Source organism: Gossypium arboreum, chromosome 3, assembly GCF_025698485.1.
Source record: "Gossypium arboreum isolate Shixiya-1 chromosome 3, ASM2569848v2, whole genome shotgun sequence".
NCBI classification, from domain to species: Eukaryota; Viridiplantae; Streptophyta; class Magnoliopsida; order Malvales; family Malvaceae; genus Gossypium; species Gossypium arboreum.
Genome location: NC_069072.1, coordinates 83,597,543 through 83,669,631, shown reverse-complemented (window position 1 = coordinate 83,669,631; position 72,089 = coordinate 83,597,543).

Genomic DNA, 72,089 nt, shown 5'->3' with positions numbered 1-72,089 from the left:
AAATAGGACCAGATCTGAGATGATGAACACTTACCCCTTACTCCTTTTTGATCTCCACGCAATCTGGTGCAGATTTATCTTTTAAACGACGTTAGAACTCGACTCCCAAAGTTTTGAAGTTTCGGCTATAAGCCCCCAAATCTATGGTTTTTCGGCTTTTGGGTGATGAAGGAGATGACAATGTGGGGCTATAACCTTGATGTAGAATTGCCGACAGGTATCTAGGGTTTAGAAAAGATGATTGTCGTTTATTAGGCGCTAAAATATCGAAGGATTTGGCTTGGAAGAAATCGGCACAACTAATGTATTTTTTGAGGTTTCGGCTTTTGTGGTTTTTGTACAAGTGTTGATGAACAGCAGGTTTGATGAACGGTTTTGAAGAAGAAAAATGAAGAAAGAAGAATAGAGGGAATGGTGGTTTCGGCTAGAGAGGAAAAAGAGAGAAAAGAAAAACTTGTGATGTCGGCGAGAAAGGAACGACACCACTCCATACCCTAGGTGCCAAATACTAACCTCATAACCTCTGCCGATTTTTCCCCTTCAATTCCCAAAATTCGACCAACTCCTAACCTCTCTCCTAATCCCTTAAATCTCTCCCTTATCACTCCTTAATCCAAGCGTTTAGACCGATTCAAACTCTCCTCTAGCGTAATCCACCGACTCCAACACTTACCCCTCCAAAGACTTAAAAATAAATGCATCTATTTGTCAACACCGAATCGATCCCATGCCTTCCCCAATGCTCCACACGCCACCTTTTTAGGAGCCTAGTGGTGTCACCCTTGCCACTCTACTAAGGCTCTTTTTGTGATGCCATTTACCCATAATCTATACAAGGGCCATCTAGCCAGAACCCCTAACTCCTAAGTCCAAAAATTCAAAAATTCAACCGGGTTTTGGTCAACACATAGGCCTTCTATAAGCCCATTTACCTACTCAAAATATTAATTTCACATCCAAATACAAAATTTTTAAAATCTTTACAAAATATTGAAAACCGTGAATAAATCCGAAAATCAGGATGTTACAACTCTACCCTCCTTAAAGAGATTTCGACCTCAAAATTTTACCTTATTAGAACAGTTGAGGGTATTGTTGACGCATAGCCTCCTCAGTCTCCCAAGTAGCTTCTTCTTTGCCATGGTTTCTCCAAAGTACTTTCACTAGTGGAACTGATTTCCTTCTTAACACCTTGACGTCATGATCAAGTAGTTGCACAGGTTCCTCTTCGAAGGTTAAATCTGACTTTACCTCGATTTCTGCAATTGGTATGATATGAATTGGGTCAGATCGATACCGCCTCAGCATGGATACATGAAAAACATCGTGGATACGGTGCAGTTCTGGTGGTTACTCTAGCTGATAAGCCACTGGTCCAACCCGCTTAACAATTCGGTAAGGCCCAATAAACCGTGGGCTCAACTTACCCTTCTTACCAAATCTCAAAATTTTCTTCCAAGGGGAAACCTTCAAGAAAACCATATCCCCAACAGCGAACTCAATCTCTTTGCGCTTCAGATCCGCATACAACTTCTGTCTATCGGATGCCTCCTTTAACCGATCCCTTATTAACCTAACCTTGCTTTCACTGTCTGCCACTAATTCCGGTCCAAGCACTCGTCGTTCACCCAACTCTGTCCAACATTTTGGCATACGACATCTTCGCCCATAGAGCGCTTCATATGGTGCCATCTAAATACTTGCTTGATAGCTGTTATTGTAAGCAAACTCCGCCAATGGCAAATAGTCCTCCCAAATTCCACGAAAATCAATGATACAACCTCTCAACATATCTTTTAGAACCTGAATAACCCTTTCTAACTGTCTATCTGTCTGTGGGTGAAAAGCGGTGCTAAAATCCAATCGTGTACCCAATGCTTCCTGCAACTTCCGCCAAAACTGAGATGTAAACCTAGGGTCTCAATCAGAAATTATCGACACTGGCACCCCATGCAGTCGCACTACCTCCGCCACATATAGCTTGGCCAACTTTTGCAATGAGTAGTCGGTACGAATAGGTATGAAATGAGCAGATTTTGTTAACCTATCCACAACTACCCACACCGAATCTTTCTTGGTGGGTGTCAAAGGTAACCCACTCACAAAGTCCATTGTTACTCTTTCCCACTTCCATAGCGGAATTTTCACAGGTTGCAGTAATCCCGAAGGCAATTGGTGCTCAGCCTTAACCTGCTGGCACGTTTGACATTTCCCAACAAATTCAGTCACCTCTCGTTTTAATCCGGGCCACCAGTACACCTCTCTCAAGTCTGGATATAACTTATTCCCTCCAGGATGCATGGCACAGAGTCCACCATGAGCCTATTTCAGAATTAACTGCCTCAATTCAGGGTCCTTTGGAATACAAACCCTTCCATGAAAGCAAAGAACTCCTTCAGTGTTCAACCCAAAATCCTCGTTCTCACCATTTTTAACTTGCTGGAATCGAAGAGCTAATGAATCGTCCTTCAACTGTTTTTCCTTAATCTGCTCAGTCCAAGTAGGCCTTACCTGCAGTTCAGCCAACAAGCTTCCATCGTCATACAGACTTAATCGTGCGAACAAGGCTCTCAAATCAGTAACAACCCTTCGAATCAACGCATCCGCCACCACATTAGCCTTTCCTGGGTGGTACTCTATCAAACAGTTGTAGTCTTTAAGTAACTCCACCCATCTTCGTTGCCTAAGGTTCAACTCCTTTTGAGTCAACAAATACTTTAGGCTCTTATGATCTGTGTATATGATGCACTTTTCCCCATATAAGTAGTGTCTCCAAATTTTTAACGCAAAAATCACGGCTTCTAGCTCCAAATCATGCATAGGGTAATTCACCTCATGAGCCTTAAGCTGTCGCGATGCATAAGCGACCACCTTGCCCTCTTACATCAAGACGTTAACCTAACCCCACATGCGATTCATTGTCAGATACAAGAAAGTCCTTCCTGCACACCGGTTGAATCAACACTGGCGCTTTGGTCAATACCTTTTTCAACCGATCAAAAGCTTTTTGCTGTTTCTCGGTCCAGACAAATGGTACTCCTTTCCTTATGAGTTTTGTCAAGGGTGCCGCCATTACCGAGAAACCCTCCACAAACCTTCTGTAGTAACCTGCCAACCCTAGGAAACTCCGAATTTCCAATACTGACCTAGGTGGCTTCCATTCCAGAATCGCTTCAATTTTACGAGTATCCACCTTAATCCCCTCGGCAGAGACCACATGCCCTAGGAAGGTTACCTCCCTCAACCAGAATTCACACTTCCTGAATTTCGCTTAGAGCTCCTTTTCCGTTAACACTTGCAGCACAATACGGAGATGCTCATCATGCTTCGCCTCTGTTTCAGAGTATACCAAGATATCGTCGATAAAGATGACTACGAACCGATCCAAGTAAGGTGGGAATACTCGATTCATCAGATCCATAAAAGCTGCAGGTGCGTTCGTCAGCCCAAACGGCATGACCACAAACTCATAATGTCCATATCGAGTTCGGAATGCTGTTTTATGAATATCCCCTACTTTTACCCTTAGCTGATAGTATCCAAAACGAAGATCGATTTTGGAGAATACCGAAGCTCCCCTCAGCTGATCAAACAGATCGTTAATTCTTGGTAGTGGATACTTATTCTTAATCGTCAGTTTGTTCAACTGGCGATAATCGATGCACATGCGCATCATTCCGTCCTTTTTCTTCACAAACAGGACTGGTGCTCCCCAAGGAGACACACTAGGCCTAATAAAGCCTCTATCTAACAACTCTTGAATTTGAGCCTTCAGTTCCACTAACTCCTTCGATGCCATCCTATAGGGTGCAATAGATACTGGAGTTGTTCCAGGCAACAAATCGATTCCAAACTCAACTTCCCGATTCGGAGGTAATCCAGGAAGCTCTTCCGGAAAGACATCCCGGAATTCCCTAACAGTTCTGATGGTCTCCACAGTCAGATCCTCAGTTTCAACTTGGCTTACCAAAGCCAGATATGCCTCGCGCCCCTTGCGCATCAGTTTCTCAGCCCTCAACGCCGATACTACATTGGATAAGTAATCCCTCCGTTCTCCAATAATCATTACCCCTTCATCATTGACAGTCCTTAACACCATCCTCTTAGCTGGACAATCCAAAGTTGCCTTATGCTTAGTCAACCAATCCATCCCTAGTATCAAATCGAATTCTTCAAGCGGTAACTCCATCAAATCCCCACTGAACACCCCGCCTTGAATCTCCAAAGGCACCTCCTTGAAGAGTTTCTCTACCTTAACCGAATGACCTAACGGACTTATCACAGACACCCCACACACAGTCTCCTCGAAGTGCACACCCAGTGCCCCAGAAATGTTATATGCCATATATGAATAGGTTGATGCCACATCAATCAGAGCAGTATAAGGTACACCATATATAAAAAACATACCAGTTATGACATCAGGTGTGTCACCCTCCTCGCGGCGATGAGCAGCATACACCCTCTCAACTTCCACGAAAATCAATGATACAACCTCTCAACATATCCTCCAGAACCTGAATAACCCTTTCTGACTGTCCATCTGTCTGTGGGTGAAAAGCGGTGCTAAAATGCAATCGTGTACCCAACGCTTCCTGCAACTTCTGCCAAAACCGAGAAGTAAACCTAGGGTCTCGATCAAAAATTATCGACACTGGCACCCCATGCAGTCGCACTACCTCCGCCACATATAACTTGGCCAACTTTTACAGTGAGTAGTCGGTACGAACAAGTATGAAATGAGCAGATTTTGTTAACCTATCCACAACTACCCACACCAAATCTTTCTTGGTGGGTGTCAAAGGTAACCCACTCACAAAGTCCATTGTTACTCTTTCCCACTTCCATAGCGGAATTTTCACAAGTTGCAGTAATCCCGAAGGCAATTGGTGCTCAGCCTTAACCTGCTGGCACGTTTGACATTTCCCAACAAATTCAGTCACCTCTTGTTTTAATCCGGGCCACCAGTACACTTCTCGCAAGTCTCGATATAACTTATTCCCTCCAGGATGCATGGCACAGAGTCCACCATGAACCTCTTTCAGAATTAACTGCCTCAATTCAGGGTCCTTTGGAATACAAAGCCTTCCACGAAAGCAAAGAACTCCTTTAGTGTTCAACCCAAAATCCTCGTTCTCACCATTTTTAACTTGCTGGAACCGAAGAGCTAATGAATCGTCCTTCAACTGTTTTTCTTTAATCTACTCAGTCCAAGAAGGCCTTACCTACAATTCAGCCAACAAGCTTTCATCGTCGTACAGACTTAATCGTGCGAACAAGGCTCTCAAATCAATAACAACCCTTCGACTCAACGCATCCGCCACCACATTAGCCGTTCCTGGGTCGTACTCTATCGAACAGTCGTAGTCTTTAAGCAACTCCACCCATCTTCGTTGCCTAATGTTCAACTCATTCTGAGTCAACAAATACTTTAGGCTCTTATGATCTGTGTATATGATGCACTTTTCCCCATATAAGTAGTGTCTCCAAATTTTTAACGCAAAAATCACCGTTGCTAGCTCCAAATCATGCATAAGGTAATTCACCTCATGAGCCTTAAGCTGTCGCGATGCATAAGCGACCACCTTGCCCTCTTGCATCAGTACGCAACCTAACCCCACATGCGACGATCGTCAGATCTGAGAAAGTCCTTCCGGACACCGGTTGAATCAACACCGGCGCTTTGGTCAATACCTTTTTCAACCGATCAAAAGCTTTTTCTTTGTTTCTCGGTCCGCATAAATGGTACTCCTTTCCTTATGAGTTTTGTCAAGGGTGCCGCCATTACCGAGAAACCCTCCACAAACCTTCTCAGTAGTAACTCGCCAACCTTAGGAAACTTCAATTTCCGATCTCGACCTAGGTGGCTTCCATTCCAGAATCGCTTCAATTTTACGAGGATCCACCTTAATCCCCTCGGCAGAGACCACATGCCCTAGGAAGGTTACCTCCCTCAACCAGAATTCACACTTGTTGAATTTCGCATAGAGCTCCTTTTCCCTTAACACTTGCAGCACAATACGGAGATGCTCATCATGCTTCGCCTTCGTTTCAGAGTATACCAGGATATCGTCGATAAAGACGACCCGAGACCGTTGGCAGAGTCGGACACGAGGGGTTTGCAGACTTAAATCACTTATTTGCACAGTCCATTTTAAATTTCCAGACGAGCTGGCTAACTGCGTCATTGTCACCTTAAAAATCATATCTCGAGTTCCAAAACTCGAAAACCAGTTCCGTAAATTTTTCATGAAACAAGACTCATATTTCCATCAACAAATTTTTTTCTAGTATTTTTGGTCGAACCAATTAGTACAGTTTATTAGTTAAAATCTCCCCTGTTTCAGGGTTTGACTACACTGACCTTTGTGCATTACGACTTGGATATCTCCCTGTACAGGGCTTAAATACTGATGGCGTTTGTTTCTATAGAAACTAGTCTCGAAAAGGAATCTATACATATATGGCATGGCTTCTAATTATCTCTGGTTAATTTATAATTAATTTCCAAAGTCGGAACAGGGAATCCAGAAACCGTTCTGGCCCTGTTTCGCGAAAACTTAAATATCTCATAATATACTGTTCATATGATGGTTTCGTTACTTTCCTATAAAATAGATTCATCAAGGTTCGATTACATAATTTATTCACTATTTAATTCCATTCCTGCTATTTTTAGTGATTTTTCACATTCACGTCACTGCTACTATCAGCATCTATTTTTAAGGTAGATTTTACCTATTACATAGTTTCCATGATTCAACTAGCCCTTTAGCATATATAGCACAAAATATGATCATGATTAACCATTCCAATGGCTAATCGTTCCCAAACATTTCCATACCTCTTAACGAACATCATACAAGACGATTATAATACTAAGCTCAAAGTGTATATAAGCCATTTTCGCATGGCTATCCAAATTTATACAAAACCAAAGGGTCCATGACCAACAACAAAACGGGTAGTCCTATACATGCCATTTCAGAGTTCAACCAAAAGTGTACCAAAAGAGCTTTGATAGTGTGGACGACTTCGACTTCGACAATCCCGAGTCCGATAGCTGACAAACCAAAATCTAGAAAACAAAGATTCAAAGAACGGAGTAAGCATTTAATGCTTAGTAAGTTTTGAGCAATAAAATTAGGCACAACTGAAGTATAGCATTCATGTAACTAAACGGATAACTTCATATACACATATTCTCAAAAATCAGTCCTACTTCACATTTCCAACCTTTATATTCGTACATAAGGGATCAACTTACCCTAAGGCCACAAAGGGGACTAATCGACTGAGCGGATAATATTTAAACGAAATCACTACTCCAATGCATATACGAAATGTACCTTATCGTTGGGATTTTACGAGCGTATTAATTGAAATTATTACAGCAAGATCGCTCATTCCCAAACCAAGTACCATCGGGGTATAGCCGGATATAGCTTCTCGCTCAAATGCCTTCGGGACTTAGCCCGGTTATAGTAACTAGCACAATTGCCTTCGGGACTTAGCCCGGTTATAGTAACTTGCACAATTGCCTTCGGGACTTGGCCCGGTTATAGTAACTCACACAAATGCCTTCGGGACTTAGCCTGGATATAGTAACTCGCACAAATGCCTTCGGGCTTAGCCCGGTTATCAATCCGAATATCCATGCACATATCAATAAATCATGACACATCAATATTTCACTTTCGTAACTAGAATTCAAACACAAGTCACTTATCAAGCATTATCATTTTCAGCTCAAAAGCTACGTACAAAGGGCATGATTTTGATTTGCTTATAACATAATCTAATCGAATCATAATCTAAGTTTCATTACTCGAAAACTTACCTCGGATGTTGTCGAACGATTTCGATGGCTATTCGACCACTTTTTCCTTCCCTTTATCGGATTTAGTTCCCCTTTGCTCTTGAGCTTAATTTAACAAATAAATTGATTTAATCATTTGAGCATCAAAAGAGGAACTCAAGGTACTTAGCCCATATATATATACATTAGACATTAAAGTCACATACATATGAAATCATGAATCAACTCAACATATTAGCCCACACTCTCTTTTAGCCAATTGTCTAAGCCAAGATAAAAGCATCAATATGCTTGCCTCTAACCGAATACAAGCAACACCAATCTTCTTCATGTGGCCGAATATGCATGTCTATGTTGAGGCCGATTATATGCTTAATACTTCCTACAAGTATGGTTACTTGTATAGACTACATATCATTTTGTTTCAAGTTCAAAACTCGGCTAATACGCATATATACACTAGTAATCAACTACTAACATTTTGCACTTCACCTTACTGCCATTTCACATCTACTTTCTACCATGGCTGAATGCATCAAGACACCATACCATTTAATTTTGGTCATGGGTTACACAAAGAACTTAATGTCTAACTCAAAAATGCCAAAAAGAAAATCTAAGAGTCATCAATCACCATCACATGTATCATTACAAAGCTTCACACTTAGCATGCAAATGACATCAACACAAATCCACCTTAGCCGAAACTTGACTCATCTTCATGCCTTATCACCACAACATCAAACATCAACCAAGAAGACAACACCCATGGCCGAATATCATCTCCATCTCATAGCAAAGATTTAAACCATGGGCTAGGTAGAACTCAAACTAACAACTAAAACATGCATGAATCTCATGGACAACATCAAACATACCTTAGTCTAGCAACCCACCATAGCCGATTTTCTCAAAGCTCTTCCCCTTCTTCTCTTTCTCCCATTCTACCAAGAACAACATGAGAACTTTTTTTTTTTTCAATTCACGGCAATGGGGGCAACCACACACATTTTTTTGTCATCATTTACCTTCCCATTATTATTTTATTGCCCATACTCCTTATTTTATTTTTCCTAACATAAATCACTAACATAACATGTTTATGACATGTTTTGCCCATAACATTTTTTCTATCCTTAATGTCGTGGCCGGCCACTACTTCTTAGGGGGGAAATTGACATGCAAGTCTACCCTTTTGATTTCATGCACTAATAGATCCTTATAGATCGACCTATCACATTTCAAAAGTGTCACACATAAGTCCTATTAGCTAAATTCACATGTAATTGACTAAATCGAAGCTTAAAACTTTCACACATTCATATTCACATATTTTAGACAATAATCATTATATTCAAATAATTTGGTGACTCGGTTTAGCGGTCCCGAAACTGCTTTCCGACTAGGGTCACTTTAGGGCTGTCACACGACTACGAATCGATCCAAGTAAGGTTGGAATACTCGATTCATCGATCCATAAAAGTGCAGTGCGTTCACACCCAAACGGCATGACCACAAACTCATAATGTCCATATCTAGTTCGAATGTTGTTTTATGAATATCCCTTCTTTACCCTTAGGCGATGGTATCCGAATCGAAGATCGATTTTGGAGAATACCAAAGCTCCCTCGCTTGATCGAACAGATCGTCAATCCTTGGTAGTGGATGCTTATTCTTAATCGTCAGTTTGTTCAACTGGCGATAATCGATGCACATGCGCATCGTTCTGTCGTTTTTCTTCACAAACAGGACTGGTGCTCCCCAAGGAGACACACTAGGCCTAATGAAGCCTCTACTTAAAAACTCTTGAATTTGAGCCTTCAGTTCCACTAACTCCTTCGGTGCCATCATATAGGGTGCAATAGATACTGGAGCTGTTCCAGGAAACAAATCGATTCCAAACTCAACTTCCCGATTCGGAGGTAATCCAGGAAGCTCTTCCGGAAAAACATCCCAGAATTCCCTAACAGTTCTGATGGTCTCCACAGTCAGATCCTCTGTTTCAGCTTGGCTTACCAAAGCCAGATATGCCTCGCACCCCTTGTGCATCAGTTTCTCAGCCCTCAACGCCGATACTACATTGGATAAGTAATCCCTCTGTTCTCCAATAATCATTACCTCTTCATCATTGACAGTCCTTAACACCATCCTCTTAGCTGCACAATCCAAAGTTGCTTTATGCTTGGTCAACCAATCCATCCCTAGTATCAAATCGAATTCTTCAAGCGGTAACTCCATCAAATCCCCACAGAAAACCCCGCCTTGAATCTCCAAAGGCACCTCCTTGAAGAGTTTCTCTACCTTAACCGAATGACCTAAAGGACTTATCACAGACACCCCACACACAGTCTCCTCGAAGTGCACACCCAGTGCCCCAGAAATGTTATATGCCACATATGAATGGGTTGATCCCACATCAACCAGAGCAGTATAAGGTACACCATAGATAAAAAACGTACCAATTATGACATTAGGTACGTCACCCTTCTCGTGGCGACGAGCAGCATACACCAAAGCTGGCTAACGAGCATCTGCATTACCAATACCTCTGCCGGGTGCCCTACGTCCACGGCCCTTTCCACCGCGACCTTGTCCACGACCTCTTGGCAGCGGCGGTCCATCCCTCACAGGTTGAGCCGGTCGCACAGCCCTTTGTTCGGCCACCTGAGCCTGAGTGGCCCTCCTAGGACAATCCTTAATCCTATGCTCCTTAGACCCACAATGAAGACAAGCCCTAGAACACTTCCAGCACTCTCCTTGATGCATTCTGCCGTAATCCCCACAAGCTTGCGGTCTACCTGTGTTCACCGGAACTGCTTGAACCGGTTCCTCCATCCTAGCTCTCTTAACATTTCGATTTGCAGCACCCGTTGGTCCAGCATCCCTCCTGAACCGATTTTGATCCCTATCACGATTCTTCCGTTCAATTTGGTTCACCTCCTCGGCTATCTTAGCCTTCTCTACCAGTGCAGCGAAATCTCGCTCTCTCTGTGGAGCTATGAGCACCCTTAACTCATCTCTGAGACCATCCTCAAAACGAACGCTGCGCTTGTATTCGATGGAAACGATGCCATTAGCATACCGACTCAATCGTAGAAACTCCGCCTCATATTCAGCAATGGTCTTATTTCCCTGAGTCAGATTCAAGAACTCCTTTCTACTTGCGTCTACATAGCTAGCTCCAACATATTTTTCCTTAAAGGTCTGTTTAAACAGCTCCCATGTTACCCTCTCAGCTGGGGTACCCTCTCTCACAGTAATCCACCACTGATACGCTTCATCCTGCAGCAACGACACCGCCCCTTTCAACTTCTATTCTACTGAGTAGTCCAGGTCATCCATGATCCACCTCTGTGGCTTCCAACCAGTACTCAGCCACATTTGGGGCCACTCCAGATACGCCCCTAAATATCTCAGCTCCGTTGGCCCGAAGGCGTTTAGAAATGGACCCCCTATTCATGGGCCCGATGTTAGCTCCAACCACCCTTTCCAAAACCCTCAACATGGCCTGAGACAGAGCGTCATCCCCTGCAGCCCGGTCATACGGCCCATTTTCATTAACCGGTGGTGGACGTACCTCGCCAGCTGGCATGTGTTCAGATGACGCAGATCCAGCTTGAGTGCTACCTCGGCCTCGACCACGGCCTCTTCCTCCAGTAGCCCTTGTACTCATAACGATTTATCTGATTACGAATTTTATGACATTAGTTTACTGGTTCCACTGTTTATTACAGAATGTCTTATGAACAGATAGAGTTTCAGAGTTATTTTCGCGCCATCACAATTTAGCTACGGTCCCAGTCTTGTAGCCCTAATACTACCTTATCAATAGCACTATCTCTAAGGCTCAAGATTATCTACATGATTATTTCGGTCCGGGCCCATATAAATATTTAAAGCGAAAAAGAACACTTACAGACTTGGTGCCGGGATTCATGTGCCACTTCTTTATCATCCATAAAAACCCATGTTTTTGTTTCATCAAAATAAAAAGATTTCATTTGAAAACACTTTTACTTTAAAACTATTGATTTAACCTCGTTCAATAGCAAAACTTTGAACATCTTTGAAAAACTTATAGAAAAAACTTTTTTTTTACAAGATTTTCGGACTCGATCCACAGCCGAGTTGTTGCAACCAGGCTCTGATACCACTAAATGTAACACCCCAAACCCGGCCTAGACGTTATGACCGGATCTGATGCGCCACATCGAAGCATTCAAAACATTCCGTATTACTTAGTTGGAAAACTTAGTTGGTGTTGTAAAAGACACTTTTAAAAGTAGGTTAAAGTGAATGGAAGCTGTGCACCAGGTAGGAAACCAGGAAGAAGAGGAGGTGAGTCCGTTGGACTGCTTAAGTACCAAGCTCCCTTCGAATCCAATCCTAGACATGCACACCGCCATTGCCACACTCTAACATCTCGTATAATTTTGAGAAAAACCGTTTGGTTATGTCCATCTTAAGAAAATGATTAAGGTTGAAAACATTTGCTTAGCGGAAGTCTTACTTGTATTCGTGTTATTTTAAAATCACTTAACGTTTTTGAAAACGCGTCCTAGAGCTAATCCATTCCGTTAATTATCATAGTTCAGTTTTATCATAATAGAATGAAATAATAAAGAAACAAACCAAACCATAAAAAGAAATTAAGCGGCCTTATTACAAAAAAACCCAAAACCATAAGCGAAAATATGGAAAATCTAGTTCACCAGAAGAAAACGAATTTGCAGAAAACGTGTGGCCACTCCGAATCCCGCCCAGCTCCAAGTCCACCAACTAGGGCTCACCTGCAAGGATGGAAGAAAATGGGGTGAGTTTGGGAAAACTCAGTGTATACAGAAACCCATCCAAAGCCCAAATCAGCTCGAGCCCATTGGGCCTAAGCCCCATTCAGATAACAGTACACAGTGGACCAAAGCCCTTTTCAGAACACAGTAGCAAGGCCTTAGCCCTTTTTACATAACAGTGTGGCCCATAGGCCCAGTTCAGTAACATAGGTAACAATAGTAGTAATGCATGCAAGCCCAACTGGGGAGACTACTCAACCCACCAACCGCTACACTGCCCCGTACCAGCCCTACACTCCATGTGGGGAATATCTCAACCCACCCAGCCCTACACTCCACAGTTGCAGCAACGCTGCTCAAATATCAGTAAGTTGAGGCAAAGCCTCCAGTACGTGGATGAACCACTTTCAATACTTCCTCCATCAATACCCCAATCCCATGCAACAGATATTAATAAAGCATATCATGTACAATACAGTATTAATCAATCATGAAGTTTAGCCAATTTAAACCCTAGGGGTATTTCGGTAATTATGCTCTTTAGGGGTAATTTTCGTAACTTAGCAACTACACAAGCTACTTCAGTAATTTTCAACAGTTTTATGCAATTTGGTTCCACCATCTAACTAATAGGCTAATTTGCCCATCTCTTACCCATATTGGTCCGTAAGCCCATTGGGCCTAATTTTGGCCCATCGAGGCCCTTTTTTTCCAAAGTACGTTAAGACGTCACACGAACTTACTTACCACCTTGCGGTGCTAGATCTAACAATTACTCTATGTCTTGAGAGCATTCGCATACTCACAAGCCCATGAAATGCCGGTATTTCGGCATTTCGGCTTTTGCCGAATTGAACTAAGAAAGGGTGTTCGGTACACACCTGATTCACGATGACCGCTACTGAGATCTCTTTTGATGTCCTACAATTGATTAGCATAGTTCTTATTTACAAACCGTAATCACTAAACCCAAAACTTGCTCAACCAAAGTCGAACCATGTTCCTAAAAAGCCTTTGAACCCTTACCTTTTTGCCAAAATCGATAGCTAGTTCCGAATCCGATTGCTCCAATGATTCACGCTTTTGATCCAATGCTTAAGAAGACTCTAATCACCGAAAGAAAACATCAGTTACAAACCCTTAAAGCCTTATGCTCAAATCGACAGCCTCTCTAATTTTTTAGGGATTTCGGCTTTTCCTAACTTTGTAAAATAGGACCAGATCTGAGATGATGAACACTTACCCCTTACTCCTTTTTGATCTCCACGCAATCTGGTGCAGATTTATCTTTCAAACGCCGGTAAAACTCGACTCCTAAAGTTTTGAAGTTTCGGCTATAAGCCCCCAAATCTATGGTTTTTCGGCTTTTGGGTGATGAAAGAGATGACAATGTGGGGCTATAACCTTGATGTAGAATTGCCGACAGGTATCTAGGGTTTAGAAAAGATGATTGTCGTTTATTAGGCACTAAAATATCGAAGTATTTGGCTTGGAAGAAATCGGCACAACTAATGTATTTTTTGAGGTTTCGGCTTTTGTGGTTTCTGTACAAGTGTTGATGAACAGCAGGTTTGATGAACGGTTTTGAAGAAGAAAAATGAAGAAAGAAGAATAGAGGGAATGGTGGTTTTGGCTAGAGAGGAAAAAGAGAGAAAAGAAAAAACTTGTGATGTCTGAGCAGAAAGGAACGGCACCACTCCATACCCTAGGTGCCGAAATACTAACCTCATAACCCTCTGCGATTTTTCCCCTTTCAATTCCCAAAATTCGGCCAACTCCTAACCTCTCTCCTAATCCCTTAAATCTCTCCCCTTATCACTCCTTAATCCAAGCGTTTAGACTGATTCAAACTCTCCTCTAGCAGAATCCACCTGGACTCCAACACTTACCCCTCCAGCACTTAAAAATAAATGCATCTATTTGTCAACACTGGGAATCGATCCCATGCCTTCCCCAATGCTCCACATGCCACCTTTTTAGGAGCCTAGTGGCGTCACCCTTGCCACTCTACTAAGGCTCTTTTTGTGATGCCATTTACCCATAACTCTATACAAGGGCCATCTAGCCAGAACCCCTAACTCCTAAGTCCAAAAATTCAAAAATTCAACCGTGTTTTGGTCAACACATGGGCCTTCTATAAGCCCATTTACCTACTCAAAATATTAATTTCACATCCAAATACAAAATTTTTAAAATCTTTACAAAATATTGAAAACCGCGAATAAATCCGAAAATCAGGATGTTACATTACATGTCATTATTGTGGGCAGAATGGACATATTAGACCCCATTGTTATAGAGTGGTGCAAGATTGAAAGAAGTTCAACTCAACTACAAAACCTAGAAAAGCAATGAATGAAACAAGAAGACCACAATATAGGCGGATTTTTGTAAGGAAGGATCAAGCACATTTGAGTAATTAAGATCAACATTTGATTGATGCTCTCGTGTGAAACATGATAATGCAACTCACAATGACAATGTTAAATATTTATCTAACATTGAAGAAATTCCATTTAGGTTTCACGGAAAAGACTATTATTGTTTCACGAACTACAACTTCTCCTGTTAATAAGGTAACATTTGATCTCACCCCCTCTACAACATGATGGAAGTTGATAGGGAATGAATAGAGTAATGGGGAGTAATGCTGTTGATTTGGTGATTCTGTCTACTTTGGTTTTCCTTATGGTTGCATTTTTTTTGCATCCTTTCCAAAAATGGGGAGAATATGGTAATGATAACTTTAACATATATAGTTATTCTAGAAACTTTTTTGTACTTAATTTATGCAAATTTTGAGTTTAACTTATAATTTTTGATAGAATAGTTTCTATTATGAAAATGTGTCAATTTAATTAAATTCAAGCTAAATACAATACTTTTTATATTTTTTGAAGACTAAAATCTGAAGTTTACAAATTCATGATTATTTCAGTCCAACACTTGAGGCCCTAAAAAATATAGTCAACCTAGTAGAAGGAAATCCAACAGATACAAAGGCCCACCAAGTTACAACAAAGAAGCCCAAATTGACCTTCCCATGTGTACAATCGACGAAGATTTAGTCTTCACCTAATCCTCCCTGAATCTAGCAACTCTCTCCCTAGATCAAGGAGTCGTCCACAACTCCTCCACAATTCAAAGGAGGCGCTGCCTAAAAAGGAGAAAAAGAAGGTTAGTTGCTGCTAAAAATAGTAAAGAAGGATGGAGCCTTACAAGTATAAATAAGGGATAAAACATCACTTGAGATATTCATTCATCACTCGATCATCCTTCATCCAAGCATTTCACTTCTCTCATTCTTTCATTTTTGCATTCTCTCTTCATTTAAAAAAAATTGAATGAGCAATTCTAAAGTGTAAAGCTCTCAAGTCAGGAGTAATTTGCATTGGGGAAAAAGGAGAAGAAAGGAAGAAATAACCACAAGCAGTATCACGAAAAACCACCGGATTCTAATTGGAGTTTTTCTTTTCCTTTACTCTTTATTTTTGTTCTAAGTTGAAAAACATGATTGTAATTTATTCTGTTACTTTTGATTTAATAATGATTACTTAGTTTTGTTTATGTTAAAATGATTTCAAAATCTTGATTTAAACTATCCATGATGAGTTTTTAATGTTCTGTGCCGTTGTTGCTTATTCATTCAAATAGAATCATGACATGTTATTCATGCATTATAAATGTTGGGGTGCAATTAAATTAATTATTAAATCATAATCGAATTGTAATTAATTAACACGATATATAAATGATGCATGTTTGATCTATATTTGAGAAAATGAGGTTGAAATTTGTAATAATTCGGAAGAACCTCATTACCTTGCATAACCCTACAATTTATGTGATTAAATTGTTTCGGTATAGAAATATTATTGTTACCTCACATAATATATTTTTCTGATTATTAAAAATACTACGTTGTTGACATAGACATATGCTAGGCTTAATAATTTAATAAGTATGAATTATTAGACAATGCTTGGAAAGGTAAACTTGAAGTTGAAATAGACATAGAAATATGCAGAAAGGTTAAACTTAGGACTTCGAGAGAAGTGAAAGTACTCATAATTAATATAGGATTAATAAATAGATAAGTTTCTATGGATTTTTTTTAGAACATTTATTAAACATTGTTGTTAATTAATAAGTTGAGGAGTAATTATTCTAGTTCATTCATGTTATTGTTATTAAACCTCCTGAATTGTTGCTCCATTTTACATTTGCATTTGCATATTTAGTTATTTAATTTAGTTAACTTGTAATTCCCACTTCACATTTTATTTATTTTTTTACTAAGCAATTTTCCAATCAAATTTTCACAATATTTGCCTATATAGTCCATATGGAGACGATACTCTTGCACACTACTTTATTACTTATCAAAGACTGTGTATACTTCCACATCAATCGTGTAACACCCCTAACTCGTATCCGTCGCCGGAATAGGGTTACGAGGCATTACTGAACAATACGCATTATTCATATACATAATACATACATTTATGCATTCATAATCAAAATTCATTCAACACATTTGCATTTTCCCTTATAAGGCCCTACAAGACCTTAAAATATGCTTAAAAGAGTTTCAGGACTAAACCGATAACACTTAAAAACTTTGGGAAACTTATAAAATTTTCATGCATAAAAGGATCACACGCCCATGTGAACAGGCCGTGTGCCTCACACAGCGATTAGACACACCCATGTCACAGGTCGTGTGAAAACAGGGCATACATACTGACTTGGGACACACAGTCGACCACACGCCCATGTGCCAGCCCGTGTGCCACACACTGTGATAACTCGAATTAGGGCCTAATCAGAATAGTGGTTTTGGGATCACAAAATCCGAGATAGAAATAATTATTTTATGATTATTTTGAGGTCTATGATATGGCTGCATGATTGTGTGAAAATTTCATGAAGAAATTTTATGCATAAAGTGCTTAATTTGAAGTTAGGGACTAAATTGAATAGGTTTCAAAACTTGCATTCTAGAAGTTTTTAGTATGAAATTGTTTTGAAATATTAATTAGGAGGTCTTAAATAGCAATTTGACCAATTTCTAAGTTTATGGACAAAAATTGGACATGGATGGAATTTTTGAAAGTTTAGTAAGGAAGGGCATTTTGGTCATTTGGATATTAAATGAAATAAAATGGGAAAAATAACACAAAAATGATCATCTTCTCCATAAGTTGCTGCTGAATTTTGCTCTCCACCATAGCTAGGGTTTCAACACTTTTAAGCCTTGATTATCAAGAGAAAAGAGATTCGAGTCGAGATCGGGGGAAAAATAAAGTTTACGAGGAATAGGCTCGACTATTCTCATTTTGTATCGAGGTAAGTTCATATGTAAATATTGTAATATAACCATTATTTTAAATCATTTAATGCTATTTATACGATATTATGATTGTTATCATGCAATTCTATGCTTTGTGGTCATTGTTGGACAACATGCAAAAATTTTATGAATTATGTGAAAAATGTGAAAGACTACCGAAGTATCGTCATTAGTATTCCAAGGAGAATGGTAAAGGAGTACGAACGAGGAAAGTCCCGTTGAACCTTAGGAATAGATTAGGATATTTGGGCATCCAAGCTCGTTGAGTCTAGTCTGAGTTCACTTATGGATGCGAATGTCCAAGCTCGATGAGTTGAGTTTGAGTTCGTAAGATGTAACTAGGCATCCGAGCTCGTTGAGTTGAGTCCAAGTTCGCTTATGGGTGGGTTACATGGTAGCTTGGCTACATATGTGGCACTTATGTGCAAACTTTCCATGTATCCAAGTTATATTTTGATGTGTTCAACGGGTAAAATTCTAGTGAAATTGAATAATACTCAAGATGCAAGTGACGTATTGGTAAGTGTTGTGGAATGGGCACTTTGGATAGGTATGTACTTAACCCTCAGGTTGAGACTTGATACGACAACAATAATATGGTAAGATGATGAATGATGAATAGAAATGTGATATATGTTTTGGTGATATTATGCTAATGTTGGCTGGTATAATTGCTTTGTTAAGTTATTTATTATTTGCATGCGGACTTACTAAGCATCTATGCTTACTCCCTCCTTTTCATTCTTTGTAGTTTTGACAAGTCAGTTTGGAGATCAGGACGGTCAGAGACACGCTCACACTATCACTGGACAATCGCGGTATAATGACTTGTAATTTTTGGAAATATGACGTGTATAGCATTCCAATCATTTTGTGTGTATAATCTTACGATATGGCCCATTGATGGAATGGAAATGTTTTAGAATGATTAGCTATTGGAATGACTAATCAAGTTTATATATGATAACATGTATGCTTTATGTCTTAACTAAACCATTAGAATCCTTGGAAAGGTAAAATTTGCCACAAAATAGAATCAGACAGCAGCAGTGACATGAATTTGAAAAATCACTAAAAATAGTATAAATGGAATTAAATTATGAATAAGTTATAAAATTGAAGCTTTATGAGTATAATTTTATATGGAAGAAACGAAACAGGTAAATGAGTTATATTTTATGAGATATTTAAGTTTTGGTAGAACAGGGTCAGAGCAATCTCTGAATCCCCTATTCTGGTTTTAAAAATTCACCATAAATTGTAAAAAATTAATTAGGAGTTTTACCTTGCATGTATGAAATCCCTATTTAGTCTAGTTTTATGAGAAACAAATGGAATAGTCATTGAAACTCTGTACAGGGATATATCTGATTCGTAATACACAGGGGTAAGAGAAGCTGAACCCTGAAATAGGGGAGATTTTAACTAATAAACTGTACTAATTGGCCCAACCAAAAATTCTAGAAAACAATTAGTAAGTATATATATGAGTATAGTTTCAGGGAAAATTTACGGAATTTGATTTTGAGTTTTGTAACTTGAGATATGGATTTTTTAGCGACTGTGATGCAGTTAGCCAGCTTGTCTGGAAATTCTAAAATAAATTGTTTGAGCTGTTTAATTAATGAATTAAGTCGTTAACACCTCGTGCTCGACTCCGGCAACAATCTTGGGTATGGGGGCATTACACACACGTCCAGTAGACACACCCGTGTGTCTACGTCGTTTAACTCACTGACTTATTTTAACAAGATTACAGCAGACACTCGGTCGAGTTACACGCCCGTGTGCTCAACCCTGTGGGGCTAAATTAGGCTTGGTTTAAGCAACATTTCTTAACTACTTCAAGCATACTTAAAACGCAACAATTTGCACCATTTTTATACATTCATAAGAAACCAAAACATGCTATTCCAAACACATATCACACCATTTATAAACCATTCTTTCTACTACTCAATTCCATAATCAATAACATTCCAAAATAATATACCAAAACTAAAAACTTCACCTGTAACAGTCTGGTTTAGACCCTAGTTGGAATAGTGGTTTCGGGATCACATATCCGAGTTAGAAAAATATTTAAATATTATTTTTCGTGTTTATGGTATGTAAATGAGCTTGTGTGAAAGTCTCGTATGGAAATTTGAATGCTTGTGTGCTTAATTTTGAAAAAGGACCTAATCGCGTAAAATATAAAAGTAGTCTTATGTTTGTTAAAGTACCTATTTGATTTGGCTTCCTGAAGCAAGGGTCCTCATATTTCAATTGGACCATTAACATGGTTAATGGACATTTAAGGACAACAATTATAAGTTTTTATTATTATTTCATTAAGGGCAAAATTGGAAATTAATTATTTAAGTTAATAATAAGTAAATAAAACATAAAACTTGGCCATTATATGTTCATCCACAATCGAAATACAAATTAAAAGAAAAGAAAAGAGTTATCTAGGGTTCGGCCATACTAAAGCTCAATTGAAGGTTTGTTTTTGTTTCGTTTTCGATAATTTCTACATTTTTGTGATCGTTGCTTTGTGTTTTACTAAGCCCATGCCTCAATTTCTGATTTTGATGATGAATTTGAAATGTTCCATGGATAAATTCATGAGCTTTATGTTGTTATATGATGATATATGAAAGTTTGATATTGGGTTTATATGTTTTGTCTTTGGATTTTTGATGATTTTGAGTAAAATGGGATAAATTGTGAAATTTGTAAATTTTGGGGCTAAAATGTGAAATAAATGAAATTTGTGGACTTGAATAAGAGCTATGAATATTCATCCAAGCATAAGTATAATGCAAATTATGTGTATTTTGTGATTTTGTGAATTAGGGACTAAAGTGTCAAAATGTAAAAATGTGAGGGTCAGTTTGCAAATTTCCCTAAATAGGTATCTATGGATTGTTTTGAATGAATTTTTGATTGAATAAGTTAAATTTGAATTTATATAGATCAAGAAATAAAGAATACAGAATTAGATTGGGGAAAGTCGAAAGTCGTCGAGTAACTAATTCCATCTATTTGAATCCCTACGAGGTAAGTCGATATAAAAATAAGCTTGTTTAAATTGAATTATTATTATTCATTGGATATTGAATTGTGATGAATGAATGTTCGAGCTGAATATATGCTATCCGAGAAAGTATCGACAAAGTTCCGACATCTGAAAAGCCCTGTACGAATCTTAGGAATAGTTAGGATGCATATGTCATGACATAGGATTTTCGATATCTGTTTTGCGTGTAAGATCATGTCTAGGACATTGGCATCGTATCTGATTTCGTGTAAGACCTTGTCTGGGATAGTGACATCAATTTTTGATTACATGTAAGACCACGTCTGGGACGTCAGCATTGTATATGCTTTCTGATCTATCTGCGTATCCTTACATTTTCGAATGGTTCAAACGGGCATTACGAGAAAATGAATAACTTTGTGAAATCTTATTAGATTCAGGTATGTTTACTTTGTATAGCCTATTTGAGAATGAAAGGTAAGCATTTGAATATGAGATTTGTGTTAGCATTGGTATACAAAGTATAAATGATTTGATTATACTTATTTGCTTTGAATGATATGTTTATTTGTATATGGCTTACTAAGTTTTTGAAAGCTTACTTTGTGTGTGTTTGCATTGTTTTACAGATGTCAAAGCTACTTTGAGCTCGAGGATCATCGAGGATTGTCACCACACTATCGAACATTATTTTGGTACTTTGAAAATGTATATATTAAAGTATGGCATGTATAGGCTAGAAGTTTTGGGATTATGTTTTGTGATGTATCTATTTAGCCATGTGATATGGCTAGTTTGTGTTTGAACTTATAGTTTGATAATGGTATATGATATGTAATGCTTATGTGAAATTGTGGTATGTTTTGGTTGGCCAAAAGAAATGGTCAATGTTGAGAAGTTTTGGTAAGTTTTGAGCATTTGATTGATGAATTGAGATTTGAAATGATTGGTTGGTAATGATAAGTCATGAATAATATATGTTTTGGTATTGAGACTGGGTGAAATTGGTGTGCAAATATTCTTGTTTTATTGCTTGTAGGTTTGACCCAATTAGGGTGGCAAATTGGCTATTCAAATGGCCTATTTTTGTCCACACGGGTACGGACACGGGCGTGTGTCTCCGCCGTGTGTGACACACAGTCACATTACACGGCCGTGTATCCCTTGGGGTACCCTATGAATTAAAGTCAATATACCCTCCAGTTTTGACACAGCTTAGACACACGAGCGTGTCTACTGGTCGTGTGTGACACACGGGCGTGTCGTCAGCCGTGTGGCCAAGTCAGTAGCCTCCTTAATTTTCACATGGCCTGGAACGTGGGGCGTATCTTGTGGCCGTGTGGATAATTCAGTATGTATGCCCTGTTTTGTCATGGCTTAGACACACAGACATGTCTAAAACCGTGTGAGGCACATGGCTTGTTCACACGGGCGTGTGACCTTTTAAAAGTTGAAAATTTTCTAAGTTTTCGAAACTTTTATATGTTATCAGACTAGTCCCGAATGCATGAGTTAGGCTTTGTATGCTCGATTTAATTTCTTATTGAATGTGAATGAATGACATTTACTATAATGATATGATTATTTAATAATGATTGTTCTGAATGTTATTATAAGTCGGGTAATGCCTCTTAACCTATTCCGGCGACGGTTACGGGTTAGGGGTGTTACATCACCTATCTTCTCTATATATTTTTTTATCATTTTAATCACTATTTCTTGTCACAAAACATACCATTTCATCATCTCAAAATCAAGCCACAACATGCCATCTTCCAATCAATAATTCACCAATTAACATCTAGCTAGTTGAGCAACTCATAACCATCACAAAAACCATACCAAATATGCCAAAACACAAGGCAACTATTACCACATATATCACTTATCATACTCATAAATCAAGCCAACTTAAATGGCTAGATACACAGCAACATTACATCATTTAACAAGCCAACTCACATGGCTAATACCATAACTCAAAATGTTTCATCAACTCACTAGCCTATACATGTCATATACCATAGTTACAAAGCATCCAAAAATACCAACAAGTAGTCGATAGTGTAATGACGGTTCCTAATGATCCCTGATGTCTGAGCTAGCTTCGATAATATATAAAACAGGGAAAGAGCACACAAAGTAAGCTTTAAAATCCTAGTAAGACATATACAAATAAAACTATCTAATGAATCAACATCATTTCCATCAAATAAGCAAATTATGAATAAGCACATATAGATACACAAACCTTTCTCAATGAATACTTATTCAAATTCACATATAATCTCATCAAATACTTCCCTTTTCAATACTCATATGAATCTCGTACGTACTTGTGTCACTTAATTCAATCTCATATTCTTTCTCGTCTTGACTTAGCCCGTTGAACCTTTCGGAACTGTTAAGGATACTCGAAAATCACATATAGCTTGAAAAATGCCATATCCTAGATATAGTCTTACATGTTATCTCATATCAATGCCAATAGCCCAGCTATGGTCTTACACGAAATCACATACGATACCAATGTAACACCCCTTACCCATATCCAAGGCTGGAACAGAGTACGAGGCATTACCAGACTTAACAATACATATAGACTAAAACTAGGCCATAAAATTTCATTTAATTCAAAACTTTTCGAACACATGCATAACAAACAAAGCTAACTATATCATCACATCAAAACAAAGGACATGGCACGATTAATTAAACTTATAAACCATAATGGATAAGGACCACATCTCATGATTTTATACGATAACTCAATGCAGACTGATATGTATGGTCAAAATCATAATAAAAATACATATCACAAACCAACTTCCTATACATGCCACTCACTTGATATTTCTAATATTTGAATTAATTTTCCCAAAAATGATTGTTTGATAGTGTGATTTTGCTTCCGATGATCTCCAACCCCGAGCCGACCTACCAATACTAAAGAAATGAAGAGGGTGGGTAAGCTTTACACTTAGTAAGTTCATATGAAAATAATAAGCAATTACTACCATGTTTTTCAAGATAAAACACTATAATTGTACAATTACACATATTCAGGACAGGCTATTTTTTGGAGTCCCGGTGTTAAAAAATATCATATCTCAAGTTACAAAACTCAAAATCCAATTCCGTAAATTTTCTATGAAACTAGACTCATATTCTACTTACTAATTTTTTCTAGAATTTTTGGTCGGGCCATTTAGTACAGTTTATTAGTTATAGTCTCCCCTATTTTAGGGTATGACTACTCTGACCCCTGTGCACTACGAACCAAATTTCTCCCTGTACAGAATTCCAACGACCATGCCGTTTATTTCCCTTAAAATTAGACTCAATAAGGAATCCATTCATGTAAGGTATGACTCTCAATAATTTTTGTACAATTTATGGTGAATTTCTAAAGTCAGAACAGGGGATCTCGAATTCATTCAGACTCTGTTTCACAAGAATTGAAATATCACACAATATAGAATTCTTTTGCTTCCCCTGTTTCTTTCATTGAAAATAGACTCATTAAGCTTTATTTTCATATATCATTTTCATTTTTATTCAACTTCCACAATTTTTAGTGAATTTTCAAAATCATGCAACTGCTGATGTCCAACACTATTTTACCACTAAAATTCATTCTTACATAATTCCACTTAATCCATTTTGTCTTATCGAAATTCACCCAATTATCGAGCACATTGCTCATAATTTTTCATAAACATATACCTACACTTATTCATCATATAATCATGTTCAATTGTATTTTTACTTAATCGATTTTCCTGTTGAACTCTTCGGAATAATAACTGATACTCAATTGCCTGCACATATTTTCACACTTGTAGCCAAAGCTATCTGGTACGCATAGTAGCCTGAACATAGTAGTACACATGCGACCAATTATCCGGTACACGTAGTAGCCTGCACTTAGTACTACACACATGACCAATTATCTGGTACACGTAGTAGCCTGCACTTAGTACTACACACGTGACCTAACCATCTGATACACGTAGTAGCCTGCACTTAGTACTACACACGTGATCATAGTTTTCGGGTACGCATAGTAGCCTCCACTTAGTACTACACATGCGACCTTACAATAGATCATTCGTATCATTTTTATTCCGAAGGTTCAATCGAGAAATTCCTCACTTTTCAACATTTTACTAAATTGTCCGTAATCAATTTAAATTCATAATTTACATCAAATAATCATTTGATAGGCAGCCACATTTCATTGATATCAAAATATAATAACATAAAAAGAATCGATAGATTATTTATGTAAGAATTTACTCGAAGTGTCGATCTCACTATCCATAGTACCAATTGTCCATTCATAGTATAATAAGACACAACTCAAATATCGAATCGGCTTTTAAGAATTTACATAACATATATCACATATTTCATATATCACTTGTCATGTATCATCATTTTATTGCATTTCATGTAACATTCTTTCATGTCATATTTCCACATCATAAACACCATTCCATCAACTTTTCCAATATATTAAATCATAAAATATATGCAATAATAGTAAGAAATATAATTCAAACATAACATTACATTATTATTATCATACGAACTTACCTCGATCTAGAAACAGTAATTTACCATTTTAGTCTATAACCTTGTATTTTCTCGATTTAAGCCTGAATCTCGATTTCCTTCATCTATAATATCACATTTAGCCTAATAATTAGTCACACTATTCATAAGGGTCCAAAAATCATATTTTCAAATATTTTCATTTTAACCCCTAAACTTTTTCATATTTGCACTTTTTCCCCAAGGTTCGGAAATTAAACTTCATCCTATTTTCTTATGTTTTATGACATGCTGATCATTTTTCCCTTCTATGGAAACATCAAATTCTCACTCTAACATGTACTTATGACTATTAGGTATTTTTACCGATTAAGCGCTTTTGCTCGTTTTCACTTAAAACCGAGTAGCACAAGTTTTCTAACATAATTTAAAACCTCATATTCTATCATGAAACACCAAAATACACAAATTTCACCTATGGGTACTTTTCCAAATATGAACCCTAGGTTGAATTATTGCTAGCATAAGCTAAATCAAGTTACCGGGACTCCAAAAACTTAAAAATCATTAACAACGAGGCTAGAACAGACTTACAATCGAGCTTGGAAGCTTGGAAACCCTATCCATGGAGTCTCCCTTGGTATACACGTCCATGGTGAAGAAGATGAGCAAAATTGGCTTTTAATTTTGTATTTTAATTCATTTTACCCCTAAATGACCAAAATGCCCTTACTACTAAACTTTCCAAAAATTCCATTCATGTCCAATATTTGTCCATAAACTTTGAAATTGGTCAAATTTCTATTTAAGACCTCCTAATTAATATTTCAAAGCAATTTCATACTAGAAACTTCTAGAATGCAAGTTTTGCAACTTATTCAATTTAGTCCCTAACTTCAAATTAAGCACTTTATGTATAGAATTTCTTCACGAAATTTTCACACAATCATGCAATCATATCATAGACCTCAAAATAATCATAAAATAATTATTTCTATCTCAAATTTGTGGTCACGAAACACTATTTCGATTAGGCCCTAATTCGGGATATTACAGCCAATGTTCTAGACATGGTCTTACACGAAATCACAATACAATGCCAATGTCCTAGACATGGTCTTACATGTAGTCGCATTTCGGTAATCCTAATGTCATGACATTCGTATTCTATACTATTCCTAAGGTTCATACGGGACTTTCGAATATTGTAACCTTGTCAATTCTTGCTCATATTTGATCATTCAACATTCATAGTAGTTCAATGATAGTTAAACATATATAATTCAATTTAAAGACATTTATTTGTATATGAACTTACCTTGTATTCGAGATAACCGGACTGGATCGACTATTTTATAACCTTTGATTTTCCCGATCTAAATCCTATTTCTTTCGTTCTTGATCTATATACATTCAAAATTAACTCATTTATTCATCAAATCATTCAATCCAATCCACAAACGCATATTTTGGAATTTTCACACTTTAGCCCCTGAAGTTCCATATTTTTACAATTTAGTCTCTATTTCATAAATACAAAAAATTCACAAAATTCAGTTTAAGCCATGCTTAGCCGATTTATACTTGAGCCCTTAGTAGCCCAAAACTTTCATTTATTTCACATTTCAACCACATAATTTGTACTTTTCACAATTTAATCCCTAAATAGTATTTTTACTAAAAATCACTTAACAAAATATAATAATCTATCAACAAATATCTATTTTTCACCATCAAACATTTAAAATCTTAATCATTCATCAATGGCACTTCATAAAATCATCAATAAACTTGAAAATTAGGGTACGGGCTAACCAGTACTCAAAGCAACGATCACAAAAATATAGAAATCATCAAAAACTTAGCTAAAATCGTACCTTAATCAAGCTATGTAAGTGTTGAACCCTAATGTTCTCCCATAGCTTTTTTCTCCTTTAATTTTCGGTGAAGATGGACTAAACATGATGATATGTATGTTTTTGTTTTATTTTATTTATCATTAATTAACCATTTTACTATTTAAACCTTTACTAAACCATTTAAAATCATCATATTAATGCCCATTTATGTCAAATTCCACTATCAATGGTCTAATAACATCATAAGGGCATTTCATTTAATAAATCATAGGAATTAAACACATTTAACATATAGAATGCCACTTTTGCATTTTATGCGATTTAGTCCTTTTATCAAATTAAGCATTCAAACGCTAAAATTATTTCACTAAACTTTCACACATATATAATCACATGATATAAACACCAAAAATAATATTAAAATAATTTTCTGACCTTAAATTTATGGTTCTGAAACCACTATTCCAATTTAGCTGAAACTGGGTTGTTACAACTCTCCCCCCTTAGTGATTTTCGTCCCCGAAAATCTTACCAGTGAATAGGTTAGCGTATTGATTTCTCATAGCATCCTTGGGTTCCCATGTAGCTTCTTTAATCCCGTGGCTATGCCATAATACTTTCACTAATACAATTTTCTTATTTCTTAGCTCTTTGATTTCACAAGCTAGAATTCGATTCGATTCTTCAGCATATGACATATCTGATTGAGTTTCAACCTCAGTTGGGGAAATGACATGTGAAGGTTCGGATCGGTATCATCAAAGCATCAATACATGAAACACATTATGTATTTTCTCTAGCTCAAATGGTAAAAATAGTCAATAAGCAACTGGTCCGACTCGCTCGATAATCTCGTACGGTCCAATGAATCGCGGACTCAATTTCCCTTTCTTACCAAACCGTAATATCTTTTTCCACGGTGACACTTTCAAGAACACTTTATCCCTGATCTGAAACTCAATATCTTTCTGTTTCAAGTCTGCGTAAGTTTTCTGTTGATCCAATGCTGCTTTCAAACTATCACGAATTACTTTCACTTTTTCTTCTATTTCCCTAATCAGTTCAACCTCGTGAATTTTATTTTTGCTAAGCTCAGTCCAGTACAGTGGTGTTCTACATTTACGACCGTATAGAGCTTCGTATGGTGCCATTTTTATTATAACATCTCGAATTAGGGCCTAGTTGGAACAGTGGTTTTGAGACCACAAAACCCAGATGGTAATAATTATTTTATGATTATTATAAGGTCTATGATATGTCTCTATGCTTATGTGAAAATTTCATGAGGAAATTTTATGTGAAAAGTGCTTAATTAGACTTTAAGGACTAAATCGAATAATTTGTAAAACTAGTGTTCTAGCTAAAATTTGCATGAAATTGAATTAGATTATTAATTAGAGGTCCTTAAAAAGTAATTTGACCAAGTTCTAAAATTTGGACAAAAATGGCCTTGGATGGGTAAAATTTAAAAGAATAGTAAAAAGGGCATTTTGGTCATTTAGGGGTAAAATAAACTAAAAGACAAAATAAAAGCCAAATTAGTGTCCATCTTCCTCCCATGGCTATGTGAATCAAGAGGAGAGCCATGGCTAGGGTTTCCAAGCTTCCAAGCTCGATAGTAAGTGATCTCGAGCCCCGTTTTTAACGTTCTATGCATTTTTGAGGTTCCGGTAACATGACCTATTCATTTCTACCATTATTTTGAGCTAAGGTTTATGTTTAAAAATTTACCCATGCATGACATGCTAGTATTTTAATGTTTAATGGTAGAATATGAGAGATTGGAGTGTGTTTAACACCTTTTACTAAGTGATTTTTCATGAAAAAGCCTAAAAAGGACTAAATTGAAAAAGGCGTAAAATAGGTAACTAAAAATCTATTTTAATGAGAAATGTGGGCTGCCATAAGCTTGAATATGGTTCGGCTAGGCTTGGGTAATCAAGAAATTGAATACATTTCATTTTATGAGCCTAAGGACTAAATTGCAAATATGTGAAAGTTTAGGGGAAAATTATAAATTTTCCAAAATATGATTTTTGGGTCAATATGAATAATGTGAGTCCTAAATAGGCTATATATTTGAAATGATAGATTAAGGAAATTGAGATTCGGGCTTAAATCGGGAAAATACAAGGTTATAGACTAAAATGGTAAATTTGCCATTTCCGTATTCGAGGTAAGTTCATGTGATTTAATAAGCATGTTATTCATGTTATTATCATTATACATGAAATATATCTTGCTATGATTGTGTTGAAATTGATGTTAATGGAAGTATGATAGAACATGACATTTTAAATGAAATAAGTAAGTTGTATGGAAACAAGGTGCTATGTTATTTTTATTGTATGGTTTAATGTTTAATAAACATGAAAATGAGTTGGTTTGAATGTACATTATAAGGTAATCTATGCATATTAATATACTTGATGAAAGGTGAAAACCCCGATTGAATGAAAGGAATATTCGATGGATCCATAAAAAGGAATTGACGGTAAAAGGATTTCGCCCAGACGGGTGTTCCTAAAGTGATCTAGCCTCCTAAAGAATAGGTGTGCAACATGGATTTAACCGGACGGGTAATCCAATTAGGGTCTAAATTTAGCCTGGACTGGTAATTCAGATCCGAGCTCATGAGAGTAATTGTCGTTGCAGGGGATTTAGCCTAGACTGGTAATCCCAACATTTACTTTATGAGTTTATACTACGGGGGATTTAGCCTGGACTGGTAATCCCGCCATAAGATTCAAGGTTCACGGGAGTGCATACTTGAAATGCTCACTTGTACAGTTTTACGGTGCATAGGATATCCATCGAGATTTCTGAGAAAATTCAACGGGATTAATATGACAAATGAATAAAAAGGGTTTTTGCCATGACAAACTTATTTATGTTATCAGATACTATTATGATGGATATGATTGTTATGATTGGACGAGTGGTGGTGCTAAGAGATAGCACAGGTACGTACTCGAAACCAACCAACATGTGTTGGAAATGGGAAGTGAAATGGACTTGTGGTAAGAATGCAAATAGATGAGTGATACATATGAGAATAACATTTTTTATGCAATCTTATGATAATTATCATTTTGTTGCTCTAAAACTATTTGGACATCAGCAATAGTCAAACTTTGAAATTCCACCAAAAATTGTGAAAGTTGAAATAAAGGTGAATAAAATATGGAATTAAAACTTATGAAGTCTTGTTTCAGATAAAGGAAATAGTATAAGCAAAGGAATCTCATATTATGAGATATTTGAATTTTTGTGAAACAGGGTCAGAGTGATCTCGGGCTCCTCTGTCTCAACTTTATAAAAATATTATAAAATTGTACAAAAATGATTATGGGTTATAGTTTATATGCTTAAAATTCTTACTGAGTCTATTTTCAAGAAAAATAGATAGGAGGGTCATACAAGTCTAGTACTATGAGATAATTAATTCGTAGTGAAGAAAGGTCGGAACTTCGGACAGCAAAACAGGGGTAACTTAAATGAATAAATTGTGCTTATTAGCTAGACCAAATGTAACATCCCACACCCGAGCCCTATGCTGGGATGGGATACTAGGCATTACCACACTTATTCACATGCATACAATCATACCGATGTCATTAAGACTCAATCAAATTTAAAACTTTTTCGAACTTTATTTAAACTCCTTAATATGGGCCTATGAGGCCTCAAACCTTCATTGAAAGCCATTCAGAACCAACTCGGGTCCTTAAACCGACGTAATAAAAATGACCCTTGAAACAAGACACACGCTCATGTGAAAGGGCAACACACCCATGTGGTCTTTATAACACGGTCGTGTTGATGGCTCATGTGACACACATGGCCTAAGCATCTAGAGACACGCTTGTGTCCCATGTCCGTGTGAATTAAATTCTAAATTCGAACCTACAGGGGTTTTCACACGGCCTGACACATGCTTGTGTCGGCTCGTGTCCCTCACAGGGCCATGACACGCCCGTGTCCCTCACACGGCCAGGACACGCGCGTGCCCTAACCCATGTTCAAAATCCTTGACATTTTGTTTCTGACGTCAGCATCTAATTTAGGGTACACGGCCAAGGCACACACTCGTGGCCAAAGGTTGTGTCCTCCACACGGCTGTGTCTCTGCCCATGTGTTTACTACCATGCATACTGACTTACAAATTTTACGTGCAGAGGACACACAGCCAAGCAACATGCCCATGGGGCTGACCGTGTGTCACACACGGCCTAGACACACCCCCGTGTGTCTACCCGTGTAGACAAAATACGGCTATTCACCAAGCCTTTTTGCCACCCTTACTTGCACTAACGTATATAACATCTAACATAACAAATCCACATAATAATACAAGGTCTAATCAGCCACACAAGACATTATCTTATTCATGCAATTTACTTATCCATGAAAACATCATCAACTACATATATCAATAACCAACATTAGCCATTATCCAAGGCTTTATACAAAATGAAGGGATTCAACCCAAGCCAAAACATCTGGCCAAATTAACATTGACACAAAACTCAATAGTTAAAGCCCTATACATGCCATATTCAAAATAATAAAATCAACTATACCACGTGCTTCGATTGATAGTGTGATCGATTCCTCCGGAATCCGATGATCCTCAAGCTAATTAAGCGGCACTATAAGAAAATGGAAATGTAACACCCCAAACCCGGCCCAGACGTTATGGCCAAATCTGACGTGCCACATTGGAGTTAAAAATCCGTGTTTCGTTTTAGTGTTTTAAAAGCCATATATTTTGCTGAGTTAACAAAGTGTATGGAAGCTAGGCACCAGGTAGGTATCCGAGGCAGAGGAGGTGAGCCATGAAGGCTGCTTAAGTACCAAGCTCTTTAATTGGACCCAATCCTAGACATGCCCACAACCATAGCCACACTTTGTTATACTGAGTTTAAATTTGTTTAAGTGGACGTCTTTGATAAATCAATTAATCGTGGCATTGAGATATTTTAAAAACAATTATCGTTTTGAAAACACGTCCTAAGTCTAGCCCATTTGAATAATTATCAACCAATTTTAAAGTTATTAAAATTAAAATAATCCCGAAAAGAAATAAAAGGAAAGTTAAAATGGCCTTATTACAACCCGAAAATAAAGCATATTTAAAGGAAATATAAAGAAAACCAACGCTTATATAAAAGTCCAAAGACAATCACCGTGGCCACTCTGAATCCCCTCCGGCCCAAGTCCCCACATCAATGCTCACCTGCAAGGTTAAGGAAAGGGGGTGAGTTTGGAAACTCGGTGTGCAACAAGCCCCTTTCAGAGCCCAAAACAATAACAGCCTGTTGGGTCTAAGCCCAAATCCAATCTCAAACATGTACTGGGCCATAGCCCTTTTCATATTTCATATTTCATAACACTGGGCCGAAGCCTTTTCAAATTTCATATTACTGGGCCAAAGCCTTTACGGTAAACGGTATGGCCCATAGGCCTATTTCAATATCACATATAATGTCAATGAAAGAATGCAAACCCATCTCGGGAGACTACTCAACCCACCATCCGCTACTCTCCACCCGCACCAACCAACACACCATGTGGGATTAACTCGACCCACCCCGCCATAACTCTCCACCGGCGCCTTAGTCTTTATCATATAACCGAGGCCTAGCCTCTTTTAATAATTGGGCAAAAGCCCTTTTTATAACTGGGGCATAAGCCCTTTAATAACTGGGGCATAAGCCCTTTAATAACTGGGGCATAAGCCCTTTATCATAACTGGGGCATAAGCCCTTTAATAACTGGGGCATAAGCCCTTTTGCACTTCCTCCATCCATATAAAAACCCAACCCAATGCATTTATGAACATCTCGTGTGCATATCATACATATCATGTGCATATCATACATGTCATGTGCATATCATACATATCATGTGCATATCATACATATCACGTTTATCAAAATCCCATGCATTGAGTTCATGTATAAACCCTAGGGGTATAATGGTCATTTTTACCTAGGGGCAAAACAGTCATTTTCATATTATAAGGGTAATCTTGTAATTTTACCAAAAATTAGGGTTTCCATGTTCATTAACGTTACAAACAATTCATGGGTGCAAACAAGTGATCCCGCCTATTTTTAGCAAAAACGAGTTATTGGGCCAAAAAAAAACCCCTAATGGGCCCTACTTAGCCGATTTTGTCATCTAGGCCCATTTAGCCTATATCCATAACAGTATTAACAGTCTTATCATGCAATTTAACAGATTTCCCATTTTCTACCAAATTTGCCCAAATGGGCCCGAAATCCTATTGGGCCCTAATTCAGCCCCTCGAGGCCCAACCTATCTGTGAATGCCAAAATCACGTCCTTACCGTTTCAATTGTTCCCAATCCTCATCTCATCGATTCCAACTAACTAGTGAGCGTTCGCTTGCTCACAAGTCCTCGAAATGCCAGAATTTCGGCATTTCGGCTTTTCGGCATTTTATCGCTTTAAGCTATGAAAAAGGGTTCGTTACACACCTAATTTGTGATATTCCTCGACGAGATCTCCTACACGATTTCTTCTATCATCCATCTTTAATAATCAGCTTCCCATTAATTGAACCAAACCTCAAATCATCTAATACTAATACTTACACATTCGGCCACCATCCATAATGGCCTTAGGCACCTTACCTTTGTCGCGATTGATGACTAGGCCTAGCTACTCCGGTGATCCAAGCTACTCCAAGTCGACACTACACCTTGCTACTCCTCCACTAAATAAACCACAAAAATGTTAAAAGAAGACCCCATAAGGCCTATACCCACATTCGGCCACCTCCCTAAACTAGAGAGGTTTCGGCTTTTCTTAACCTCCCTAATATTGAATTGATTAAAGCTACGAGCACTTACCAAGGTTCACTTACCCAAACGGTTTCAATCCCCTGTTAACTCCGATTCAACGCAGTCCCAGCTCTAAAACACTAGCAGAACCCGTACCACAAGGATCCTACGAATCGGCCACCAAGTCACCCAAGGGTGCTGTGCTTTTGGCTTTTGGGTCACTGAAGAAAAAGTGGTTATGGACCAAAAAGGGTGTTGACAAAAGAGTTGAAAGGCTTTTAAAATAACAAGAATCGGCTAAAAAGAAAAGAACAAGTGTATACCTTTATAAAGCAATCAACTTGCTTTGACTCCTTCTGGATTTGGCTTGTTGATATTCGGTTAGCAATGAAAAGAATGATCGGTTCATTTTTACTATAAATGAAAGAGAGGAAGAATGAGAGGTAGAGAGTTTGTGGAAGAAATAACGGAAGAGAAAAGAGAGGATTAGCTTAAGAACAATCGGCAAGAGGAGAAAGAAAAGAGAAGAGGGGAATAGATGAAAGAAGGAAAGAAAATAATAAAAAAATGAGAAAATTGATCACTTTTGGGAAAAATAGAAAAGAATAAGAGCAAAAAGAAATAAGATTAAGATTAGAATAAAATAAAATCCTTTTCCAATTTTAATTCCTTCCTTATCTCCTTAATTCATGGCTATAATCAAAGTTTGAATTTAATTCAAACTCTCCATCGCCGAAAGCAGATCCACCACTCACCGAATCCTCCCGCACTGGTAGCATTTCAATCCAGACGGTCCTTCCCACTTGCGTTCAGCAAAAAGAAACACCCTTTAGCATAACGTTGTTCGAACTCGAACCTCCAGGTTGCCCAAGATGTCGCTGGCCACTGGGGACGCGCGATTTGCTTTCAATAATATACCGTCCCATTTTATCTTAAAGGTTACCGTGAAGTCCTGTTCATTTTAAAAATATAACATTAAAACATACCTTAGCTCGACTCGAACCCTGCACCTCCGTCCACCTTGCGCCCACGCCCATGTCAGCCCACCGCACTGAGCTTCCTTCCTTGCTAATATATGGTCACAATAAATTATAAACCTTACCGCTTCATTCGCCCACTTTAAAAATAAAACAGATTCGCCACGCACGGAATCGAACTCGACCTCTTTAACACACACATACGTTGCTTGTCATCGCACCACAGTGCTCTCTTTGTGTCAAACTTCATTCAGAACTTCCTTTAAGGCCTATTCCAACCTCAACTCAGATACTAAAAAACCCAATTTATGCTGTCGTGCCTTGAACCTGCACTTCCCACGGCCTCCTAGCGTGCTTAGCCACTAGGCCGATGCTTGCTTCTAACATGAATTAGCTCTGAACAATTAATAAGGCCTACCTATGACAGCCCTTGGTTTTTTTCTAAAATAAAAACTCACATTTGCGCACGCAGGGAATCGAACCCCTGTTCCTTTCCTACTGCTTAACACGCCTAACCACTAGGCCAGACTCCTCCTTATGTCCAGTTTTAGTAAAACTTCTCAATATTCAGGTTTTTTTCTATCCGAATCCCAGACTCAAAGCCCAACTCTTCTAGGCCCAATTTTTGGGGCGTTACAGGAAAGGAGAGGGAGTAAGCATAAAGCTTAGTAAGCCACATGTAATAAATATAACAACAACTTTACCATTCATCATCATACTCATAGTACAAAAGTAGGCATAAGTACAACTTACTCATCACTATCCAATACAATTCACATAGCATATATTGAGCTCACATCTCATACATTTCAAATAGGTACCTATACCACTCATAACATGGTTATACTTTTCTCGTTTAACTTAAACTGTAACTCTCACCATTGAACCATTTGGAATGCAATCAAATATTCATTAAGCCTCAAACATAGGGTATAATGTCGATGCCATGTCCCAGACATGGTCTTACACTGGCTCATCCATCAAGTCGATGCCATGTCCTAGACATGGTCTTACACTGACTATCGAAATCGTGGCCGACACCATGTCCCAGACAAGGTCTTACACTAGCTCTCACATATCCGTGCGAATGTCATGTCCCAGACATGGTCTTACACTGACACCACTATATGTGCCAATGCCATATCCAAGACATGGTCTTACACTGACACATCTCGTAGCCGATGCATGTCCCAGACATGTCTTACACTGGCTTACATCTCGAGGCTGATGCATGTCCCAGACATGTCTTACACTAGCTTTCGTCTCAATGCTGATTCCATGTCCCAGACATGGTCTTACACTGGCTCTCATAATGTGGCCGATGCATGTCCCAGACATGTCTTACACTAGCACACAAATAACCCATATGTCATGGCATGAATATCCGATTTATTTCCCAAGGTTCAAATTGGAGTTCTACTATCTAAATATTCATCATACATAATCATTTCCACAAACAAGCAATTTATGTTATATTAATTCAAACACATATAATAACAATGTAGTTGTATTATTTACATACAACTTACATCGAATTGTAAAATGTAGATGACTAGTTTGGCTTAGTCTACTTGTTTTGCTTTTCCCCGGTCTAGGCCCGAATTTTGTAATTCTTAATCTATAATGATAAAAATTCACAAATTTAATCGTTTTATCAATATAGGTACTCAATAATATATAATAGGGCAAAATGACTATTTTACCCCTAGACCCGAAACTCAATTTTTATCACATTTTCTCCTTAACCAAGCCTAACCGACCATTTATTACTCTTATGACAACCCCAAATTTCCAATATTTCACAACATTATTATCTATTTTACAAACTTTACAAAATGGTCCTATTAGGGCTTTCATGAGAAGTCACTTCACAAAAATTGTTTATTTCACAACCATGATTCATTTTCTTCCATAAATTTTTTTTTAAAAAAAAAAAAACATGAACACACTCATGGTAAAATCCTAGACTTTCAACTAATTTGCAAAAAAGTCCCTTCATCTGAAAGCTCATGCTACAAGGGTTCCAAAAATACAAAAATTATCAAGAAAAGTCATCAAAACCACTTACTTGTAGGGAGATTAAGTGGCTGAAAATTTTCAAGCTTTCAAAACCATCCTATGGTTGATATTTTTGGTCAAGAAGAAAGGATGAATGAAAAAGATGAAGGCTAGGCTTTAGGGTATTATTTTATCACACATTAGGTCATCAAATACCTAACACTTTGACTATTTTATTTATTTTTCTTATGGCTGGCTAAGCCTCTCTAAAGGGTCTAATTGCCCTTTACAGACCCCCAGTTTAAGTTTCATGGCAATTTAACACCCTTAGCTATCAAATTAAGACTTTTACACTTTATGCGATTTAGTCTTTTTTCGCAATTAGGCTCCCAAACGCTAAAATTTCTTCACCAAATTTTTTATCCACTAAGATAAATATGCTATAACTCCAAAATAATAATAAAATACTTTCTTCAACTTCGGATTGGTGGTCTCAAAACCACTATTCTGACTAAGCCAAAAATCGAGCTGTTACAATTCTCCCCCTTAAGGATTTTCATCCCCGAAAATCTTACCGGTGAATAAATTCAGGTATTGGTGTCTCATGGTCTCTTCGGGTTCCCATGTGGCTTCTTCGACCCCCTGTCTATGCCAAAAAACTTTCACGAGTGCTATAATTTTATTCCTCAATTGTTTGACCTCCTGAGCCAAAATCTTAATCAGCTCTTCGCCATAAGTCATGTTTGAGCTAATCTCAACCTCTGTTGGCACGATCACATGCGAAGGATCAGATCTATATAAACGTAACATGGACATATGAAACACGTCGTGAATCTTTTCCAACTCTGAGGGCAAAGCCAATCAGTAGGCAACAGGCCCTACTCTCTCTGTAATCTCATAAGGTCCAATGAAGCGAGGACTCAGCTTACCCTTTCTACCGAATCTGAGGACCTTCCTCCATGAGGATACCTTCAAAAACACTTTATCACTGACTTGAAACTCAATCTCTTTTCATTTCAAGTCCGCGTAGGATTTTTTTCTATCTGATGCAGCTTTCAGGCAATTACGAATCACCTTAACCTTCTCTTCGATTTCTTTTACTAAATCTACCCCTTGAATCTAATTCTCTTTAAGTTTCGTCCAATATAAGGGAGTTTGACACTTATGCCCATACAAATCCTTATAGGGTGCCATTTTTAAACTCGATTGATAACTATTGTTGTAGGAGAATTCCATCAGCGGTAAATACTTTTCCCAACTACCTTGAAACTCGAGAATACAACACCGCAACATATCTTCTAAGATCTGAACCACTCTTTCTAACTGACCGTCGATTTGCAGGTGAAAAGCCGTGCTATAATTCAGTTTCGTTCCCAATGCCTCTTGCAACTTTTTCCAAAACTGCAAGGTAAACCTCTGATCTCTATCCAAAATAATCGACATGAGCACTCCATGATGTCTCACGATCTCAGAAACATATAGATCGGCCAATTTCTCAAGGGAATAGTCAGCACACACTGGTATAAAATGTGCCGACTTAGTAAGTCTATTAACAACTACCCAAATTGAATCCTTTTTCCTTGGTGTCAAAGGCAACCCTGACACAAAATCCATGATCACTCGGTCCCACTTCCATTCGGGAACCATTACAGGTTGAAGTAAACCTGAGGGTACTTGGTGTTCGGCCTTCACTTGTTGACAAACTAGCACTTAAAAATAAACTCAGAAATGTTTCTTTTCATCCCTGACCACCAGTACATTTTCTTCAAGTCGTTATACATTTTTACACTACCCAGATGGATAAATAAGCAACCGCTATGTGCCTCTCAAAAAATCCTCTGAATAAGCTCATTATCCCTGGGTACACAAACTCTATCTTGGTACATCATACAACTGTCGGTACCAATACTAAACTCTGATTCATTTCCCATCTCACACTAAGTCATTTTAGCTTGCAAGTCCCTATCACCTTTCTGAGCCTTACAAATCTCTTGAAGGAACGTTGGTCTAGCCTTTAACTCTGCTAGAACCAAACCATCCTCTGACAAGGCCATGGGGGCCTTCATTGCTCTTAAAGCAAATAAGGATTTTCTAGTCAATGCATCGGCGACTACGTTCGCCTTTCCAAGATGGTAGTCGATCACTAACTCGTAATTCTTTATCAAATCTAGCCACCTTCGTTGCCATAGATTCAACTCCTTCTGAGTCATTAATACTTGAGACTTTTATGGTCGGTGAACACTCGACAGCTCTCGCCATACAAATAGTGTCTCCAAATTTTTAGTGCAAACACGATGGCTCTTAGCTCCAAATCGTGGGTCAGGCAATTATTCTCGTGTGGCTTTAGCTGTCTCAAGGCATAGGCTATTACCTTGCCTTCTTGCATGAGCATGCAGCCTAACCCATTCAAGGATGCATCACTATACACCACAAACTCTTTTCCCGGCTCCGGTTGCACTAAAATTGAGGCTTCGGTCAATAAAGCCTTTAGTTTCTTAAAACTCTATTGGCACTTATCCGTCCATTCGAACTTGACATCCTTTTGTAACAACCTTGTCATCAGAGTAGCTATCATGGAGAATCCATTCACAAATCTTCTGTAGTACCCAGCTAAGCCCAGAAAGCTTTGAACCTCTGACACATTCCTCGATGGTTTCCACTCAACAATAATCGAGATCTTGCTTGGGTCAACTCTAGTCCCATCACCTGACACAATGTGTCCTAGGAATTCGACCCCGAACTTGGCATATAACTGCTTATTTCTCAAGGTTTGTAAAACCATTCTTAGATGCTTTGATTGTTCACTCTCATCACGCGAATAAATCAATATGTCGTCGATAAAAACGACAATGAACTTATCCAAATAGGGTCAAAAAATGCAGTTCATTAAATACATAAATACCATAGGGGCATTCGTTAAACCAAAGGGCATGAAGAGGAACTCATAATGGCTATACCTCATCCGAAAAGCAGTTTTCGACACGTCTTGCTCCTTAACCCTTAATTGGTAGTAGCCTGACCTTAAATCTATCTTAGAAAACACGGTGGCTCCCTTCAACTGATCGAACAGATCATCGATTCTTGGCAAGGGATACTTGTTCTTCATAGTCACTTTGTTGAGCTGTCGGTAGTCTATGCACAATCTCATCGATCCATCTTTTTTCTTCACAAATAACACTGGGGCACCCCACGGAGAAAAAATCGGTTTCGCAAATCCCTTGTCAGTTAACTCTTTTAGTTGAACCTTCAACTCCTTTAACTCCTAGGAGTCATCCTATTCAAAGTAATCGAGATGGGTGCCGTACCAGGGACTAACTCAATTCCAAATTCAACTTCTCTAGTTGGAGGCAATCCGGGCAACTCTTCTAAAAACATATCCAGATACTCACATACCACCGGCACTGTCTCAATTTTCACTTCAGACGCTTGGGTATTCAACACAATTGCAAGGTAGGACTTATACCCTTTTCTCAGATATCTTTTCGCGGTCATGGACGATATTACTACAGGTGAGTCATTTGATTCAACAGGTTCAACCCGAAGAACATTCCCATATTCACATTTCAACTAGATAGATTTCTTTCCATAGTCCACTACAACACTATGAGAAGTTAACCAATCCATTCCAAGGATTACATCAAAATCATCAAATGGCAACAACATGAGATTAGCCAGAAAACTATGACCCTTAATTGTCAATGGGACAATTTCTACATACTTGGTCAACTAAGACCAGCTTTTCTCACGAGTTAGGCACTTTTACTACAAATTCAACAGGTTCAACTAACATATTCATACTGGGTACCAATTTCTTATAGACAGAAGAATGGGCAGACCTCGGATCGATTAAAGCAACAACAGAAATACATTGAAGAAAAAAAAGTACCTATAATCACATCTAGTGAAGATGCCTCTTCGCGAGCACAAATGGCATAACTCCTTGTAAGCGCTCGGCCCTCGGACCTCACAGTTGTATCTCTAGGAGCACTTCTACTGCTAGCCCCACTACTCGAGTTCTTTTGTGGTCTACCCCTTGAAGGAGCACTACTCGCCCTCACGTCTTGTTTTTTCTCTTTCTCATCCAACTTAGGGCAATTACAAATAAAATGGTCCAACAACCCATATTTGAAACAGCCTCTTTCATTCCTTTGGCACTCGCCGAAATGATGACTACCAGACTACGAACACCCCAGGCTAATTGACCGAGCACTGCCAACACTTACGATGGAAGCGGTTTGGGCTTTAGACGTCATGTACTACTTGTTCTTGCTCTTGTTCGAGAACGCCACTGACGCGTTTAATCGGGTAGGCTCGATCTCTTAAATGAGGTCTACTGTGATTTCCCCATCTGTCTTTTCCTTGAGTCTCAGGACTCAATATCAGATTTTCTCTTCTCTTTGGCCAATTCCTCTGCCTTACATGCTCTTTCCACGAGCACCACAAATTCCCTCAATTCTAAGATACCAACTAATAGACGGATATCTTCGTTCAGACCATCTTCAAACCTCTTGTACATGATGGCTTCTGTAGATATGCACTCCTGTGCATATTTGCTGAGTCTCACAAACTCACGCTCATACTCCGTCACCTTCCTACGGCCTTGCTTCAGATTTAAAAATTCTTTCCTTTTCTAGTGTATAAACCTTTGGCTAATGTACTTCTTTTGAAACTCTTCCAGGAAGAATTCCCAAGTTATCCTCCCTCTCGGTGCAACGAACACGAGAGTGTTCCACCATTAGTAGGCCAAGTCTTGTAGAAGTGACACTGCGCACTTCACACACTCCTCAGGCGTGCACAATAGCTCATCAAATACCCTAATGGTATTTTCCAACTAGAACTCTGCTCTTTTTGGGTCATCATCAATATTAGCCCGAAATTCCTCGACCCCTTACTTTCTTATCTTGTCTATCGGAGGTTTCTCTTTCCTAGCCATATCTACTTCTTAAGGAGCGACAGGGGCATACTGAGGAATCGGAGGAGGTGGGGAAGGTGGAGTATTCGGATTCGTACGAATGAACTCCGAATACCACACGTCCATCATGTGGAGGTAACCTTCTCTAGCTCTTCCGACCTGACTTATTGTCACGGGCCCACTATCTACTAGCGAGGTCCCTTCAGCAGGAGCCGGCGCATTACTCTCCACATCATCTGCCATAGCTAGTCAGGATCTATTTACTATATAATTAGAAACACAATTTATCTTGTCAAAAGTCGTCACACTATCAATATAAAATTATGGCATGTAGAGCTAGACTCGTACTCACGCTAGGTTAGCCCTAGAACTAACTAAACTATAGCTCTGATACTAATAAATGTAACACCCGACACCCGATCCCTATGTCAGGACGGGATACTAGGCGTTACCACACTTAGTCATATGCATACAATCATATCAATGTCAATAAGGCTCAATCAAATTTAAAACTTTTTCGAACTTTGTTGAAACTCCTTAATATGGGACTACGAGGCCTCAAACATTCATTGGAAGCCATTCAGAACCAACTCGAGTCCTTAAACTGACTTAATAAAAAATACCTATGAAATAGAACACAAGCCCCTCTGAAAGGGCAACACGCCTGTGTTGTCATTATAACACGGCCGTGCTGATGGCCCATATAACACACACTGCCTAAGCATCTAGGGACATGCCCGTGTTCCATGCCTGTGTGAATTAAATTCTAAATTTGAACCTACAGGGGTTTTCACACGACCTAACACATGCCCATGTCTATGGCCTATGTCCCTCACACGGCCATGACACACCCGTGTCCAAAAACCTTGACATTTTATTTCTAACGTCAACATCTAATTTAGGGCAAACGGCCAAGGAACACACCCGTGGCCAGAGGTCATTTCCTCCACACAGCTGAGACACACGACCGTGTCTCTGCCTGTGTGTTTACTACCATGCATATTGACTTACAAATTTTACGTGTAGGGAACACATGGCCAAGCAACATGCCCATGGGGCTGACCTGTGTCACACATGGCCTAGACACATGCCCGTGTGTCTACCTGTGTGGTCAAAATAAGGCTATTTACCAAGCCTTTTTGCCACCCTTACTTAAAATAACCTACATAACATCTAACAAGACAAATCCAAATAATAATACAAAGTCTAATCAGCCACACAAGGCATTATCTCATTCATGCAATTTACTCATCCATGAAAATATCATTAATTGCATATATCAGTAACCAACATTAGCCATTATCCAAGGCTTTATACAAAATGAAGGGATTCATCCCAAGCCAACACATTTGGCGAAACTAACATTGACACAAAAGTCAAAAGTCTAAACCCTATACATTCCATATTCAAAATAATAAAACTGACTATACCACATGCTTCAGTTGATAGTGTGATCGATGCCTCCGGTGTCCGATGATCCTCAAGCTAATTAGGCGGCACTATAAGAAAATGGAAAGGAGAGGGAGTAAGCGTAAAGCTTAGTAAGTTGCATGCAATAAATATAACACAACTTTAGCATTCATCATTATACTCATAGTACAAAAGTAGGCATAAGCACAACTTAATCATCACTATCCAATACAATTCACATAGCATATATTGAGCTCACATCTCATACATTTCAACTATGTACCTGTACCACTCACAACATGGTTATACTTTTCTTATTTAACTTAATCTGTAACTCTCACCGTTGAACCATTTGGAATGTTATCAATTATTTATTAAGCCTCAAACATAGGGTATAATGCCGACGCCATGTCCCAGACATGGCCTTACACTAGCTCATCCATCGAGTCGGTGCCATGTCCCAGACATGGTCTTACACTAACTATAAAAATCGAGGCCGACGCCATGTCCGAGACATGGTCTTACACTAGCTTTCACATATCCATGCCAATGCCATGTCCCAGACATTCTCTTACACTGACACCTCTATACGTGCCGATGACATGTCCCAGACATGTCGTACACTGGCTTACATCTCGAGGCCAAGCATGTCCCAGACATGTCTTACACTAGCTCCCGTCTCAATGCCGATGTCATGTCCCAAACATGGTCTTACACTGGCTTTTAATGTGGTCGATGCATGTCATAGACATGTTTTACACTAGCACACAAATAACCCAAATGTCATGACATGAATATCTGATTTATTTCCCAACGTTCAAACGGGAGTTTTACTATCTCAATATTCATCATACATAATCATTTCCAAAAAAAAGCAATTTATGCTATATCAATTCAAACACATATAATAACAATCTAGTTGTATTATTTACATACAACTTACCACATATTACAAAATGTAGACGACTAGTTCGGCTTAGTCCACTTGTTTTGCTTTTCCCCGGTCTATGCTTGAATTTTTAATTCTTGATCTTTAATGATAGAAATTCAAACTTTTAACCATTTTATCAATCTAGATACTCAACTATGTATAATGGGGCAAGATGACCATTTTGACCCTAAACTTTCACAAAATGACCATTTTACCCCTAGACCCGAAACTCAATTTTTATCATATTTTCTCCTTAACCAAGCCTAACCAACCATTTATTACTCTTATGAAACCACCAAATTCCTAATATTTCACAACATTATTATTTATTTTACAAACTCTAGAAAAGGGTCCTATCAAGGCTTTCATGAGAAGTCCCTTCACAAAAGTTGTTTATTTCACAACCATGATTCATTTTCTTCCATAAAATTTCAGAAAACAACATGAACACACTCATGGTAAAACCCTAGACTTTCAACCATTTTACAAAATAGTCTCCTCATTTGAAAGCTCATGCTACAAGGGTTCCAAAAATACAAAAATTATCAAAAAAAAAGTCATCAAAACCACTTACTTGTAGGGAGATTAAGTGGCTGAAATTTTTCAAGCTTCCAAAACCCTCCAATGGCTTATATTTTCAGTCAAGAAGAAATGATGAATGAAAAAGATGAAGGCTAGGCTTTAGGGTATTATTTTATCACACATTAGTTCATCAAATACCTAACACTTTGACTATTTTATTTCTTTGTCTTATGGCCGGCGAAGCCTCTCTAATGGGTTTAATTTCCCTTTAAATATCCCCAATTTAAGTTTCATGGAAATTTAACACCCTTAGCTATCAAATTATGACTTTTGCACTTTATGCGATTTAGTCTTTTTTCGCAATTAGGCTCTCAAACGCTAAAATTTATTCACCAAATTTTTCATGCACTAATTTAAATATGCTATAACTCCAAAATTATAATAAAATACTTTCTCCAAATTTAGACTAGTGGTCTCAAAACCACTATTCTGATTAAGCCCAAAATCGGGCTGTTGCACCAAAAATTCTGAAAACTTTATGGTAAGAAGATATGTGTGAATCTAGTTTCAAGGAAAATTAGTTGATCTTAATTTGGAGTTTCGTAGCTCAGGATATTAATAATTTAGTTACTGTGACTCGAGAAAACAACTTAACTGGACTTTGAATAAATAGAGAGAAATTAAAAAATAGCATGTTAATACATTGCTTATTATTTTTCATGCAAGCTGACTAAGCGTAAAGCTTACTCCCTCCTTTCCATTTCTTTTAGTGTTGTCAGGTGGGCTCCGGGTTGGAGATCGTCGGAGGCAGCATCACACTATCAAGCCAATACCTTTGGAATATTGTTACATATGATTGGCCAAATGTAATGGCCTATTTTGAGCTATTATATATTGTCATGAGATGTGGCTCATATTGATTATGGCTTGTAAGTCTAGCTAGTCATGTTATGATTTATTCTTTATGATGTGAAGATATGATTATGTTTGTTTGTCATGCATGGTTGGCAATATGTCATATGTGTTGAATGCATGTTTTATGACCATGAATTAAATGTGTAATAAGGAGTTAAAATAATAATGCTTTGAACATGGAAGTTTGATGATAAGTTGAAATAAATTGGCACAAAGACAGTTATGGTATGACCAGTCTTGGTTTAATGTGAGAATGTGTCGCACATGCATGTTGATAGGTAAATGATATGTCTGTATCATAATTGAAGATGTTGTATGCCATTGGATCCATGTATATGTGTGTGCATGTAAGGGTGACAAAAAGGCTTGGAAAATAGCCTAAGTGTTGGCCACACGGGCAGAGACACGGCCCTGTGTCTTAGCCCTGTGGAGGACACGGTCTAGCACAAGGGCGTGTGGCTTGGTCGTGTGGCTCATTTTTCATGATGACGTCATAGTCAGAGAGTTACACGGATTGAGGACACGGGCGTGTCCCTGTATCCACACGGGTGTGTGACTCTGCTTCATGGAAAAATTTTATAAATTTTCTGGAACTTTCCAATGTTCCCAGTTTAGTCCCTAACTACTTTCATAACACGTTTAAGGCCTCGTAGGCTCATATAAGGGACTTTAAGATAGAAATTGAAAAGTTTTAAATTTGAAAGAAATTTTATGGCTCGATTTTGCATGTGTGTTTACAATTATGTCTGATCATGCCTCGTACCCTATTTCAGCCTTGGATACGTGTAAGGGGTGTTACATTTATACTTGATTGGAAGCTATTGTTATACACAAATTCAATCAACGGTAGATATTTCTCCAAGCTACCCCCAAACTCGAGAATACAACAACGTAACATATCCTTAAATATATGAATAACTAGCTCAGATTGACCATCAGTCTGTTGGTGAAATGCAGTACTAAAATATAACTTTGTACCCAATGCCTCTTGCAGTTTCTTCCAAAATTGTGAACTGAATCTCGGATCTCTATCTGAAACAATAGATAGTGACACTCCGTGTACAACTCAGCCAATTTATCAAACGAGAAAACTGTATGTACCGGGATGAAATAAGCTGATTTCGTCAATCTATCAACAATAACCCATATCACATCTTTCTTTTTCAGAGATAAGGGCAAACCCGAAACCAAATCCATTATTACTCTATCCCACTTCCACTCAAGAATCATACTAGACTGTAATAATCCTGACGACACTTGATGCTCAGCTTTGACTTGCTGACGAATCAAACATTTTGAAAAAAAATCTGCGATATCTCATTTCATTGCATGCCACCTATAATGTTGTTTCAAATCATTATACATTTTCGTGCTTCTCGGATGTACTAATAAACAACTACTATGTGCTTTGTTCAAAATCATCTGAATCAACTCTGAATTTTTTGGAATACATATTCTGTCTTTGAATCTCAAACAATCATCAGAATAAACTTGAAACTCTAAATCAGAATTTCACTCACACTGCACATGTTTTGCTTGCAATTCATTATTAAATTTTTGAGCCTCAGAAATCTGCTGTATAAACAATGATCTCACTTTCAACTTGGCTACTACCGAACCATCATCAAACAAAGCCAAATGTGTGTTCAAAGTACGTAAAGCAAATAAGGACTTTCGGTTTAAAGCATTAGCAACTACGTTTGCTTTTCTCGGATGATAGTCAATTACCAAGTCATAGTCTTTTAGCCATTCTAACCATCTCCGCTGTCGCAAATTCAAATCTTTCTGAGTCATCAGATATTTCAAGCTTTTATGATTAGTAAAAATATTGCATTTCTCACCATACAAGTAATGATGCCAAATTTTCAACGCAAACACTACTGCGGCCAATTCAAGATCGTGCGTCAGATAATTCTTTTCGTGCTGCTTCAACTGTCTCAAGGCATAAGCTATAACTTTGCCTTCTTACATCAAAACACAACCCAGGCCATTTAATGATGCATCATTGAAAACTACAAATTCTTTACCCGACTCAGGCTGAACAAACACTGGTGCTTCTGTCAATAATACTTTCAACTATTCAAAACTCTGCTCACACTTTTCTGACCACTCAAATTTAACATCTTTTTGAAGTAATCGTGTCATCGAAGTCGCAATCATCGAGAAACCTTTCACAAATATTCTATAATATCCCATTAGTCCCAAAAAACTGCGGACCTCAGAAACATTTCTCAGAGGCTTCCAATCTATAATCGCAGATATCTTACTCGGGTCAACTTGGATACTCGCGGCTAAAACTATATGTCCCAGAAAACTAACCTCTTTGAGCCAAAACTCACATTTACTGAACTTTGCAAATAACTGTTTATCACATAAAGTTTGTAGCATGATTCTCAAATGTACTTCATACTCAGAATCATCATGAGAGTAAATCAAGATATCATCAATAAACACAACTACGAATCAGTCTAAGTACAGCCTAAAAATCCGGTTCATCAAGTCCATAAAAACAGTAGGTGCATTTGTTAGTCCAAATGGCATAACAAGAAATTCGTAGTGTCCATACCTCATTCTAAATGTAGTTTTTGGCACATCGGAGTCTTTAACTCGTAACTGGTAATAACCCAATCTCAAATCAATTTTCGAAAATACTGTTGCCCCTTTTAATTGATCAAACAAATCATCAATCTGTGGTAGAGGGTATTTGTTCTTGATTGTCACTTTGTTAAGCTATCTGTTGTTAATACACATTCTCATCGTGCCATCTTTCTTTTTCACAAACAATACCGGTGCACCCCAGGGAGAGAAACTCGGCCTAGCAAAACCTCTATCCGTTAGTTCTTGAAACTGAGCTTTCAATCCTTTTAACCTGTTGGTGCCATTCTGTACAGAGCTATCAATATTGGCGTTGTACCCGGTACTAATTCTATACCAAACTCAACCTCTCTGATAGGTGGTAAGCCCGGTAACTCTTCAAAAAATACATCCAAATATTCACATACAACTGGTACTGATTTAATCTTTCTTTTTGTCACTTCTGTATCAATAAAATAAGCTAGGTAAGCTTCATATCCCTTTTTTACAAATCTCTAAGCTAATAGAGATGAGATCACACTTGGCAAACTATTTAGACCATCAGATTCAATTATAATATTCTCATTATTTTGGCATTTCAATTCTATTATCTTTCGTCTGCAATTCACCATAGCACCATGCATCGTTAGCCAATCTATACCCAAAATCACATCAAATTCATCGAATGGAAACAATATCAAATTAGCTGAAAAATAGAAATCTCGATGCATTAACGGACAATTCTTGCAGACTTTGTAAGCCAAAACACATTTGCCTAAGGGGTTTGATACTCTAATCACAAATTCAGTAGACTCTACAGGCAAAGTCTTACTGGATACTAAATTCACACATACATATGAATGGGTTGATCAAAGATCTATCAATGCAAAAGCTTTAGAATCATAAAGAGTGAAAGTATCAGTAATAACATCTGGAGATGAAGCTTCTTCGCGAGCGCGAATAGCATAAGCTCTAACAGGTGCTCTAGCATCAGATCTCGTAGCAGAGTCTTTTGTTGCTCTCTGACTACCACTCACATTACCAGTATTTCTGTGTGGCTTCCCTCTAACTGTAGTATTACTCGGCTCATACTCTGAGCATTATCTTTTTTAGCTAATTCTGGGCAATCACTGATAAAATGATCTAACGATCCACATTTAAAACAAGCTCGATCATTCAATCTATAATCATCAAAATTTTGTTTTACACACTGTCTACATTCAGGTCGATTTGGTTTTGCACTCCCGACACTAGCTATTGAGATAGTCAGAGCTTTAAAGCTCGAATGTTGTCTTTCACGATCTCTGTTTGAATGTCCAACTGATGTATTAAAACGATTAAACGAGACTCAAAATTTTTTTGATGCATACTGATAAGATTTATTAGTTGATCTCTTTTTCAAATCTCTTACTTCAAATTTAGCTTTTCTCGTTTCTTTACTAAGATCTTCAGCTTTACAAGACCTTTCAACCAGAACGACAAATTCTTTCAATTCAAGAATCCCGACTAATAGTTTTATATCCTCGTTCAGTCCATCAACGAACTGTTTACACATGATCTCCTCAATAGACACATACTCTCGAGCATACTTGCTTAAACGTACGAATTCTCTTTCATACTCAGTGACAGTCATCTGACCTTATTTCAATTCTAGAAACTCTTTATACTTCTGATTGAGAAATCGATGACTTATGTACTTCTTTCAGAACTTGAATTGTAAGAACTCCCGGGTAATCAGTTCTCTTGGAACCACAGATATTAAATTTTTCCACCAATGGTACGCATTATCTCTCAGCAAAGATACAACACATTTGATACATTCTCCAGGAGTGAAAAATATTTTATCGAATACTCGGATCGTGTTCTCGAGCCAGAACTCAGCTCTCTCAGCATCATCACCAACGGTAGCCCAGAACTCCTCAGCCCATGTTTATGTATCTTATCCACTGGCGGCTTGTTCAACCGTATTGGATCTATAACTTGAGGATTAATAGGGTTTTGTTGAGGAAAAGGTTTACGTAGAGGTTGTTGAGTAGCTAGATTAGTACAAATGTATTGCGTGAACCATTCATTCATCATATGGAAAAAGGCTTCTTTAGCCTTACCTCCATAACTACTCGATACGGGTCTAGATTCAGTAGGTGTTGTCCCTTGAACGGGAGCTGGCGCCTTACTCTCTACATCATCTGCTATAGCTCTTTCGGGATCCATTGCTATATGAAAACACAATTTAAATTATCAGGAATCATCACACTATCATAGAGTATATATGGCATGTATAGATAGACTCTCACACACGCTACGTTAGTCCTAGAATCGACTAAATTGTAGCTCTGATACCAATTAAATGTAACACCCCTAACCCATATTTGCATTTGCATTTTTAGTTATTTAATTTAGTTAACTTGTAATTCCCACTTCACATTTTATTTATTTTTTTACTAAGCAATTTTCCAATCAAATTTTCACAATATTTGCCTATATAGTCCATATGGAGACGATACTCTTGCACACTACTTTATTACTTATCAAAGACTATGTACACTTCCACATCAATCGTGTAACACCCCTAACCCATATCCATCGCCGAAATAGGTTACGAGGCATTACTGAATAATACACATTATTCATATATATAATACATACATTTATGCATTCATAATCAAAATTCATTCAACACATTTGCATTGTCTCTTATAAGGCCCTACGAGTCCTTAAAATATACTTAAAAGAGGTCCGAGACTAAACCGATAACATTTAAAAAATTTAAGAAACTTATAAAATTTTCATGCTTATAAGGATCACACGCCCGTGTGAACAGGCCGTGTACCTCACGCGGCCACCAGACATGCCCGTGTTACAACCCGTGTGAAAAAAAGGCATACATATTAACTTGGGTCACATAGTCGGCCACACGCCCATGTACCAGCCCGTGTGCTACACACGGCCAGTAGACACGCCTATGTGTCTAAGCCGTGTAACTCACTGACTTGTTTTAACAAGATTACAGCAGACACATGGTCAAGTCACATGCCCATGTGCTCAACCCTGTGGGGTAAAATTAGGCTTGGTTTAAGCCACATTTCTCAAGTGCTTTAAGCATACTTCAAACACAACAATTTGAATCATTTTTATACATTCATAAGCAATCAAAACATGCTATTCTAAACACATATCATGCCATTTATAAACCATTCTTTCTACTACTCAATTCCATAATCAATAACATACCAAAACAATATACCAAAACTAACAACTTCACCTATCTTCTCTATACATTTTCTCATCATTTTAATCACTATTTCTTGTCACAAAATATACCATTTCATCATCTCAAAATCAAGCCACAACATGCCATCTTCCAAGCAATAATTCACCAATTAACATCTAGTTAGTTGAGCAACTTATAATCATCACAAAAACCATACCAAATATGCCAAAACACAAGGAAACTATTACCACATATATCACTTATCAAACTCATAAATCAAGCCAACTTAAATGGCTAGATACACACCAACATTACATCATTTCACAAGCCAACAGAAATGGATAATATCATAACTCAAAATGTTTCATCAACTCACTAGCCTATACATGCCATATACCATATTTACAAAGCATCCAAAAATACCAACAAGTAGTCAATAGTGTGATGACAGTTGGTAATGATCTCTGATGCCCGAGCTAGATTCAATAATCTATAAAATAAGGAAAGTGCACACAAAGTAAGCTTTAAAAGCTTAGTAAGCCATATAAAAATAAAACTATCTCATGAATCAACATCATTTCCATCAAATAAATAAATTATGAATAAGAACATATAAATACACAAACCTTTCTCAATGAATACTTATTCAAATTCACATGTAATCTCATCAAATACTTCCCCTTTCAATACTCGTATGAATCTCGTATGTAACACCCCTAACCCGTAACTGTCGCCAGAATAGGTTAAAAGGCATTACCGAACTTATAACTCAGTTCAGAACATTCATTTACAATAAATCATCTCATTCCAATCATAATCATTCATATATACAGGTGACATGCTTAAATCGAGCATAAATAACTTAAAACGTGCATTCAGGATTAAATCGATAACATACGAGAATTTAAGGAAAACTTAGAAAAATTTTCGAACAGGGGTCACACGCCCGTGTTCCCAGGCCATGTGCCACCAATGGCCAGTAGGCACGCCCGTGTGTCTAGGCCGTGTAACTCACTGACTTAATTAATTAAGCTACAGCGGACACACAGTCGAGACACACGCCCGTGTGCTCAACAGTGTGGGGCAAACTTAGGCTTATTTTAAGCCACTTTTCCTCACCTATATTCAATCACCTTAAAGCATACATATAACACCTTACTCACATCCAATTTAACTCTCACATTTACATACACATAACATAACATCTATAGTTAACATACTATTACAATCTATCATTTGTACCTTTATGGGTTTCAATTCATCACATTCACATCTTTACTCAATATTGGAGTATGACTTTCATTACTATCAAAATTAGCTATGTTGAAAGGCATATATGTCTATTTAAAACAATTTTCGTCAGAGTCGGAAGATATCACACTATCACAAGTTAAATATGGCATGTATAGTTAGACTCACATATGCTACGTTAGTCCTAGAATCGACTAAATCGTGGCTCTGATACCAATAAAATGTAACACCCCTAACCCGTAACCATCGTCGGAATAGGTTAAGAGGCATTACTAAACTTATAACTCAGTTTACAACATTCATTTACCATAAATCATCTCATTTCAATCATAATCTTTCATATATATAGGTAACGTGCGTAAATCAAGCATAAATAACTTATAACGTGCATTCAGGATTAAATCAATAACATACAAGAATTTAAAGAAAACTTAGACAAAATTTCAAACGGGGGTCACACGCTTGTGTTCCCAGTTCGTGTGCCACCCACGGCCGGTAGACACGCCCGTGTGTCTAGGTCGTGTAACTCACTGACTTAATTAATTAAGCTACAACAGACACACAATCGATACACACACCCGTGTGCTCAACGGTGTGGGGCAAACTTAGGCTTGTTTTAAGCCACTGTTCCTCACCTATATTCAATCACCTTAAAGCATACATATAACACCTTACTCACATCCAATTCGGCAGCCAAAACAACCATTTCAATACACATTATATGCCATTTCAAAATCAAGCATTCATATACTCAAATTAATAACATTTGTTCATTACAAACACATACATAACTAGCATTATTCCTTCCTCATTACTCAACTATTCAATCATATACTAAAGTACATATCATACTCATCAATACAATCTATTTCAATATGTATTTTTACTACCATCAATCACACACAAAGCTTGACTCATAAATCATCTATTAGCCATTCATTTATCAAGTCTAAAATCATGTTTTTCATAAGTAAATACTCATCATATACCAAATGACCAAATGATCATCTTGAACCATCGCCAACCATACCAAATTATGCCATTACATAAGGCAAATTACACATCAAACATAAATCATTAATAAGCCATATAAAATGGCCAAATATATCACCAAAACCTTTATAAAAAAGACTCAAGCCTATACATGCCATATAACCAATATCACAAAGTTTATAAGTACCAAACCACAGCTGGATAGTGTGATGAGATCTCCGATGAATTCGAACCCGAGCAAATCTCTGAAACTCTATAAACATAAGAAAGAAAACAAAGTAAGCTATAAAGCTTAATAAGCTCGTATGGTGATAAACTCATATTATTAAATAATCGCATTTTAAAACAATTACTCAAACATTATATAATTCGTATGATTTCACCATTATATTTCGAATTCATGCACATAGTTAATCAAGATTTTCATGAGTTTATTCATTCAAAACACGTATGGTTTGAATCCTTCTTACCAATTCATTCAAATTTTCATATACATAAGCTATTATATATATAAACTTTATTTAATTCAATATTCATCACATTTTCTTTAGCCAAGTGAATTATGTGAAATATCATCAAATAACGGTGTTTCGCACACTATGTGCCATATGCATATTTAGTTAAAACAACTATAACTCATATCTCACATATCATTCATTTCATACCTCATTATAGCCAAATAAACACATTTTGGCATGGAACATACTTATACGTAAATCTTTCTCATTTCATATACATGATACACTAAGAACTTACCAAATTACCTTCATTTGATTCTTATATAGGTTCTGTATGTACTTCTACCACTTAGTTCGATTGTACTTTCATTCTCGTCTTGACTATGCCCGTCAAACCCTTCGAAATCGCTAAGGATACTCGGATATCACATAAAGCTCATACAATGTCATATCCCAGACATGGTCTTACACAAAATCATATAATGATGCCAATGTCCCAGACATGGTTTTACACGTAATCACAATACAATGTCAATGTCCTTGACATGGTCTTACATGTAATCTCATCTCTATAATATTAATGTCATGACATTTGTATCTTATACTATTCCTAAGGTTTGTATGGGGCTTTCGGATGTCGTAATCTGTCGATTCTTGCTTATAGTTGCTCATTTGACATCCATAGCAGTTCAATGACAAATAAGCATATATAATTCAATTCAATTCAATAATAAATAAGCATTTGTAACACAATTTAAATACGTTTATTAGCATACGAACTTACCTCATTCGCTGTAACGACGAATTAGGTCGACTAATCCGATACTTTGTTTTTCCCTGCTCTAAATCCAAATCTCGTTTTTTTTTCTCAATCTATATAATAACAAAATTTCCTTATTTAATCATTAATTTATTCAATTTAACACAATTTACACTTTTTGGCAAAATTACACTTTTGCCCCTATTATTTCACATTTTTGCAATGTAGTCCCTAACACATAAAATATAAAATTCATGAAATTTAAACAATCCCAAGCTTAGCCGAATATTACACAATCATATATCAGCCCATATTTTCACTTTATTTGTACTTTTAACCACATAATTTCACAAATTAGTCCATAATTTGCATTTTTACTCAAAATCACTTTGTAAAATATGTAAAACTATCATCTAACTTCCATATTTCATCATCAATCATCAAAAAGCATGAATATTCATCAATGGAATCTCACAAAATCATGAAAATTTTCAAAATTAAAGGTACGAGCTAGCTAATACTCGATGCAACGATGACAAAAACATAGAAATCGTCAAAAATCAAGTCAAAACCATACCTTAATCAAGCTTTCAAGTGTCGAAACCTCAAGCCCTAAAATGTGTTATTTTTCTTCTTAAGTTCAGAAAAGAAGATGGAGTAAAGATGGTGGTTTTGTTTTTCTTTTATTTTAATTTAACTAAATTTCAAGTTTACTAAAATAACCTTAATATTAAACCATTTAAAACCCATTATACAAGCCCATTTATGAAAAATTTCACTACAAATGGTATAATTTCGTAATAAGGACTTCCACCATTTAATTTCATAGCAATCAAACACTTTTAACATATAGAATGTAACTTTTTCATTTTACGCAATTTAGTCCTTTTATGAAATTAAGCATCCAAATGATAAAATTATTTCACGGAGCTTCACACACATATAATCACATGCTATAAACACCAAAAATAATATTAAAATAATTTTTTGACCTCAGATTTATGCTTTCGAAACCACTGTTCTGATTTAACGAAAAACGGGATGTTACAACTCTCCCCCTTAAGGATTTTCGTCCCCGAAAATCTTACCAAAGATTAGGTTGGAGATTTGCTTTCACATAACTTTATCGATTTCTCACATAGGCTTGGATTACTCAACTCTTTAGTCTTACAAGCTAAGATTTTGATTTATTCTTCACTATATGTCATATCAAGCTGAATTTCAACTTCAAAAAGAGATACTATAAACTAAGGTCTTATCTGTATCTTCGCATCATAGATATAAGAAAAACATTATGGATCTTCTCAAGTTCTGACTGTAATAAAAGTTGATAAGCCGCTAGCCTTATTCTCTCAATAATCTCATACGGCCCGATGAATTACAAACTCAGCTTCTCTTTATAGTTAAATTGAGAAATTCTAATCCCATAGTAATACTTTCACAAACACTCAGTTTTCTAATTGAAATTCAATGCTTTTACGTATCTAGTCCGTATATGTTTTCTATCAATCTAAAACTGCTTTCAGATTTTCCCGAATTACTTTCACTTTCTCTTCAATCTCTCTAATTACATTGACCCCATAATTCTTTTTATCACTGATCTTATATAAAGCTCGGTATGGTGCCATCTTTATGCTCATCTGATAAATTATTATTATACGCAACTCAAACAATGATAAGTATTTTTCTTATTTACTTTCAAATTTTAAAACATAACAACGAAACAATACTTTGAAAATCTAAATCTCTCCCTCAGATTAGCCATCTAAAATAATGAAGTCTGGCACACTGTGTGATCTGATAATCTCTGACATGTATAACTTAGCTAATCTATCAAGAGAGATCTGTACTTACTAAGATAAAATATGCAAACTTCTTCAAACGATCAACGATAATTTAGATAACATCTATCTTTTACAAAATCCATTGAAATTTTATTTCATTACTACTCAAATAGAAACACATGCTATAACAGTCCCAAAGACACTTGATGATTAGTGTTAACTTGCTAATAGATCAGATAGGTGGATACAAAGTCAGAAATATCGCGTTCCATGCTCATTTACTAATACCACTATCTCAGATTATTGTACATCTTAGTACTCCCGGAATGAACAAATAATTACCATTGTGAGCCATATGTAACAATTGTTGAAAAATCTTTAGAATTCTTGGTACACGAACTCTATCTTGAAACAACAAACAATCATCGGTTCCAATCTGAAATTTCTAAATCATGAGTCAATTTATGTTGAATCCTTTTTTAACTTGCAATTCATTGATACATTTCTGAATTTCACAAATTTGCTGAATGCTTTTAACTCAGTTAATATCTATCCATCATCTAATAAGATCAATCGCATATTCATAGCTCATAAAGCACACAAAGGTTTCTTGTTCAGAACATCCATGACTGTAATCATTCTTCCCTGGATAATAATCAATTACTAACTCAAAATCCTTTGACGGTTCAAGCCACCTTTGCTATTCCAAATCCAGATCTCTCTGTAACATCAATTATTTTAAACTCTTATAGTCAACAAATAAGTTACATTACTCACTAAACAATCAATGTCACTGACTATTCAATGAGAATACATTATCAATCATCTCTAATTCACATGTCGTATAATTTTTTCATACAACTTTAACTGTATGTAAGCATAAGCTATCACTATACATTCTTATATTAGAACACACTTTAAACCATTCAATGACGCATGACTGAAAATCATAAACTATTTACCTGACTCAGGCTGAACCAATACTAATATTTCAGTTAACAATGTATTCATTTGTTTATAACTTTATTAGTATATATTTAAAACAAATCACACTTCAAACAAATAAGAACTTCCACAATCAAAACAACTTTAACTTACCATAACATTTCTCAAATAGAACCATTCTGATTGATATCATTCTGTATCATGTCTTCTAGAATGTGAATTCTGCATTTAAACTATTCATCTATTTACCCGTTAACGTTCAAAGTTTAGTTCCAACCCTGTGGATAGATTCAAATACAAATAACTCGATTAATCTTTCAAGCAAATAATCTAATCAAACTATACAACTGAATCAATCTCCGCTGTCAAACAATAACTTTTCAAAGAAAACCTTTCTTCTTGTTGTCAAGATAACTCAGGCATACAATTTATCGCAATTTCTTCAGGATACTAATCAAAGGTCTTTAAAAACTACATAATTCAAACATAACATCCCATGTTTAACTTATTTGCATTATCAAGATTACTTGGGAATGATAACCAATATATAGATTTGAGCTTGATCTTTCACCATTTACACTTTTGCCGATGCCATCCTTTTCCCAAATCTAGAATAAGATTATATATAATAGAACTATTGCAATTATTAATCAATGAAACTTTAAACCATACTGAAGCCACAACCGTCAGATAGATTAAAATCATAGTGTCATAATAAGGCTGACATTTCAACCGTACAGATAGATAATGTCCCAGCTATTAGTAATGCATTTTGAACACAAGAGAAATTCGAATATGATTTCAATAGCAACCAGTGCAGAAACACAACCTCTATGAATCTGATAACTATACCACTGTACTCCCATGATCAAACTAGAAATTCTAATCATATTAGATATAGTCATATTCGTCAAAAGAATATATCTTACAGACAATTACATAGAATCATAATAAAACCAACGTAGCGAAATCTTAAAATGTTAAGCTATACAGAATTTCTGGAAATTACAACCCATATAGAATGATAAAGATCCCAATGATATCCTAGAAAATTTCCAGAAGGAAGAACAACACTCATAAATACTAAAATTAACGGTGACAGAAACAATATAATCTTCATGTATATTCAACAGAACAATAACCAGTAGAAACAGAATACTAGCAATTAGACAGATTTTACTATCGACTTTTCTATCAACACAATGGAATAGAATACCATAGAAAAATAGAGTAATGCTGCTCATAAACCATATAGACCACAATGCTTTCGTCTAACAGTATGTTTAGCTAACATTCTCATATGATAAGAATTCCTTATGGAATTAAACAGTTACATTTACTTTTGAGAATAAATGTACACATAGAATACCCAGAAGAAACCATAGTAACTACCCGACTATAACCACTGCACTCAGCTATCATTTCAATTCAAATATTATTCCACTGTCTAATTTTTTCATCACTAATTTCACATTATCCCATCACTAATAGAAATCAATTCAGAAGAACTTCCAGTTAATACATTCTTTAGATATCATACCTAAATATGTTGTTTCATCAAAGTCAAGTTCTTCTGTAACAGTGACATTGCATAATCCGAATGGCCTTCAGAACGATCCGATATCTCTTCTAGAACTGTCTCTACTTGCCGAACCATTCTCTTATCTAATCACAATATTAATCCTTCAATTATGGAACTCTATAATTCCACACTTGTGAGCTTATTCAATCTAATATTATGAATTTCATTGCAATACTTTACTAGCAAGGGGGTGAGGGTCGTACAGCCTCAAAATTAACTCTTACATATACATGCACATAACATAACATCTATAGTTAACATACTATTATGATCTATCATTCGTACCTTTATGTGTTTTGATTCATCACATTCATATCTTTACTCAATATTGGAGTATCACTTTCATTACTATCAAAATTAGCTCGGTTGGAAAGCATATCTATCTATTTACAACAATTTTTGTTAGATGCAAAAGATATCACGCTATCACAGGTTAAATATGGCATGTTTAGCTAGACTCATATATGCTATGTTAGTCCTAGAATCGACCAAATCGTGGCTCTTATAGCAATAAAATGTAACACCCCTAACTCGTAACCATTGACAGAATAGGTTAAGAGGCATTACCGAACTTATAACTCAGTTTAAAACATTCATTTACCATAAATTATCTCATTTTAATCATAATCATTCATATATACAGGTAACATGCTTAAATCGAACATAAATAACTAAAAACATGCATTTAGGATTAAATCGATAACATACAAGAATTTAAGGAAAACTTCAAAAAAATTTCAAACAAGGGTCACATGCCTGTGTTTCCAAGCCGTGTGCCACCCACGGCCAGTAGACACTCCCGTGTGTCTAGGCCATGTAACTCACTGACTTAATTAATTAAGCTACAATGGACACACAATCGAGATATACGCTCGTGTGCTTAACGGTGTGAGGCAAACTTAGGCTTGTTTTAAGCCACTTTCCCTCACCTATATTCAATCACCTTAAAGCATACATATAACACCTTACTCATATCCAATTTGGCAGCCAAAACAACCATTTCAAAACACATTATATGCTATTTCAAAATCCAGCATTCATATATTCAAATCAATACCATTTTTACATTCAAACACATACCAAACTAGCATTATTCATTCCTCATTACTCAACTATTCAATCATATACTAAAGTACATATCATACTCATCAATACAATCTATTTCAATATGTATTTTTACTACCATCAATCACACACAAAGCTTGACTCATAAATCATCTATTAGCCATTCATTTATCAAGTCTAAAATCATGCTTTTCATAAGTAAATACTCATCATATACCAAATGACCAAATGATCATCTTGAACCATCGTCAACCATACCAAATTATGCCATTACACAAGGCAAATTACACATCAAACATAAGTCACTAATAAGGCATATAAAATGGCCAAATATATCACCAAAACCTTTATAAAAAAGACTTAAGCCTATACATGCCATATAACCAATATCACAAAGCTCATAAGTACCAAACCATAGTTGGATAGTGTGATGAGATCTCCGATGACTTCCAAGCAGAGCAAATCTCTAAAACTTTATAAACATAGGAAAGAAAACAAAGTAAGCTATAAAGCTTAGTAAGCTCGTATGGTGATAAACTCATATTATTAAATAACTGCATTTTAAAACAATTACTTAAAACAGGATATAATTCGTACGATTTCACCATTATATTTCAAATTCATGCACATAGTTAATCAAGATTTTCATGAGTTTATTCATTCAAAACACATATGGTTTGAATACTTCTTATCAATTCATTCACATTTTCATATGCATAAGCTATTATATATATAAACTTTATTCAATTCAATATTCATCAACGTTTCTTTAGCCAAGTGAATTATGTGAAATATCATCAAATAACGGTATTTTGCACACTATGTGCCATATGTATAGTTAGTTAAAACAACTATAACTCATATCTCACATATCATTTACTTCATACCTCATTATAGCCAAATAAACACATTTTGACATGAAACATACTTATACGTAAATCTTTCTCATTTCTTATACATGACACATTAAGAACTTACCAAATTACCTTCATTTGACTCTTGCATAGGTTTTGTATGTACCTGTATCACTTAATTCTATTGTACTTTCATTCTCGTCTTAACTATGCCCGTTGAACCCTTCGAAATCACTAAGGATACTCAGATATCACATAAAGCTCATACAATGCCATATCCCAAATATGGTCTTACATATTATCTCACATCGATGCCAATGTCCTAGACATGGTTTTACATGTAATCTCATCTCGATAATCTTAATGTCATGACATTTGTAACCTATACTATTCCTAAGGTTCGTACGGGACTTTCGGATGTCGTAACTTGTCGATTCTTGTCGTAGTTGCTCATTTGACATTCATAGCAGTTCAATGACAAATAAGCATATATAATTCAACTCAATTCAATAAAAAATAAGCATTTGTAACACAATTTAAATACGTTTATTAGCATACGAACTTACCTCATTCGCTGTAATGACGAAATAAGTCTACCAATCCGATACTTTTTTTCCCGGTTCTAAATCCAAATCTCATTTTTTATCAATCTATATAATAAAAAAATTTTCTTATTTAATCATTAATTCATTCAATTTAACACAATTTACACTTTTTGGCAAAATTATAGTTTTGCCCTTATTATTTCACATTTTTGCAATTTAGTCTCTAACACATAAAATATAAAATTCATTAAATTTAAACAATACCATGTTTAGCCAAATATTACACAATCATATATCAGCTGATATTTTCACTTTATTTGTACTTTTAACCACATAATTTCATAATTTCAGAAATTAGCCCATCATTTGCATTTTTACTCAAAATCACTTTGTAAAATATGTAAAACTATCATCTAACTTCCATATTTCATCATCAATCATCAAAAATCATGAATATTCATCAATGGCATCTCACAAAATCATGAAAAATTTTGAAATTAAAGGTACAAGCCAGCTAGTACTCGATGCAACGATCATAAAAACATAGAAATTGTCAAAAATCGAGTCAAAATCGTACCTTAATCAAGCTTCCAAGTGTCGAAACCTCAAGCCCCAAAATGGTGTTATTTTTCTTCTCAAATTCGGCAAAGAAGGTGGAGTAAAGATGGTGGTTTTGTTTTTCTTTTATTTTAATTTAACTAAATTTCAATTTTACTAAAATAACCTTAATATTAAACCATTTAAAACCCATTATACAAGCCCATTTATGACAAGTTCCACTACAAATGGTCTAATTTCATAATAAGGACTTCTACCATTTAATTTCATAGCAATCAAACACTTTTAACATATAGAATACAACTTTTGCATTTTAAGCGAATTAGTCCTTTTATCAAATTAAGCATCCAAACGATAAAATTATTTCACGAAACTTCATGCATATATAATCACATGCTATAAACACCAAAAATAATATTAAAATAATTTTTTTGACCTCAAATTTGTGGTTCCAAAAATACTATTTCGATTTAACGAAAAATGGGGTGTTACATCGAACATACCTGTGTCACTTAATTCAATCTCATATTCTTCTCATCTTGACTTAGCCCGTTGAACCTTTTGAAATATTTAAGGGTTCTCAAAAGTCACATATAGCTCGTACAATGCCATATCCCAGATATGGTCTTACATGTTATCTCATATCGGTGCCAATAGCCCAACTATGGTCTTAGACGAAATCACATAACGATGCCAATGTCCCAAACATGGTCTTACGTGTAATCACAATACAATGCCAATGTCCCAGACATGGTCTTACATGTAGCCACATGTCAATAATCCTAATGTCATTACATTCGTATCCTATACTGTTCCTAAGGTTCGTACGGGAATTTTGGATCTTGTAACCTTGCCGGTTCTTGCTCGTATTTGATCATTCAACACTCTAGCAGTTCAATGATAGTTAAACATATATAATTCAATTTAAAGACATTTATTTGTGTATGAACTTACCTGTATTCGAGATAAGCGGACTAGATCGACTATTCGATAACCTTTGATTTTCCCCGATCTAAACCTGATTTCTTTCGTTCTTGATCTATATACATTTAAAATTAACTCATTTATTCATCAAATCATTCAATCCAATCCACAAACACATATTTGGGAATTTTTCCACTTTAGCCTCTAAAGATTCATATTTTTACAATTTAGTCCTTATTTCACAAATACACAAAATTCAAATTAACGCATGCTTACTGATTTATGCTTGAGTCCCTAGCAGCCCAAAACTTTCATTTATTTCACATTTCAACCACATAATTTGTACTTTTCACAATTTAATCCATAAATAGTATTTTCACTAAAAATCACTTAACAAAATATGATAATCTATTAACAAATATCCATTTTTCATCATCGAACATTTAAAAGCTTAATCATTCAAGAATGGCACTTCACAAAATCATCACCAACTCGAAAATTAGGACACGGGCTAGCTAGTACTCAAAGCAACGATCACAAAAATGTAGAAATCATCAAAAACTGAGCTAAAATCATACCTTCATCAAGCTATGTAAGTGTCGAACCCTAATGTTCTCCCACAGCTTCTTTCTCCTTTAATTTTCGGTGAAGATGGTGTAACATCCCAAATTAGGGTCTAGTCAAAACAGTGGTTTTGAGACCACAAATCTAAAATAAAAATAATTATTTTATGATTATTCGATGATCCATGGTATGATTGCATGTTTGTATGAAATTTTGATGAAGAAATACTATGCCTAAGGTGTTCAATTTGACTTTAGGGACTAAATTGAATAAGTTGCAAAACTTGTGTTCTAGAAGCTTGAAGCATGAAATTGCATTGAATTATTAATTAGAGGTCCTTAAATAGCAATTTGACCAAGTTCTAAAATTTTGTACAAAAATGGGCATGAATAGAAAAATTTTGAAAGAAAAGCCTTAAGGGCATTTTGGACATTTGGTTAATAAAAAGAATAACAAGGGAAAAATCAAGCAAAATGATGTCCATCTTCTCTAAGGGTGCCAAAATTTGGGGAGTCTCCATAGCTAGGGTTTTCAACTTTTCAAGCTTGATTGTAAGTGCTCCCAAGGCCCGTTTTTAATGTTCTTTACATTTTTTAAGTTGTCATCAATCGATTTAGCTATTTCTACCATTATTTTGAGCTAGGGTTCATGTTCAAAAACTTACCCATGTGTGACATGCATGTATTTTGATGTTTAATGGAGGAATATGAATGTTTGATGTGTGATAAACATCTTTTACTAAGTGATTTTTAGTGAAAACACCTAAAAATGACTTATTTGTAAAAGATGAAGAAATGGGTAGTAGAAATGTGATTTAATGTGAAATATGGGCTGATATGAGTTAGAATATGAATCAGCTAGGCTTGGGTAACAAAGAAAATGCATGCATTTGATTTTACGAGCCTAAAGACTAATGTGTAAATAAGTGAAAAGTTAGGGGTAAAAAGGGAATTTTACCAAAGTATGTGTTATGGGTCGATATGAGCAATGTGTGTATTGAACAAGTTAAATTTGGCATTATAGATCAAGAAAAACGTGATTCGGGCCTTGATCAGGGAAAAACAAGGTTTACGAGGATTAGGCTCGTTTCTATCATTTTGTACCGAGGTAAGTTCATTTTCAATGCAACATGACCATACTTTAAATGCTTTAATATTGCATCTATGGTACATATTTAATGTGATGTTGTATCATGTGTTTATTGCCTAAATTTTATCATGAATTGTGCTTTGATTATTTCGTAAATATGTGATTGGTGCAATGGGTATTGGAATTGACGTTACGAGCAAGTTCGATAAAAATGTGGTACCGAAGAATCCCGTTTGAACCTTAAGAATAGTTTAGGATACAAGTAACATGTCACTAGGAACTATTTGATCTGAGCTCATGAGTTGTGGTATGAGTTCATGATATATGTGACACATGTTTTGGTGTTCCGAGTACTGGTCTTGTATGTTCTACCGGTGGCTGAGTAGTCCGGCAAGTGTTGCAGATACCTGACAGCTTGTATGAGCAGCCATGTAGTTACATCCTGACTGATAGCTTGTGTGAGCAAACCCGTGAGTAGCTCGAAAGTGAGCAACATGTGATATGTGATATGAGGTAGCGTTGGCTACATATGAGGCACTTAGGTGCGAGATTCTGATGTATCTGATTGTATTCCAAGTGTTCAACGGATAGTTCTAAGAGAAGCTAATGGGTAATCTTGATGAATACATCAAAGACAAGAAAGAAAGTTATTATGTGCAAGTGGGCATTGGTGTGTACATCGAACTCATGAGAATGACATGAGATATGATGAACTTTTGGTAAGAATATGTATATATATGTGAAGGATAAGTTTAAGAGAATTGATAAAATGCAAGATTATGTTCATTATGTTAAATGTATGATTAATGCTTGTTTAAGTTGCATTTTATTTGCATGTGAACTTACTAAGATTTAAAGCTTACCCCCTTCCTTTCCCTTTCTTATAGTGTCGCCAAGCTAGCTCGGGGATCGGAGGACGTCGAAGTTTTTGATCACACTATCAGTTGAATATTTGGGTATAGTTAGTCTCAACATTTTGAGTAAGGCATGTATAGGGACTTGGGTTATTTTGTTAAAGTGTCATATTGGGTAGCTAAATGTGTTGGCTCATAATGGTATTGTGATTCATTTTTTATATGGCCATGAGAGGTGGCTCATATTGATTATTTGGGTTGTAACCCTAATTAATTGTGCATGCATACAAATGTGTTATGCTTTATGTGGTTGTTTGATGGATTTGTGGTGAAGCCTGATTTACATGTTAAATGTATGTGTTTGATGAGGCTTGTGGTTGTTTATGTTAATGAGTGAGGCAAATAGCATATTTGTTTAATGTATGAAATATGATCAATGTGTATGACAATAATTCTGGTATAATGATGAATAGATATGAAATTGGTGTGGAATGTCATATGAAGCCTAATGGTTCAAGTACGTGATATGTTGTCACTACCAAGTCATAAATTAACCATGTATATAAATGCTCGAGTAACCAAATGTGTCATGTTGTATGCCATGAAGGGATTCTAAGTGTGTGTGTAACACCCCGTACCCGAGACCGTTTCCGGAGTCAAACACGAGGTGTTAACGGACTTAATTCACTTATTTATACACGTTCATTTTAAAATTTCAGCACAAGTTTGGTTAATCGCATCACCGTCACTTTAAAAATCATATCTCGAGTTCCAAAACTCGAAAACTGATTCCGTAAATTTTCCATAAAACTAAACTCATATATCCATCTACAAATTTTTTTCTAGAATTTTTGGTCAGGCCAATTAGTACAATTTATTAGTTAAAATTTCCCCTATTATAGGGTTCGACTACTCTGACCTTCATGCATTGAGACTTAGATATCTCCCTGTACAGGGCTTCAATACTTATGCCGTTTGTTTCTAATGAAACTAGACTCAAAGTGAAATTAGTACATATAAGGAATGAATTCTAATTATCTCTGGTTAATTTATAGTGAATTTCCAAAGTCAGAACAGGGGATCCAGAAATCGCTCTGGCCCTATTTCACGAAAACTTAAACATCCCTTAAAATACAGCTCATATGATCGTTTCGTTTCTTCCATATGAAAATAGACTCATCAAGGTTCGATTACATAATTTATTCGCTATTTAATTCCATTAATACTGTTTTTAGTGATTTTCAAATTCACATCACTGCTGCTGTCAGCATCTGTTTTTAAGGTAGACTATACCTATTTCATGATTTTCCATGGATCAACTAGCCATTTGTCGTACATAGCACTAAAATGATCGTGATTAACCATTCCAATGGCTAATCGTTACCAAGCATTTCCATACCACTCAATGAACAATATACAAAATGATTATAATGCTATGCTCAAGATATATAAGCCATTTTCGCATGGCTATCCAAATTTATACAATACCAAAAGGTACATGACCAACAACAAAAGGGCAGTCCTATACATGCCATTTTCAGAGTTCAACTAAAAGAGTACCAAAAGGGCTTTGATAGTTGGACGACTTCGACTTTGACAATCCCGAGTCCGATAGCTGACGAACCAAAATCTATAAAACAGAGAATCAAAGAAACAGAATAAGCATTTAATGCTTAGTAAGTTTTGAATAATGAAATTAATTCGGCTAAGGTATAACATTCATATGGCTAAATGAATAACTTCATAAATGCACATTCTCATAATTATACTTACTTCACGCTTCAATCAATATATTCATACACAAGGTATCAAACCTAACTAAAGGCCGAAAATTCGTTAATCAATTGAACGAATATTATTTAAAACGAATCGAACTTTCCAATGCATATACGAAACTTACCTTATCGTTTGGAATTTTATGAGCGTATTAATTGAAATTATTACAGCAAGATCCCTCACTTCCAAACCCAAGTATCTTCGGGATTTAGCCGGATATAACAACTCGCACAAATGCCTTCGACTCTTAGCCCGGATATAGCAACTCGCACAAATGCCTTCGGGTCTTAGCCCGGATATAATCACTAGCATAAATGCCTTCGGGACATAGCCCGGATATAGCAACTCGCACGAATGCCTTCGGATCTTAGTCCGGTTATCATCCGAATAATCATGCACATATGTCCACAAATCATGACACATTTTTATTTCGTTTCCATTACTAGGACTCAGACACAAGGCACTTATCTACCATTACCATTTTCGGCTCAATAGCCACATACAAAGAGCATGGTTGTGATTCGCTATATAACATGATCTAATCGAATCATAATCTAAGTTCCATTACTCGAAAACTTACCTCGGATGTTGTCGGGCGACTTCAACGGCTATTCGATCACTTTTTCCTTTCCCTTATCCAACTTTGATCCTCTAAGCTCTTGAGCTAAATCAAACAATTTGCTTCCCAATCAAACACAATCACATGGCATCCATATATATTTTAGAACCATTCTTAACATACTACTCATTTACAAAACAAAACACTCATATCACATTTATAAAACTACAAGCCAAATATACCTATACTTACCTCACTTAAACATCAACCCTCAATTCATGTACATTCTCATATAGAGTAATCCTTACTTGAACTATTAGCCAACTTTATCAAATGAACAATTTTACTTAAAGTGCCATATATATATATATATCTACATAAGTGCTTAGATACCATGTTTCCAACAATTATTTCCTAGCTTAGTAGCCGAACCAATATTCAATAACAAACTCCTCTTTGATCAAATATATATTCGGCAAGGACATGATAATTTATACTACATCAATTTTAAGCACATAAATTCCTCAAACATAACCAAATTCACATTCGGTCTTGGCACATAATAAGGTAGCCAATTCTTTACCCTTAGCACCCAATGCTCACATATGATTATTTGTATAGTTCAAACACTCATCTACCATCGTTCATCTAAATTTAACACGAAACAACAACCATATATCTCTTCCATTTTCTACCATGGCCGAATGCTCTAGCTACCACACCTTTTCAAATTTTGCCATGGGTTAAGCAAAGGACTTAATGACTAACTCACAAATACTAAAAAGAAATCCAAGAATCATCAATCCACCATCACATGTATCATTTCAAAGCTTCACAATTAGCATGCTAATGGCATCAACACAAATCCACCTTAGCCGAAACTTAACTCATACAAAACCTATCTTCAAACCATAAAATAGGTAGAATTTAACTAATCATCCAAATGGTGCATAAGTTTTTTTTTTTTCAAGAATGGCATTGAACTTACCTTCCTCTTGCTATCCACCTTGGTTGAATTTCTTCCCTAAAGATTTTTCTTCCTCCTCTTTCTCTAGTCACGGCAATAGGGGAGTAAGGGTGAGACAACTTTGGTTTCTCCTCCCACTCACCTCATGTTTTATCATTCTTAATTCACTATTTTATTTTCTAAACTAATAATGCTAATAGAAAATTCATATTATCATCAATGACCCATCCATGGCCGGCCACTACTCATTATAATTGGAAATTTGACATGCAAACCCATCATTCTTACAACATGCATTAATTGATCCTTATAGATTAACCTATCACATTTTAAAAGTGTCACACATAAGTCCTATTAGCTGAATTCACATGCAATCGACTAAATCGAAGCTTAAAACTTTCACACATTCATATTCACACATTTTAGACAATAAATATCATATTCAAATACTTCGATGATTTGGTTTAGCAGTCCCGAAACCGCTTTCCGACTAGGGTCAATTTAGGGCTGTCACAACTCTCCCCCACTTAAGAAATTTTTGTCCCCGAAAATCTTACCGGTAAATAGGTTTGGGTATCGTTCTTTCATGGAGTTCTCGGTTTCCCAAGTAGCTTCTTCGATCCCGTGTTTGAGCCATAACACATTTACTAATGGAACCCTTTTGTTTCTCAACTCTTTCACTTCACGAGCTAGGATACGAATCGGTTCTTCTTCATAACTCATATCAGCTTGAATCTCAACCTCGGAGGGTTTATTACGTCTGAAGGATCGGATCTCAGAACGTCAAGCATCGAAACATGAAAACGCTAGAATCTTTTCGAGATCGGGGTGAAATCAATCTATATGCCATCGACCAACTCGTTCGGATATTTCATACTACCTATGAACCTCGGACTCGGTTTGCCCTTACGGCCAAATCGAGTATCTTTTTCCAAGGTGAAACTTTAAGAAACACTTTGTCTCCCACCGATACTCCATATCTCTTCGTTTTAAATCGCGACGACTTCTAACAATCGACTGATCGCCTTCAGACTTTCATGAATTATTTTACTTTCATTCAAAGATCTTTAATCAAATTCACTCGAAAATTTTACTTTCACCGAGCTCGATCCAAAACAATGGTGTACGGCATTTACGACCGTACAAAGCCTCGTAAGGTGCCATCTTAATACTTGATTGAAAACTATTGTTGTAAGCGAATTCAATCAAAGGTAAATACCGCTCCCATGAACCACTAAACTCGAGGATGCAACATCTCAACATATCCTCAAGTATCTAAATTATCCGCTCGGATTGACCATCGGTCTGGGGATGAAAAGCGGTGCTAAAATGCAACTTGGTACCCAAAGCTTCTTGCAATTTCTTCCAAAATCGCGAGGTGAATCTCGGATCTCTATCCGACACAATAGAAATAGGTACCCCGTGTAATCTTACAATCTGAGAAACATACAATTCAGCTAATTTATCCAATGAATAATCCGTACGTACGGGAATAAAATGAGCCGACTCAGTCAGTCTATCAACAACAACCCAAATCGCATCTTTCTTAGTTGCCGACAATGGCAACCCAGATACAAAATCCATCGTGACTCGATCCCACTTCCATTCAGGTATCATAATCGGCTGAAGTAAACCTGTAGGCACTTGATGTTCCGCTTTCACTTGTTGACATATTAAACACTTCGAAACAAAATCGAAAATGTCTCGTTTCATACCATGCCACCAAAACTGACGTCTCAGATCGTTGTACATTTTCGTACTCCCCGGGTGAATTGACATTCGGCTACAATGAGCTTTGTTTAGAATCATCGAAGTAAGTTCTGAATTTCTTGGAACACACAAATGACTTCTGAACCTCAAACAATCGTCATCGTCAATTTGAAACTCTGATTCCATGTTTGAAACACATTCTGCCCGTTTTGCAACCAATTTATCATCGACTTTCTGAGCTTCACGAATTTGGTGAATCAACAATGGTTTGGCCTTTAATTCTGCTACTAACACATTTTCGGATAGAACAAACAAGTGTACATTCATCACTCGTAAAGTAAATAGTGATTTACGACTTAAAGCATCCGCAACCACATTAGCCTTTCCCGGGTGATAGCCAATGACAAGCTCATAATCTTTTAACAACTTGAGCCAACGTCTTTGTCACAGATTCAAGTCTCTTTGAGTCATCAAATATTTGAGACTTTTGTGATCCGAATATACATGGCACTTCTCACCAAATAAGTAATGTCACCATATTTTCAAATCGAATACGATGGCAGCTAGTTCGAGATCATGGGTCGGATAATTTTTCTCATGTGGCTTCAATTGTCTCGACGCATAGGCCACAACTTGACCTTCTTGCATCAATACACAACCCAACCCAAGTAAGGATGCATCACTGTAGATGACAAACTCTTTGCCTGATTCAGGCTGCACTAGCACTGGAGCTTCAGTCAAGTAAGTTTTTAGTTGATCGAAACTTTTCTGACATTTTTCTGACCATTCGAACTTAACATCTTTCTGAAGTAGCTTCGTTATTGGTGTGGCTATCATCGAGAAACCCTTTACAAACTGTCTGTAGTAACTGGCTAGTCCCAAAAAGCTTCGAACCTCAGTAATATTTCTCGGAGGCTTCCAGTTAAGTATGGCTAAAATTTTGCTCGGATCAACTCGAATACCCGATGCAGATACCACATGACCCAAGAAGCTAACCTCTCTTAACGTAACTCGCACTTATTGAACTTAGCATATAACTGCTTATCCCGTAAAATTTGCAACACTAATCCCAGGTGCTCAACATGATCGGTTTCATTTCTCGAATAGACCAAAATATCATCGATAAACACAACTACAAACCGATCCAAATACGGTCTGAAGATCTGATTCATCAAATCCATAAATAC